The sequence below is a fragment of the Culex pipiens genome, chromosome 2 (assembly GCF_016801865.2).
Source record: "Culex pipiens pallens isolate TS chromosome 2, TS_CPP_V2, whole genome shotgun sequence".
Taxonomy (NCBI): domain Eukaryota; kingdom Metazoa; phylum Arthropoda; class Insecta; order Diptera; family Culicidae; genus Culex; species Culex pipiens.
Genome location: NC_068938.1, coordinates 120,893,886 through 120,954,833, shown reverse-complemented (window position 1 = coordinate 120,954,833; position 60,948 = coordinate 120,893,886). Strand labels below are relative to the sequence as shown.

Genomic DNA, 60,948 nt, shown 5'->3' with positions numbered 1-60,948 from the left:
TCTCGCACAGCGTGGTAAACCGTTTTTTCCCCTAAGCCAACCGCACCGCGAGAAAATCTTCGTTTTCCCACAGAGAAGGATGAGAGGATTGACGACGACGGCGAATTTATTCACTTGCCGCTGCCGGTGTGGCGTGTTAGAGACTATGTTGTGGTTAGGATGCCACTCATAATGTTCTGCGAGTTTACAAATAAACAGTTTGGGATAAAATCGATGTGCTTCAATAATTTAGCTCCGGATGCAGACCCCATCGGAGTGAGGTTTCGGAAGTGGACCACTCGACTGATTAACGAGAATCGTTTTCACACACACACACACGGGAATTAGTGGTAATCCTGTGAAATTTGTCACGACGCGTTTGAATTAATGCCCTACTATAAATACTAAATTGAAAATGATGTGATAGAATGATGTGCGGCTGGCTAATAACAACTTTATAGTCCGGGCGTTACAAGCCAATTCCGAAAAAAGTGACCATTAGTTACTTACCGAACACGAACCGCAGGAATTCTACCGACAGAAGACTTTGGCTTGTTGTTTAGAGGTTTTGATGACGGACATTGATCCACCAGGGAGCAATAATCAAATATGTTTCAAATGTGACACGTAAAATGTCTGGCATCTCAAAAAGTAGCGAAATACATTTATTGACTCTTGAGAGTATCGTTGTTGTACAAAATTAATTTGAATCAGAATCTGGGTATCGTCAACTGGGGTGATCCGGGGCCACAGTCTGAATCAGGGTTACCAGGTCGAAATTTGAAAAGAAATCTGGTAAGCATCGGTAAAAAATCTGGCAGCGAAAATATAACAATTCTGAGTGGAAAAGGGGAGGTATGATAAGAATTAATTCAAAAGTTTATATTCAGATGGTTTACCAGATTTTATGGTCTCAAAAATGTTGAATTTACGTTTCCTTTAGAAAAAAAAACACATTCTTAACTATTAGTTTTTTTCAATTAATATCGTTCCAGTCAAGAGGATTTTCCCTAGGAGAAAAACTCACCTTTTAAGGAAAAAATCATCTTTTGTCAGCAACTATCATATGTCAAGTGATTTTTCCCTTTTTTAAAGAAGGGAAAATTCAACATTAAAACGAAAATTCAACTTTTGTCAGCAATTATCACAATAAAGGTGAAATCTAAACACTTCACACATTAAAACTGACCTTTTTTAAATAAAGTACATTCGTAATAAAAAAGAAACTTTCCTGGAGCATGGGTCATTCTGGGGAATGGAATTTTGGGGAATGGGATAAAATCGTTTGAATAGGGACTGTACAGTTTGGGATGCCTGTACTGTATTCGGAACACCCGCAAACTCGGAATACTTTTGTGATAATTTGTCAACAGCATGCCAAATGCATCTTTTCTGCCGACCATTCTTAGGAACTTTATTTGAACATTCTCTTGCTATTTCCCTAGTAAGAGAAGTTCTTTTTGATCAAACCCCTATTTTATCCAGAGCAGCAAAACACTGCCTCCAGATTGCCTGTTCCATAATTGTGGGATGTTGTTGTGCCTTCCACAATTGTGGAACACCAGAAAAACGAAGTTGACTTTATAGCTGTCGGCCACCATTGCTAGTACCAACCACTAGTGTCTTCCTTTTTATCTACAAGGACTTCGCCGCCCTGGTCTCCTTAGTGTATGAAAGTATGGCACGGAGCGACGGCGCCGAATACCCATATTTACACAAAGAATTGTAGAGCGCCCGCCGCGGGATTCGAACCGGCGACCTCTGGATTGTGAGTGCGCGGTCCGATTGATCCACACGGGCGGGAACACCAGAACTTAACTGATATTTTCACAAAAATTCACAAGACTATTCATTAAACATAACTAAGCGTTAGTTTTAATGATTTTAGTGCATGAAGTCATTATTTTGCAAAAAAAAAAAGTGTACACCTGGAGAAACGCAAAGTTTGTTTGCATCTGTAAGAAAAATGTGTGTCCATGTTTTTCTTTTAAAACTTGCTGTAAAAGATAAAAAATACAGTCGGTACATCTATCGAAAGATTACAAGAAAAGCGTTCATATGAAGGTAAAAGCTGATCACTATGTTCAATTAACGATTTTCTTTGCATTTTTGAGCATTGGCCGATCTGTGAACTGTTCCGAATATGTGGGGTGATTGTACTTTTAAAAGAATGAGACATTTAAAAATTCTGTTTTACCCTTTTTATTATTTTTTTCCATTATTGCTTTTGAATTACCGGAGTTATGAAGTCAACGAATGGTTCATAATTGTACCCTTATGGAGAAACACTGTAATCTACGATGATTTTTTCAGTAATTCTTCAATGATTCAGTTCAACAATTGGATTTAGTAATCGAAGCTAGGGAAGATACGATATCTATTCCTTCAGTGAAAAAGCTTCCGTCAGATAAATTCACCTCACAATCTTTTGTATCGGTCTTTGATGATACACACCTGACTTACGTTATCAGCTCAAACAGAGCTGAAGTGTTTGAAAATACTTTTAATTGCTTTATTTGCTTTCATCACCCACTTGTTTTTGGCCAGGCTCGAATGTTTATAAAATGAATGGTTCGCACTGTGAAATTGTCCAGTAGTTGGAGGTGTTTTGAAGAATTCTCGCTCAGCGCCATCGGTTCAGAATTTAAATCTCCATAAAATGGATAACAAATTGCTTGCTATACTTTTCTGTGCTTTGCTAGGAGTAGTGACTGGTGAGATTAACATTTTTTTGCCTGGGTAGAAAAACGAGCGTAATTCTAATGTTTTCCAGTGGAATGCATCGTGGGTGGTCAAACAGCGCTTCCCAACCTGGCATATGAGGTGGTATCGATTCAGAGTCCGACGCACATTTGCGGTGGTGTTCTGGTGAAAGCCGCATGGGTTCTAACGACGGCCTCGTGCGTGAACGATAAAACCGTTGGCAATCTCAAGGTCCTCGTGGGATCTCATCGGCTGCTGACCAACATAGAACGGGTTATGGTGACTGTGAAAAGGGTGCACCCTTCGTACGATACGACAACTGGTGTAAACAACGTGGCCCTGCTCAAGCTTGAAAAGGACGTAACGTCGAATCGCGTGAAGGCCGTTACGTTGAACGATGCGGCCGTTACCACCGGAACTCCGACGATCTTTTACGGCTGGGGTTCGCTAAAGTATGGTTCATCTGCCAAATCAAACATTCTGCAAACATTAAACCAGAAGGCACTGAGTGTGGCTGATTGTGCTGAAAAAGTTCCTGGATTACCAACCGGATTCATTTGCGCGCAAATTCAACATGGCCAGGCAGCTTGTGCGGTAAGATTGGATAAATTCAATTGAGAGTTGCTCGGTATAATCGCACATTTCGTGTGGTTTTCAATTGCAGAAAGACGAAGGTGGTCCTTTGATCAACTACATTGACGGCAAATTGCTTGGAATTTACGATCATGGAACGCAATGTAGTGGGGATGCCCCTGATGTGTTCGTTGATGTTTTCTATTTCAATGCTTGGATAACTGGAAATGCTGTCTAAAATCAACAAATAAAGTAGTTATTCGATGAAACATTTTCTACGATGAACAATGTCTTTCATGTCCCTTTCAGTTATGCTCGACTTCTTGTCAAGAGATTCAAATAAGCTTGATGATTTACAAAATATCTTGATGGAACCTCACAGAAAAAAAATTATGGTAATATTCATCAGGAAATGGTGACAGATTTTGTGTCAAAAAAAAATGATTAATTTTACCCCAGAAAATGATCAATTTTCATCAGTTTTTGATGAATATTCATCAGGTTCACATTTTTACACATTTTTTATGTAATATTACTCAAAAAAAGACGTAATATTCAACCTACCAAATTTTCCACTTTTTCAACTTTTCTGTGCTGAAGGCAACTAAAATAGCAAAAATCAACAGCTAAAAAGGTGTGAACGACTCATCCGAGATTGTCATCATTGGAAACGAATTTTCGCGCCAAAGGTGGCCACTACGCTTGGTCGTTACTAAAATAGTTAATTGAGATATCCTAGCCAAATTGCCAGTTTTCGCTGACCGTAGCTAATAACCGCAAACAATAAATTCAAAGCCGGCCAACGCGAGTGCATCACTGTCTAATTAGGCGAAAGGAAGTGCGCTTTTTGGGCGGGGTTCGTGTTGGCTCGAAAGCGCATCAAAACATTCTTCGGCGCTGCTCACTTTGAGGTGATAAATATAAATAAATCAGTGGAATGCCGTCAATGTGACAGCGAGGTAAACATTTCACTAAGGGGCGGGAAATGGATCTCTTCGTTGGCGGTTGTAGCACCTGTGAGGTTGCTGTCACTCTTTGTCAACTGGTTTTGAACTACATTGTTGTATATATTCTCTTCATTTAATGCACGAATAATGTTGTCTTTTTGCGTTCAGAATTAAACGAGATCATAACATTCAAATTGAAATATAATTAAAAAAACCAAATTCACCATAATCAAACACGAGTCTGAGTGACTAACATCTACTCCAGACAACACTTTTTAAATGTTGTTCAAATCGTAGAAATACCCCTGACTCAAGGCGGTTATAAAAACGCCCAAAAAGGTTTATAGGACCTTTTTTTAAAAAAAAACTCTAGAATTGTCGAAAAATTACATTGCAAAGAATTATCATTATTAAGGCTCCGAAAGGATCCATTTCAGGTCGGCTATTTCGTGGCCATTAGGATGACTCAACATGGTCGATTTTTCAGAACATGTTTTTTTGTTGCTTTTAGGCCCCTAAACAACTCCCTAAAATTTGGGAGCGATTGGTTGCGTCCACACTTTGGAACACACACACTAGTATGGAAAAACCTTCTTTTTAACATTTTTATTTTTACCATTTTTATTTTCCACTAAATTTTTCAAACCAACAAAAAAATTTAGTAAGATTTGAGAAAAATCTCTAAAACTGGTCTAAAACGTGTTTTTAACTCGGAAATTGTCATTTTTGGGTCAATTGTGGTTTATGGATGGTCCCATAAGCCTCCAAATTGTACATTTGTTATCCCTACGCCCCCTCCCAATGCTTGGATTTTTTTTACAGCCCCACTCCCCCCCTTAGAATTCAAATAACAAAAAAAACCAATGCAATGCGTAAAGTGTGGACTCAACCATTCGCTCCCAAATTTTGGGGAGTTTTCTCTGAAAACAATCGACCATGTTGAGTAATCTTACCTCAATAATTATATTCTTACAATAAATGTGGTTTGTAATTAAAACTTTGTCTATACTTTTAAATGATAGAAATCATCGTCAATGATTATTATGTGGGGTAAGTGCTTACTGCCCAAGCGCGAATGAGGAAAGTTTTCATTCATTACGACTCCATGCGGCGAATAGCGAAACCAACAGAACGTGTCAGGTACACTGTCGTAGTCTATCTTCAGGCTATTACACTGCCGGAGACGTAGTAAATCGTCGTAATCGTGATTCTTGTTCCGTTGGAAAAATAGGGGAAAGTGGGGCAAGTGTAACAAGCTAAGGAAATGCTAGTTATAACCCATTCAAAACGTTAAAAATCTATCGGATTTTTTTATAATCACCTTATTCCAGGTCTTGACTTAGACTTTGAAAGAACAAGTTTTTAAAAACTTCTGTTTTTTAACGTTAAAAAAATATTTTAAAATTTTTGATTTTTTGTACGTTCTATTCAACTAGTGGGGCAAGACGAACAACCCGTTGGGGCAAGAGGAACAATGCATGAAACAACATGTTAATTTGCTAACAATTGAACCTTTATTACTTAGGTACATCAGATTAGAATGTATTTGAAACGTTTCTTTCATTTTTAGATTAAATAATATTATTTTACTAAAAATTTGATCGTTTTGAAGAAAAAAAATATTACTTAGATGATAAATAGTTAATTTTCATAATATCCCTATATTTTGTATGGACAATTTTTTTATCCTTTGTTTATCAGTTTTAAGTACTTTTATGTATTTATTTCCCAATAAAATATGTTGTTGCAGCAATTCGTATTTTTTTCCATTCTAAAAATCCATATGATACACTTGCCCCACCTGAACAAGATTTTTCAAAAGCTCTAAACAAGAATAAATAAAAGTTAAATCACACTTTATAATAGGTGCAAGTCATTGGTAGGGACCCTACTGGCTCAGTCCAATAGGCGCTGCTTGTGGTGTTGGTGGCCACCCTTTGTTCTTTATTTGCCTTCGCTTCTCGCTCGGTTTTTCTTCAGCCTTCGATTGGAATGGGTCGTCAAAATTCAAACGTCAAAAGACTTGGCGCGTTTGATTTTTTGATGGCACTTGCTAATTATTTACATGTTTCGGGATTATTTTTCAAGTGAGTGACTTACTAATGTGCAAAAGAACATGTTGCCGGTAGTTGGAAGCAATTTTATATCTTAAGCGCTTTGAAATCGTTAGCGCAAGTGAAAAGATATTTGGTGACTTTCGTTAAGAGCGAGTCCACGAGCAAAGCAATCTGTCTCAAATTTTCAGGGGTTGTTTGTACATATGAAACTAGCATCTGGTCAAAATATGAGCACTCTAAGTCAAGGTTCAAAAACGTAAAAAATCTTAAAAAGGCTATATATAAATTAACACTTGTAGCCCCAACGGGGTCAAAAAAGTTGGAAATGCAACTTCACCGGCTCTTTGAACCCTTGGAAAAAAAGTTGGAAATGCCTTTTTCATTGTAACTTAGGGTAGACGCATCTGTTTTGGATCTACCTTGTTGTAGGTGATTCTTGACATCCTTCCGGATTGAATGCAACAAGGATTATCCAAATCGGTTGAGTTTTCGCCGAGATACGGCCAGTTGAAGTTACATTTCCAACTTTTTTGACCCCCTTGGTGCTTCGCGTAAGTTTTGACCCCGTTGGTGCTACAAGTGTTAAGAAACTGCTTTTTTCTGGTGTCATCTAGTATCCTTGGAAACGAACTTGAATTAACTTTCTTTTTTAAAGGTTTAAAATGGATGAAAATATGTGGATGTTTCTATTGTGATATTGTTTCAGGAACACGAATATGATGAAATCATCACCGGAAAAAATTGATCTAAGAGTTCCACCGAGCAAAAATTTACAACCTAAGTGTCTATTTAATATGTTAAACTGCCTTACCCAAAGCGTTCTCAGTATCAAATGGTAGTCCCAGATGTCCCCTACAAGCTGCAGGTCGAACCGAGTTGATATCTGGATGGAACACTTTTTTATTTGAGTTTGAAAATTATGCTATTCATTCACTAAAATGCCAATAACTCCCTTTAGATTTAACCAATTGGAATGCTTCTCCCTGCATTTTGCTGCATTTTTCAAGCCCATTTCATTTTGAATTTTGAAATTAAATTGAATTTTGCCTAAGTTACAGCCTTTTTAAGATTTTTTACGTTTTTGAGCCTTCAAAATTTGTGTCCCGATTTGCCCCACTTCCCGTTGAACTAGAATGCTCATATTTTGGCCTGATGCTAGTTTTATATGTACAAACAACCCCTGAAAATGTCAGGCAGATTGGTGAGGTCCAAACGACGTCCCATACAAAGGGGTATGCCCTGTTCGTGGACTCGCTCATCTTGCGTGTGAATGTGTGTGCCACCAAAATTAGGAGAAATGGGCTCGCAAAATAGAAATTATGATCAAAAGTGCATTAAATTTGATCTTTTTGGCCAGTAAATGGCATAAATTTGCGTGCTTACTTGAGGCGGTGCTGTTGCTGGTAAGTTTATAACCTAAATAGTATTTTTGGAGCTTTAATCGAGCATCAAGCTCTTCATATGACGAAGATAGGTGTTTGATTAGAAAGGGCATATTTCCCCTATATCACGGTCTTTGTTTCGGAAAGTTTAGAAATGGTAATAAATGAAATCGAAACTAAGAGTATGCTTTTGTATGATTTATTAATAGATAATGACCAACAAAACATGTTGATAATTTTATTTAAAGCTCAAAATATACAAAAAAGATTGTTCTATTTTTACAACTCAATATAGTACACATTTAATTGGTTTTGGTACAAAAATATTGCACTGCTTCAAAGTTAATCCGGTGCCCTAATAATACAATACAATTTCAACTGGAGGAATGTCTGTAGCTCGAAACTCGAAAGTATTCAATTGGTTTAAAACAAACAGAGTGACAATTTGTTATATTTAAAAATAACCGTAGCTGCTCGTGTTCTGGAATTGCAACATGAATACTGTTAGTGCATTAGACACCGGAGAGAAAAGCAGCCAAATATTCGTTCGTTTGTTTGTCTTTACAGCAGGACGACTCTTTCTTCACTCTCTCCCCCCTTGTGGGGTTCTATCTTTCGCTCACTAACTCACTCACTCACTTTTCGACCTATTGAAACCAGAACTTATCGGAAGTAAGCAATTAAATAAAAACGTATCTATCTACCTATGCTTTAAAATATCTGTCTAAACTAAGGAGAAACAATACATACAATGACGATTGTGTGAGTGTCGATCTTCTGCTGCAGCCTGGTTTTTTTTCTTTTTGGAAAAGTATATTTACATGGATTTTCATTTGATTTTGCCTGCTCGCTTTCTTTTTAGTTAATGAAGATGTGTATAAATTAATTACTTTCGACGATCTATCTGCGATTGCCTGCATTGCTCTACCCTTCTCGTCCCTCTCTCTATTGTTTGTTCAGTTTATTCTGTTAATCATTGTGGTTTATAAAATGTACAGGTCGTATTTTTCGCTTCCTTTCAGAGACTGCCTTTAACGTAAGAACAACTGCTGAAGCAGCAATGTTCGTTCAGACTATCACATTATCTTAGATTTTCAACATGTATGCTCAACTCAAACAGTGTACGGAGGGCATGAAGTAGCTAAAATAAATAATTAAATAGTTAACTCGATAATAATAATAAGCTGCTACTAATCGGGGTTGAGGAAAAGTCGGGGAGTTGAATAGAGACAAGATCGCGTACAATCTCTCATGTTTTGGCATGAAATTGTGATAGTCTGGTATTTTGGGTGTTTTTTTTTTATTTTTTTTTGACGAGAAATCGTCTACTTTGCCGTAGAGCAATGGCCTAACAATTCTGGCGAGCGTGCTTTTCACTTGTTTATTCGACGTTTGTTGGGTGCATTTTTGAATGTGTGTGTCTATTGATCTCTTCTGTCAGCGTTTAAGTTGAATATTGCTTCGCGCGCACCTCTCCCGCCAGCACACGTGAAGCAACGGAAACCACGCAAAACGATATCCGAATTTGAGAAGATGGCACATTAAAGAAATGATTAAAATTGGTTTTCGATTTCTTCCTAAATTGGCAAGATAATGTTACTTCTCTTGTTTCGAATTGAAATTAAATACCAAGTCTAGCTAAAATATCCAACCTGGCCGCCTCGGCAACTTTTTTTTTAAATAATAAAAAAATGTGGCGTGGTTAAAAGGATAAAAATTTAAATCCTATTATGAATTATCACGATTTTTTCCTCTTTCTTCCATGTTGGCCAAATGGAACCCTTTTGGGACGGTATTGTAGGTTACTTTACTTGCATGCGTTTAATGTTTCTGTTTTTTAATGTCCGACGAGCTTATCCAAATCAGCTCGTGAGTTTAATGTTTGCTGCAAATGTTTGAATGACGTCATTCTGTTTTTGATTTTTTTTTTAACTTTTTTTCCTGATCACAAATGGTATTCTAGTAGTATAGGCACCTGTTGTTATATATCAGAAAATGTTATACGCCTTTTTTGTTTAGTTGTTGGTTGTTAAGTTTGCTCCATTCTTATGTGGTAGATTGTTGTAAAATGTTGTTAGGATTATGGCAGTATAAAGTTGCACTGAAACATGTTGCCATTTTTGTTGTAAACTTTCCATAAGGCGTCCAATAGAGCTTCTTGCTCTTGTTTTAGTTTGTTGTTTGTTGAAGGCAATTTGTCTTTTCAATGTATAGTTTGTCAATCCCGAGGAGGCATCTTTTTTGTTTTGCTTAGATTGTTTGCTAGTTAGTGTCTCTATCGTTTCAACGATTCGCTCATCGGTATCGTCCGCAGGTGGTGCGAACCGAACGGCCGCTTTGGCTGGTCACTCCGCACCGTTCGCAGCACCGCTACGCCGTCCACCGTGTCGACGCCGCCGTTGGCGATTTCCAGTTCCAGTCTTTTCTTCTGCTGGTGTTTGTGTACGCAGATGTAGCAACAAACTATCGTCGCAAGGACCACCGCGACAATGGCACCACTAGCTATACTTGCAGTTTCCAGCATCACTCGAGGCCGAGTTGCTGTAAGAGGAAAGAAAGTACGTTAGTAACGCAAACAGAACCAACTTCAAACAGTTATCCTTACGCAGATAAGATCCGTCTAGATCTTTATATTCACACCTAGGACCCATATAACCGTCCGCACACCTAAAACGTAGAGAGAGAAAAACAAATTAGTAAGATCAAGTATGCATTAAGAGAGATTTGATCAAAACTTACTCGCAATTATACAGCAACGAATCACCGATCTTGACGGTGAAACATGTGGCATCGTTCAGACAATACCAGGCTGCGTACGCCGGTGGACACTTGTACGTGTGGAATGTGATATTTGGTCTAGCCGTTGGACTAGGTGGACGAGGTTTAGGAGTTGTCCGACTGGAACATGCGTCTGCGGAGAAAAGAAAGAAAACAAAATACTTGTAAGTGTGAGTACTGTTAAAACAAAAATATATTTGGGTCATTCCATCTTAACTGTGCACGAAAAAGTGCAAATTTGAAAATTACCCTCTCCGATCCTGCTCAAATTTGGAAGAGCTGTTGATACTATCAAAACATGCAAGAATCCCGAATTTCATCCAAATCGGACCACCCCCTCCATTTTTGTACCTCCCCAAAAAATCGACTTTTTGGCGATTTTTGACCAAACCTCCTAGTTTCAAACAACGATAACTCAGGAACCACAAATCTTAGAGGGTCGGTCTTAGATTGAATTTTGAAGGAAATTGGACGTAGAATCCATTTCCGTGATCAAAATGTTGATTTATTTATTTTTTCTACCTGTATTGCGCAATTGAAAATTTTAAACGGCCGTATCTCAAAACACCCCAACTTATTTTTTTGATTTGACCTCACCATCGTATTCCCCGGACAATTTTACATAAGAATCACTTAACGACAGAAATGAATATGTTTCGTTCCAGAGATATCGAATTTTAAAGTTTTGTGTTTTCGAGATTACCTACATCAGCTTCATTCGCCGCTTCGGGCTGATCAATAACTGCTACCTGGTGTTCTGGGAGATGATTAATTTAATTTATATTTTTATAATTTTACGCAAATATTTATTCAAATGGTTAAAATGGTCACTTCTTATTGAGCTATTTATCACTCGATTTCAGTTGAAAACGCTTTTATCAGCTGTAATTGAATGCCAAAGCGCTGATATGGCAACATTATAGGAACGCTGGAATTAGATGCTGTTCCCCTACCTTGATCAATCTATTTTTGTGATAGGAATATTCATTGAGTTATTTTGAATGCACCGTTTTTTACGCGTTGCTAACCGTTTTAGAGTACCTCCGAGGCCATGACTAGGGCCTTTATCATAGGCGGTAGCAAAATAGTGCCATTCAGCAAAAAACCCAAAACCTGCTTTATTATTATTATTATTATTATAGTTTATTATTGACACTTTACCATAATTTGGCAAATCTGATTTATGGTTTAAAAGATTGATCATATTAAATCAATTTTTATATTGTGAGCCAGCTCCATTTGATTAAAAGATGATTTTGGTCAAGGTACATTTACATTTACATTTACAGGTACATTAAAAAAAATCATTATACGTGACGACAGCAGCCGTATTGTGTTCGAAGAATCCAAGAATGATAGAAGAAAAAAAACACTGTTGTTCGGACGGTGTCGAAATCATCGCAACTAAATTTGGGGAATTAGCCGTTTTGCAGCAGATCAAACTTTGTGATTTTCTTACATTTTTCAGTTTTATACTTTCCAGAAATCCTTTTCCTACTCCTTGTGATCGTCCTTCACTAGAGTACAACGTATCAACAAATTTTATTCATTTTAATTCATATTTTTACTCAATAATATATCGTGCACTTATTGTTCAGTGTTACTAACAAGATTAATTGCATTTTCCTGCTCGCTCCGTCGGAATCCAATTCTGCCCTTTACTGTGTGTCGTTATTGCTCTGTCCTGTGGGTTAGCACAGAAATTCACCTCATTAATTTTTTTTTTGGGCAGATTAACATTCGCGATTAAACTCCAGTTTCCTAAAGTGTTATACAGTTAATTTTTGCCCAATTTGATAAAGATTATTTATGATGAAATATTATTTCAATAAATGACCAGGTAGCAGTTATTGATCAGCCCGCCTGTGTGCTTCTAGCAGATGCGGCGAATGAAGCTGATGTAGGTAATCTCGAAAACACAAAACTTTAAAATTCGATATCTCTGGAACGAAACATATTCATTTCTGTCGATAAGTGATTCTTATGTAAAATTGGACGGGGAACACGACGGTGAGGTCAAATCAAAAAAATAAGTTGGGGTGTTTTGAGATACGGCCGTTTAAAATTTTCAATTGCGCAATACAGGTAGAAAAAATAAATAAATCAACATTTTGATCACGGAAATGGATTCTACGTCCAATTTCCTTCAAAATTCAATCTAAGACCGACCCTCTAAGATTTGTGGTTCCTGAGTTATCGTTGTTTGAAACTAGGAGGTTTGGTCAAAAATCGCCAAAAAGTCGATTTTTTGGGGAGGTACAAAAATGGAGGGGGTGGTCCGATTTGGATGAAATTCAGGATTCTTGCATGTTTTGATAGTATCAACAGCTCTGCCAAATTTGAGCAGGATCGTGGAGGGTAATTTTCAAATACTGTTCCGCTTCGGATGGAATGACCCATTTACAAAATGTTTAGCAATACTTTTTTAGTGAATCAAACCAACACGTCGGCAAACCTTTAGATATCCATGATTTGCAATTTCATGAAGTTTGATATGTCGCTTAACCCTCTACAACCCAACCCCGCCTCTAGACGGGCTTCGATTTAAAAAATCGCCAAAAATCCATTTTTCAACCAATTTTTGATCTTCAAAAAGCATTGGAAAGAAGAACTTTAAAAATTTTGGAAAATGTTCGGGTTGGAAGTTTGACTTGTTTTATGTGACTTTGCCAATGTTTTTAAAAATGTAATTTTTTTAGGGGTCAGCTTTGGCTGTGTTTTTTACTAACATTTCCTATATTTTAAGTAAAAAGAAGTATGCAGTAATTTTTCTAGTGCCCCTGACTATGCCTCTATGCATTTATTTACAATTTAAATGATAATGGTTCCATTTTATAGCAGAAAATGTGAAAAACATGCAAAAAATTGAAAAAGTTACTGTAAAAACATGAAAAAATTAGATAGGCAAAATGTAATGATAGGCGGTGGTAGAGTAGGCCAAATACTACCAAAAACAAACATAAACTAAACAAGATAAATGCAAATTAAAATACTAAAAATGAAACAAGAAAAACATAAAACAAGAGAAGTAAAGTTTTTCGTAGAACAAAAGTTGCTCAAAATGACCTCCTGAACACGGGAAAAATAAAAATTTTCAAAAAAAAAAATTGGGCAGTACAGGGTTAATATGGTTTCTTGCATATTCCGGTTGTGTCCTCCAGTGACCACTGGTTACCAATTCCGGAGTTACCATTTCTATTTGAGGCCAACAAATCGAAAAACTGTTAAGATTCCGAATTCCGATGCAGAATAACCTTTTGTTAAAATCGGAAATTGGGCAGCCTAGTAAAAATCTTCAACGCAAAATTTTAAATCTTTTTCTTTCCGTGTTGAAAGATTACTAAAACAGTGCACAAAAAGGCATTTCATTTTCAAATTCTAGCTGTCATGCTATTATGTCGCAAACGCATTTTAGTGCAAACTGAATTAAGAACGCCATTTTGTGCAGCTCACAATGACTCACATTTTGACTTTCACAGATTCCCAAAATTCGATTTCAATCCTAAGATACTTTATAAAAATCGAAAAAACTCCGTGCATTTTTGCCACTTTTCATATGAAAGAAGATTCACTCTTGTCTTGCTATCTTGTCACACCCTGAACACTGCTGTAAGTGCGACCACTGGTCAAAGGTATTTAAGGTCAGAACTCGTTTGACACACGTACATTCTCGGCTACAGTCAAAATTTGTAAATATAACTCAGGAGTTCAGGACTCCGCCAACCAAATTCAACAAAACTTCGGGGCATTACACAAAATGGTCAACCAAACCAAACATGTTTGTTATTGTTTACATTGCGTGCTCTATTTTTCTTTCATTCACAAAGTACCGACTTTAGCCAACCTTGGCTGGAACTACCAAACAAATACTCTATGCTGAATTTGTGGTGGATTTCCTCTCCATGTGCTTTCATTATAAAACTAGCAACAAAATAAATAAATATAAAACAATCCAACGTCAGCTAGGGAAAATTCTCGTATGTTTGGCAGGTTGGATTTGGATCTAATTCCGTCCAATGTTATGTTTTGATAATAACTTGCTTGCTAACTTCCCATTGAACAATTTTCTGCTTGATATTAGTTGAAAACGCTTTTAGGAACTGTAATCGAACGACCTAGTGCTTATATGCCAACATTAGGTGTGCGATTGAAACACTTGCCGTTCCCCTTAGTTATTTGAAAATGTTTTCCCTAGCATCAAAGTAAGACGCAATTTCATATGAGCTTTTATGTTGTGGGAAAAGTACTTGTCACAACAGGTGTTAGAACACAAACACAAATTAAAGAAAAAAAGTAGTTTGCACTTTTTTCTTCTTCAAATTTAATATTCATGATTGAGGGAGGTAAACGATTATCGCCGATGGATCAAACAAGTTCCCTCTTCTAATCTCCACCAAGTTTGCGCCACGCGCGATCAAAGCAGCCGGTGGGTGGTGTTGAGAGCGTCGTGGGGTGGCCAACTGCGTTCGAGCCTTTGCCCGTCGTGCCCCATTGGTTTTTAGCATACAACTTGGCCTGAACTCCCCTCCCCAGCATTATTGCCAATTGCACACACATACACCCACCGGCCTGCTACGATGAGTGCAATAGTCCATGAAAACCAAATTTTATCACTTCTTGTTCAGACGGATCGGGGTTTGTCGGTGGTTATAATGGCGGTCTGTGGCGAAAAACTAAACGGAGTTAAACAAAAAAATGTAAGACGGTGGGCCTCCGCGCTTACTAGGATGGGGAAACAATAATAAAACTTGTGTGCCGTCAATGAACTTCCCGCCGGGACGCACGTTCCGAATTCTTCGGCGCTGCAGCCACCAATGGTGGCGGTCAGAATAGTAGGCTATTGCGGATGGCCGAAAAGGGCAACGTGACGTGCGTTTTTCGTTGTTGTTGGTGTCGTCCGTTCGGAACCAGAACGAAACAGGTTCAACGATTTTGGAGGATGACGACCAGGGCCAAGGGGTTCAAGAATTTGAGGAAGTTTGCCAGAGCCGTTAATGGTGGGGAATGCTTGAGATGACATAGCGCTAGCTTTTCTAAAGCCGTTAAATTTTCCGAAATATCAATAATTTTCGATTTTTTTACACGAGCTATTAAATCCAGTTTTTTTATTACTTGCTTCAAAAAACTTCTATTTTCGAGCAGTTGAGTCAATGATATGAGAGAGTTTCGGTTACAACCGTTTCCCTATTTGACATGGAATTACTGTTTTAAGAGAACAAAAAAAAAAATATAAATTTCCTGAACTCATTTCTCATCCCACCCCCCAAAAGTAATATCGTAGTACACATTACATATCTTAACATTTCCTGACTTCTAACCACCTCCTTCAAATCATAAATAAGACAGTGTGTCGGCTAGACTGACAAACGCGCCGCTTATCCACCACGATACGCGAAAGTCCTAGCAGGCTGCAATAAATATAACACGTGGTTGCCACGCGCGCCTTGCCCCAGTGTGGCGCGGCTTGCTTCGTGTCCAGTAAGCATAACACTTGCTTTATGAGGGGGAGAACGGTTTTTATTTAGTTCTACCTTTTGAACTTCCAGTGTCGAAAAAGCTGTCGAACTCTCTCGGCTAGTGACCGCCCGCGATAATGGTGATGTTGATCGGCGGGTCGAGGACGGATTGAAGTGCCCCATGAACCTCTCCTTCAGGTGGATTTTGGATCGGAAAGTGGCACTACGAACTGTGTTACATAACCCGGCCAAACTAATGCGTTACCATTATTCTAAAGTCAGCCGCGTGCCATGCGCTCGTTACTGAGGGGGAGAACGCCACCCCCAAACGGCAACTGCTACTAAATTTAGTGGCTGTTAACCTTCTACCGAATTGAATTTGTGGTAAAACTTAAGAATTGTTAGCTGTAGTTGCAGAAGATCCATCGAAAAACAAATTTCAACATTACAGAATAAATGTTACAAAAAAGAAATTATTGAAATCATGATCAAATTCCATAAACTAGCAAAAAAAAAAGTAAAGAAAACAAAAGAAGTCACGACTTCTAGTTGAGGGTTAACAGCTACCTGCCAGAAGTCCAGAAGTCAGTCAGCGCAGTCGTCATCGGAACCAGGACTGGCTGATTGCGGGGTAAAATGGTACACTTGAATGGGTTCAGTCGCGAGATGGCTATCGCGTGGCACCACGAGAAGATGGAGAGCTGAGTGATTGCGAAGAGTGCAGTGTTGAGAACATGCCACCTCGTTCTAGCGTGGCTTGTAACAAGTGGGTCCAGCCAGAAGTGCATTAACATTTTCGATTTTTTTCTTTCTATTTTGTGTGGTGTACTAATGAGACGGCTGGTTAGCATAATAGCTAGTCAGGTGAGGTGGGGTGTAAGAATTGGGCGGGAAATGGAAAAATAAAGTTTTACGAACATGAAATGGTAAATGGTGAAGGAGAGGGCATGCAATTTCAGGACTTTGCATGATACTAGCAAAAAAAAAGTTATATTCACTTAAGTGTCTGCATACTGAAGTAAGGTAAAATTGATTATAGCTGCTTCAGAGTAACTCACTTTGTCAATTTGGCGCTCTAATGATAGGTTATTTGTGTATGAAAGCCGGCAATCGATGGGAACGAGACAACTGTTGTCAGCCAATTAACATATGGGTCATTCCAGCTGAAGCGGAACAGCATTTGAAAATTACCCTCTCCGATCCTGCTCAAATTTGGCAGGGCTGTTGATACTATCGAAACATGCAAGAATCCCGAATTTCATCCAAATCGGACCACCCCCTTTATTTTTGTACCTCCCCAAAAAATCGACTTTTTGGCGATTTTTGTGCGAAACCCCTATTTTCAAACGGCGATAGCTCAGGAACCACAAATCTTAGAAGGTCGGTCTTAGACTCAATTTTGAAGGAAATTGGACTTAGAATCCATTTCCGAGATCAAAATTTGGATTAATTTATTTTTTCTACCTGTATTGCGCAATTGAAAACTTTAAACGGCCGTATCTCAAAACACCCCTTCTTATTTTTTTGATTTGACCTCACCATCGTGTTCCCCGGTCAATTTTACATAAGAATCACTTATCGACAGAAAGGAATATGTTTCGTTCCAGAGATATCGAATTTTAAAGTTTTGAGTATTTGAGATTACCTACATTAGCTTCATTCGCCGCATCTGCTAGAAGCACTCATAAGCGCTGTTCAATAACTGCTACCTGGTCATTTATTGGAATAAGATTTCACATTAAATAATCTTTAGCAAATTGGGCAAAATAACTGTATAACACTGTAGGCATCTGGCGTTAACGTGAAGACTTCCATCTTTGCCATGATTTTTCGTTCTGGATATAAGTTGTGCGTCGCTATTAATATTTTGACAACATTTCTTTTACAAGTTTTTTAGAATAGTGCCCTAAACAAGCTGATTCCTTTTGGTAATGATTATCCCAATAATTGCAAAGTTATGGAAATCGCCATTGATCAATTATTGCCAACTAGGATGTCAATGATTGTACCTCAGAATTATGTAACTTTTGAAACACATTTGATTTAGACCAACAATTCTTTCAGTGCCTTTAAGAAGGCAACAACCGGCACATGCTGATTACATTTGGTGCAGAAATTCGTTAAATTGAATTCAGTACAGAACAATTTAGAGTGATGATCAATTTTCTTCGAAAATGATCAAAGGCCTTAAATCGCAAATGTTTATCCGCTTAAAAAAATGAGATGAATTTCTGTGCTAACCCACAGGATAGAGCAATAACGACACACAGTACAGGGCAGAATTGGATTCCGATGCAGCGAGCAGAAAAATGCAATTGATCTTGTTACTTGCAAGATTTACTGAACAATAAGTGCACGATACATTATTGAGTAAAAAATATGAATTAAAATGAATAAAATTTGTTGATACGTTGTACTCTAGTGAAGGACGATCACAAGGAGTAGGAAAAGGATTTCTGGAAAGTATAAAACTGAAAAATGTAAGAAAATCACAAAGTTCAGCTAGTTCCCAAAATTTAGTAGCGATGATTTAGACACCGTCCGAACAATAATGTTTTTTTTTCTTCTATCATTTCGGATTCTTGGAACACAATACGGCTACTAAGTGTACTTTGACCAAAACCATCCATTAATTAAATGGAGCTGGCTCACAATATAAAAATCGATTTAATATAATCCATCTTTTGAACCATAAAGCAGATTTTGGAGTTTTTGCTGAATGGCACTATTATGCTACCGCTCATGATAAAGGCCCTAGTCATGGCCTCGAGGTACTCTAAAACGGTTAGCAACTCGTAAAAAAACGGTACATTCAAAATAACCCAATAAATATTCCTTGAACAAAAAAATTATTAAGGTATTAGCTACTTGAAAATTGCGTGAAATTATAAAAATAAAAAATAAATTAATAATTTTTCACAACATCAGGTAGTAATTATTAAAAAGTGCTCCTGAGTGCTTCTAGTATATGCGGCGAATGAAGCTAATGTAGGTAATCTCAAATACTCAAAACTTAAAAATTCGATATCTCTGGAACGAAACATATTCCTTTCTGTCGATAAGTGATTCTTATGTAAAATTGGCCGGGGAACACGTTGGTGAGGTCAAATCAAAAAAATAAGATGGGGTGTTTTGAGATACGGCCGTTTAAAGTTTTCAATTGCGCAATACAGGTAGAAAAAATAAATTAATCCAAATTTTGGTCTCGGAAATGGATTTTACGTCCAATTTCCTTCAAAATTGAGTCTAAGACCGACCTTCTAAGATTTGTGGTTCCTGAGCTATCACCGTTTGAAAATAGGGGTTTCGCACAAAAATCGCCAAAAAGTCGATTTTTTGGGGAGGTACAAAAATGGAGGGGGTGGTCCGATTTGGATGAAATTTGGGATTTTTGCATGTTTTGATAGTATCAACAACCCTGCCAAATTTGAGTAGGATCGGAGAGGGTAATTTTCAAATTTGCTCTTTTTCGTGCACAGTTGAGATGGAATGACCCATATGCCACACTTGAAGACTAGCCAATGAACACTAAATTGTATGTCATATTGAAAAAACACTTATCAAACAAACACAATCGCAGCCAGTCCAGCCAGAAGTTCTTTCTTGTCAATAATAATAATTGTAAGTACATTCGAGCATCCCCAAGACGTATCACCGTTATTACAGCGGCCAGGCCTACTGCGATGTATTAACTGCAGAAAGGATTCTGTGTAAGGAACACATTTTGTAGAATCTACAGGAGAGGAAGGATGCGTGGACATACCGAACCAAACGCTCCGTTTTAATTAACACTGGAACGCCCAACGCATGTCCAACTTACACGGACGCCCAAGCCTCCCAAAAAAGTTGGAACGGTAACTTCAACTCGCTGGTTCTCGGGCATAACTCAACCAATCGGGACGATTCTTGTTTCCTGTAATTTGTAAGAATGTCTAGATGATCCTAGAACTTTGCAGAACTTAATTTGATCAATTCTGTAATTTCTGCGGCCGAAAACATCGTTCCACCTTTTTTCAAAACGACTGCCTCCGCGGAATTTTTGGCGATTTTTTTTTGTACGTGAAAAAAAAAGTTGGAACGATGTTTTTAATCGCAAAAATTACAGATTTGATCAGATTAAGTTCTGCAAAGTTCTAGAATCATCTAGACATCCTAACAAATCACTGGAAAGAAGAATCATCTTGATTGGTTGAGTTATGCCCGAGATCCGTTGAGTTGAAGTTACCGTTCCAACTTTTTTGGAGCCTTGGGCGTTGGAATGTTAATAACACTGTGTATTGTGTAGGGAAAAGGACACATTTTTATCCAGTAATGATAAATAAATAAATGTATAATAATTTGCAACAATTATTATTCTGAAAATATTCATGCAAACATGAATTAAGACACAAAATTGATTGAAACACCCTTCAAGCATTCTTTGAGTTTCATTCAAATTGATTTAACATCATTTCACTCTACCCTATCATGATCCAATAGATCATATCCTATACCTTTCTTCTGGATGATCGTTCACTTCTTCACACGTCTTCTCTCGATGCTACATGCTACGATACTCTTGAATGGCTCCATCGCGTCCAAAAATTTATGAATGAATTAATGCATGAATGAGTGCTGCTCCCTCACACACACACACGCTCAACGCCGCCACCGCGTTCGGGTCCGACGTTAGTTTCAATAATTTTACAGTTCGGCCCTCCAATTAAACAAAACTAAAATAAAATAATAATAGTGATCGAGCTAGAGCAATAAGCTCTAGGAAAAAGGAGTGAATGTGAGAATTTTGGGAAATAAAAGGCAGCAGCAGCGCGCGGTCAACGAGTGAGTGAGTGAGGGGGCATTTTTTTTACAGAACATACCGCTCTCGCGGGGTCTCTTCATTGAGGTCCGGCCCCGGGTCAGGACTGAGAGGTCAGCAGAGGCGGTGGCGGCGGCGGCAGTTCGAAGTTCGGGTAGAACGAAGTCGGGAAATGAAAACTTGATAATTGGCATGATTATAATGATTTGATTTGTCGGCTCAGTTTTTGGTGTTGTTTGGCTTTGGAAGATGATGATTTGATTTAATCGACATTCCTCCGAGTTCTTAATGCATTCGTCTACTCGCGCTCCATTGACGGTGTGAAATACACAAAGTCTCTAACTTTGAATGTTTTAAACAAGATAGAGCGCTCTCGTAGCCGCGTGTAACACGTCCAAAGAGGCTCATTTTCGAAGCGGCGTGAAACCTCCATTAAATGAATAGTAAAGATCCTTCACGGCCTTACTTTGGAGAGATTCTTTCCGGGTTCCATTTTGGAGTCCTTTCATCGCCACTTATGCATGTTGAGAACTTAATAACTATGCCCTTTCTCACATTTTCAATCTGTAGAATGATGATGATGGGAATAACTCACTAATTACAAACTTTGAAATATAAAATTTGATTGAGTGATTTGAAAATTGTGTTTATTATACTAACCAACTGATAAGATGCTAACCAGATCATAACACCAATTAATTATTACGAGAACCACCCTCACAAAAACAAGCAATGCTGATTGCAATCACCCTAGTTAAGTATTCATTTCCCTCGTGTAGTACACTCCTGTGAGGTAGGTACGACAAACAAACACACTCTTCTTCGCGACCCCCTTTAAAGCAAATCCTTGATATTCACCCATATTGGCCGGTGTCACGATGAGAGTGCGTGTTCTATCATAACATCTCACTTTTTTGGAAGGCCACCGACGATGAGGACGATATTGACAAAGTTTTAGTTTTTCTATGTGAACTGATTTTAGAACGAATTTATCATGATTTTAAGTGCCACCTGCAGTTGCAAGGAACCTACATACCAAAATAAGTGTTACATAAAGCGTTCACAAAACAAATGTTATCATAATCTGGAATTTAATGTTATCAGCTGAAACCTCAAGTATTTTGTATGTCATGTTGTTGGTGATAACACTGCCGATTACCCGTGGAATGCGGATATTGATTTGTGGATATTGATTAAGTGTCTCGTTTTAATCAGTTTTATTAGTGACTCTCTACCATTTAAGCGAAATTTGTGTCATGTTCTTGCTGTATAGTTTCCACAAATTTGCTTATTTCGAGTTATTTATTGCATGTTTCCCACTTACATGTTTCTAATAACGTACCACCTCAAGTCGCCATCTTCAATTATTCATTCCAGACAACTTTGTTGCATTCTAATATTCATTATCGAGTTCAGAGTCCCCAAACTACTTAAATTTTAGTGGTTGATAGTATGTTACAATCTCACATAAATTATCAAAATATGTTTTTTTTTATCAGCACCTTATTTGCCACCATCTTGAATTACCCACTTATAGACCATTTTGAAGCATTAAGGGGTTGTTCAAGTTTTACGTCCAGAGATTTTCGGGATTTTTAAAATTGAAATCTTATTTAAAAAAAAACAATTCTTTTAATTATCAAATCTACAAATCTTCCATCGCCGAATCCTGAAATAATTAGTTTCCAAATTGTTCAAATTAACGTGATCTTGCCGTAAGTAACTTTATCTTTGCAGGAAAAAAATCGTTTCATTGTTTCACATAAACTAGAGCACGCAATTTAAACAATGAGCAATTCTCTACAAAATCGGCCGATTTCGACCATTTTTATTTTTGTATTTTTTTATTTGGCTCAAACTTTGTTGGGGCCTTCCCTATGACCAAAGAAGTTTTTTTGTTACCAAAGAAGCTATTTTGTGTCATTGGTTCACCCATACAAGTCTCCATACAATTTTAGCAGCTGTCCATACAAAAATGATACGTAAATATTCAAACAGCTGTAACTTTTGAGTGAATTTTCAGATCAGGACACCAAGTCTTCAGCAAAGTTGTAAGTATTGTTGAGGACTATTGAGAAAAAATAGGTACACGGAAGAAAAAAAAATGCCGATTTTTTTATTTACTTTTTTGCACAGAAACTCAATTTCCCAAAATACGTAATTTTTATTTTCAAGATTTTTTTATATGTTTTAGGGGACAAAAACCGGCAACTTTTGAGCTATAGAGAAGTATGGTCAATATGGTTATGGTTTTTTGAAAAAATAGTGATATTTGGAAAAAATCGTAATTTCATACAAAAAAAATTTTGACCTAAAATTTGAATGTAAAATTGAATTTGCAATCCAAAAGTACTTCACAGATTTTTTGATAAAGGGCTCCGTTTTCAAGTTAAAGCCACCGATAGTTTGATTTTAGCGAAATATTTGCAGTTTTTCGATTTTTAAAAATAGTGACCATGAATGATTCCTGAAAATATTTTTTTTAAAGTTCAGAAAATTAGCTATAAAATTGTCTAAGAGACATTGAAGATTGGACCTCTGGTTGCTGAGATACAGCGGCTTAAAGAAAAAGAAACAGGAAAATTGAAGTTTTCTAAGTCTCACTCAAACAACCCACCATTTTCTAATGTCGATATCTCAGCAACTAATGGTCCGATTTTCGATGTTAAAACATGAAACATTCGTGAAATTTTCCGATCTTTTCGAAAACAATACAGTGAAACCTCTTTTAACGCGGTGCGTTACGTTTTCCTAATTTGTCGATTTCTCTGGAACGACGCAACATTTTCGCAATCTTTTAAAAGCAATTTGTAGGTTTTGTGCAGATCTACAAACCGCCTTTTGAAGGTTTCAAAAATATTTTATGGATTTAGAGAAATCGACGAAATAAAAAGCGTAACGCACCGTGTGAAAAGAGGTTTCTCTGTATTTTGAAATTATTTAAAACAAGACTAACATTTCAAAAGGGCGTAATATTGAATGTTTGGCCCATTTAAAATGTTAGTCTTGGCTCAACATTGTTTTGGAAAAGATCGGAAAATTTCACGAATGTTTCATGTTTTAACATTGAAAATCGGACCATTAGTTGCTGAGATATCGACATTAAAAAATGGTAGATTGTTTGCGTGAGACTTAGAAAACTTCAATTTTCCTGTTTCTTTTTCTTCAAGCCACTGTATCTCAGCAACCAGAGGTCCAATCTTTAATGTCTCTTAGACAATGTTATAGCAAATTTTCTGAACTTTAATGAACTTTAAAATATTTTTAGAAATGGTCACTCTTGGTCACAATTTTTTTAAAATCGAAAAAATGCAAATATTTCGCTATAATCAAACTTTCGGTGCCTCTACAATACATGCATACCATGGGGACCTAGGTTTTGGTCTGGGGAACAATTCCTCCGAAGGGTGCAAGACGATCCGAGGCCCCTGGTCTTGCCTTGAACCGGATTCATTCCGGCGTCGCAGAAATTATCATGGTCCCAGCAAAATATATAGGGAAAAATTAAAGCACACTAAGAAGTCTGCCTTGATCAGAGACTGCACATGGCAATCAGCCATCACGTGGCAGGAGGGTATAATCAAATTTTGCTTTTAAAGTGGTTTTGTTATTCCTAGGACACTTTATTCAACCAGATATTTGATCAAAATCACCTTAATAACGCTAAATGTAATTTTGAAGCCGAATTTGAAGTTATTTTCCGGCCACGCGATGGCTGATTGCCATGTGGCGTCCTCTGATCAAGGCAGACTTCTTAGGGTGCTTAGATTTTTCCCTATACATTTTGCTGGGACCATGATAATTTCTGCAACGCCGGACTGAATCCGGTTCAAGGCAAGACCAGGGGCCTCGGATCGTCTCGCACCCTTCGGAGGAATTGTTCCCCAGACCATCATCTAGGTCCCTATGGTATGCAAAAATCGTCTTTTGTTAACGGCTGACTTGTACAGAGCAATTTACCTAAATGCTCCAGTTTTACGGGTTAATTCCCATTTAAACTTGTACCTGTTCAAGGCAAGCCAGTTTTCAACCAAATGGGCTGAAATTTTGGCCTGAGCCTCCATTTTGAGTACTCTTTAGGGCAATCTCATATAATTTTTGATTTGAGCAACATAAAATTTTTTGACCCGGGCTAGTAAACAGTCATGAAGTGCAAGAGTGACAATTCGGCCTCTGTCTTAAATTCCCTTTGATAACTTGTCGCAATTTCAAGGTGTGTCAAGAAAGCACGATCCCGTATATATCGTAACTACATTTTATATGAAGAGTGAAAACATCAGAAGTTGTGTCATTGGAAGCTGCACAAAATTGTGTCTTTAACTAAATTTGGCCCACAAATCGACGTGCGACAAAGAGCAAGAACTCAAAGAAATCTTTCCTAATTTGAATCTTAAAATTATCAACAACATTCAACTCTTTGTTCCTTCAATTCTTTAAATCTACATATGCAATGGGCACAAAAATTCATAAAATTAATCCAGTTTTAAATATTTAAATCTGTTTCTCCACTCTTAACATAATTTCCACGAAATAATTTGCATAGACAAAACCGTTCAACGAAATTTGCAAATCATTCTAAAACGCTCCATCCCAGGGTCATTACACACCAACCACCCCGGCGACATTCGTGCAACCGTTTTCAATTTGTTGTGAAAGTCTAAAACGTGCCATTTTTCGTCGCATCGCTCGAGTTTTCCACGCTGCACGAGACCCATAAATAATAGAGCCGTGCGCGAAGGACGAAGACGACGAAGACCACGATAAGCTCTATAGTTTCCATATCAATCGCGTTTCCTTCCATCCACTTGAGCTCGGTTTTGCACTGGTTTTTCCTAAACCTTTACCTCTCCGTGAGAAAAAGGACCACAGTTTCGTTTGTTTCAATCACGTAACCCTTGCCGTGTCCTGCCCAGGAACCACGTTCCACGTGTTTGACCTACCCGTATATATTGCATAATCAATGAATTTGCATGATCATATCGATCCTCCTTCTCCTGCTGGTGGCGGGGTGACGATTTGGGAAATGCACAGCTCCCTTTTTCCTTTCCGTTCGATTCGAGTGGCATAAATTATTATGTCCCATTTTTTGGCTTCCCACGTTTTCTCTCGCGCGCGTTGGGTGGGTGTGTTTATTCACGTGCACTAGGGTGGGTGTGTCTATATTGGTCATGTTGTCCTGTTGTTATCGGCGCAGTGTATAGCTAATTTGCTTGAAGGTCGTCGCACGTGGGGGCAACTGCCTTAGCCGAGTGCTGCGTAGAATTTTTACAAATATTCTACGACCTGATGGTATCGCAAATGTTTCTGATACAGCCGAAATTTATGATGGTGGTGCGATGACTTTTGCATTTAACCCTTCGCGAGCTCCAAAAAATAACTTCTCGTACACGTTTGGCTGATTCTAGGGTCTGGTTTATGGTAAGGGCATGGTAATAATTTAATTAAGATCTAATCAATGTTTTCGTGAATAAATCAAGTGCAAGGCTCGACCGGAGGAGGAGAATATTGTACGGCGATAGGCCGAACAATAGGAACAAAACAAGACTAATATTGATTAATGCTGCTTGATATTAGATCCCTAGCAAATTTTTTTCTCTCCTGTGAAAAAAATGAAGATCCGAGATAACCTGTCAAATCTGAAGGTTATTGTATTAGAATTAAATGTTAATCGAAAAGCTGATTAAATATAGTTTCAAAATATTTATCAATTAGGGGAAATATACCCATTTTAATCACACTAAGCCGTTCGACCAATTCTCATCACTTTTGCCGTTTGTGCTATTAAATTAACATTTTCAGATGTTTCAACAATCGAGAGTTGCTTGCTCACTTTTATTTGAGCTATTTATTACTTTGGAACAGTCAAAAACACTTTATATAAGCTGTAATTCATGATCAAAGTGCTGATAGGCCGATAATAGAAATAGGCTGAGAAAGGGTATAGTTCCCCTACAAGCCTTACCCGAAAAACTTCGTCTTTTCCTTTTTTTGTTTGTTGACGTCTTTAGCTTTTTTCCTTATTCAGCCTCCTATGATCAAAATTTGATTTTACGCAACTTTTCTCATACAATCTGCAGATTTTCCGGAATCGGTTCCAGAGTGGCCAAAGTTGCCACTTTTTGGCGTAAGAACCTTCCTTGGACTTATACGAACCCAACGCAACAAAGAGCACCTCGATCCGACGCTCCGTGTTGGCGCCAACGCCAAAGTAGATTTAATTTGCCCAAGAAATGATTTTAATCTTAAAAGAAATAGTGATTTTTCTAACAGTGTCAGGTAGAGTAAATTTGCAAGAATAATCCATCCATTTCCACAGTGTCAGTTAATCCTTCTATTGTTTAAGCACATAACACAACACAAATGTACCCGCACATACACGCCACATATTGAAGAAGAAAGGAAACAGCAGCATGTAAATAACCGCATACCAACTCACCATTCGTGTCCTTTCCCTTTCACACATGTTTCATTCATGTATCTCACAGCACACAATAGGCTCAAGGACGCGCAGCGCGCGTCTGAGCAGGCAGCTTGCGCAAACAGACCAATAGGAGAGCAGGGAATAGGAATGAAAGAAATGAATGAATGAAAAGAAGAAGTGGCGTGTACATGGTTTAGGGAAAAAGGATTGCGCACCCGATAGGAGATTAAATAATAAGAATGTTTTTGCAAAGAAGATTCGGGAAGAAATGCCGAAGTTTTAGTTTAAAAACCCAATGATTTTGTTAGTCCGTAAGTCAGTTTAAGCTTGTAAATATAGAAGTAAAGATCGTGAAACAAGCTGTTTTCTTGCATCCTGGCCAAAGGAGTCCACTGGAAGAAGGTCGTTGTGAATACAGTCCACTCGCCGATTGTCGCCTTGAAGCTGTGTTGTGCCACGGAATTCCCTGCAACACAGTGGAAAGGTTGGACAATCAAAAGCCCTCCTGGAGCCGGGCCTAGCGCTCCTACATGGTCCTTCAAACCGGATTTTTGTGAAGTGTTCGGACCTACAAGGTCCTTCAGACCGGAATTGTGCGAAAAGTGCGGACCTTCATGGTCCTTCAACCTGTTATTCTGTGAACGTTCAACGAGAGTCGCCAACCGGAAGTCAACGTGGTCCGTCAACCCGGACATGTGAAAGTGGCCTTTAGCGGATGCGAGGAAGAACTGACAAGTGGGTCTAAAGAGACCAAAGTAAAGCACAGCCAAAGTGTTTTACAAACCAAAAACTCGTGTGCCAAAAAGTTGGCAAAGTGCGTCCACGCCGTGGACAAAAAGTTGCAACAAGCAAAGGTTGCAAAAGTGAACTTAAACTTTGAGACACAAGTGAAGTGAAGTGAGAGCGCCAAAATGGTGTTACACACGCCAATGAAGCAGCCCGTGAATCCAGATGAAGTGAAGTCGCTGATTCATCAGCGGGGACAGGTCAAGGGAAAAGTGACGAGAATTAAGAGTGCCCTTGACGAAGCCAAGAAGAACCCGCAGAGGATTACCAAGGCGACGCTGAAGGTGTACGAGAAGAAGCTGGAAGCGCACTACCAGGAGTACGTGTTGCGCCATCGTGAAGTGATCGAAGCGGTTGACAAGAAGGAGGAACAAGATGATGTGCTCGACGTGTTTGACCAGCTTCACACCGAAACGCTGGTGCTGGTCGAAGAGCTGATGGAGATGTTCAACCAGCCGGTCGCTGGACCGGCCCCCTTCCAAGTCGGTGCCAACGGAGTGGCGCCTCAAGTGATCGTGCAACAGCAACCTCTTCGAGCACCGATACCGACCTTCGACGGACAGACGGAGAACTGGCCAAAGTTCAAGGCCATGTTCGAGGACCTCGTCGGTCGCACCCGCGATTCCGACGCCATGAAGCTGCATCACCTCGACAAAGCTCTGGTCGGTGATGCAGCTGGGTTGATCACCGCAAAGATGATTCAAGACAACAACTACGAGCAAGTTTGGAGGGAGATCAGCGAGCAGTTCGAGAACCAACGTGTCATCGTGGATACGCACATCGATGGATTGTTGCAGCTCAAGCCAATCACCAAGGGAAACCACAAGGACTTGCAGGCGCTCACCAAAGCCTGTGATCGCCACGTCGCCGGATTGCAGTACCAAGGACTCGTCGTCGACAGGCTGTCAGGACTTATCATTAACAAGCTAGTGGTAGGGTGCTTAGATGATAGTACTAGACAGCAGTGGGAAAGGACGCAGAAACAAGGTGAGTTGCCAGACTTTAACCAAACATTGCAATTTTTGAAAACCGAGTGCCAAGTCCTTGAACGTTCCCAAAATTCGCGCGTCTTGAGCTCAGCAAAGGAGCAAAGCAATACCAAGCCATCTTGCCCCAAACCAACCCCAAAATCCCATACTGCCACATCTGCAAAGGTCGCCAAATCATGTCTGGTTTGTGGGGCGGATCATCGTCACTTTGAATGTTCGAAGTTGCTGGCGATGACAGTTCCGGAGCGCAATGCCAAAGTTAGTGAGTTGAAGTTATGTTTTAACTGCCTCCGAGCTGGTCATCGACTTTCTAGTTGCTCCAGCAACCTGAAATGTCAGACTTGCCACAAGAAACACCACACCTTGCTCCATAACGACTCTTTCTCCAAAGCTCAAAGCGTAAGACCAACCCCAAGCCTCCAAGTAACGAACCCTACAACACCTCAGTCTGAATCTCCCAACCTTCCCACGTCCACTACACTGAGTCAGAACCTGCAGCAGCAAACCCCTCTCAACTCTTCATGTTCATCCAACCATTCCCAGAGTTTGAAAACTGTGATGTTGCTGACGGCTCTTGTCCTGATCGAGAATGATGGAGATCCCGTTCCTTGCCGTGCGCTTCTTGATAGTGGTTCGCAAGTGAACTTTCTCTCCGAGCGGATTGCCGACAAGTTGAAGGCCCCTCGTGAGTCGCTGTACGTTCCGATCGCTGGTGTAGGTGGGTCAAAGATGTATGCTAGGGAGAAAGTCAGGGTTACCGTTCGTTCGAGATACTCGGCCTTCGCCGCCAGTATCGCATGTCTGGTGGTTCCAAAGGTGACTGGAATCATCCCCGGATCGAAGATTGATGTTTCCTCCTGGCCGATCCCAGTGGGAATCCAACTTGCGGATCCAGAGTTCAATGTTCCCGAGAGAATTGATATGTTGATTGGTGCCTCCATGTTTTTCAGCCTGCTTAAGTCAGGACAGCTGCACCTGGCAGACGGTCTGCCAGAGTTGCGCGAAACTCATTTCGGCTGGGTATTTTCCGGCGAAATCGAGAATTCTGTGAACCATTCACACATCGCGAACAACGCTTCGTTGGATGTGCTGAATCAAACGATTTCCAAGTTTTGGGAGGTCGAGGATCTTGCCGATCCAACGCCCCCACCCTCTGATGTTGATGAATGTGAGAAGTTGTTCGTGGAAACGCATCGTCGTTTACCGTCAGGTCGATTTGTTGTTAGATTACCGTTTCGTGAAGATGTTTCAGGGTTGCCAGACAACCGTTCGCTCGCTCTTCGTCGGTTCCTGCTGTTGGAGCGCCGTCTCAACAGAGAACCAAGTCTGAAGCAGCAGTATGCTAAGTTCATTGATGAGTATGAAACCCTTGGTCATTGTCGTGAGGTTGATGAGTCCAAGGATGTAGACCAGCATCGGTATTACATGCCCCACCACGCCGTCCTGAGGCCGACGAGCTCGACCACGAAACTGCGAGTAGTGTTCGACGCGTCGGCCAAGCAAGGTTCTACGGCGAAGTCGCTCAACGAGGTTCTCCACGTTGGAAAGTCGGTCCAAAGTGATTTGTTCAGTATCCTCCTCAGATTTCGTAAAAACCCCATTGCATTCACTGCCGATATTAAAAAAATGTATCGGCAAGTGCTTATCGACTCGTCTCAGACGAGGTTCCAGAGAATTCTGTGGAGGAGTGACTCTTCAAAGCCGATTCGCGTTCTGGAGTTACAGACGGTAACTTACGGTACAGCAGCTGCCCCGTTCCTCTCGACCAGATGTCTTGTTCAGTTGTGTCAGGATGAAAGAGAGAAGTTTCCGCTAGCAGCTGAGGTGGTTCGTGATGATTGTTATGTCGATGATATCCTTTCCGGTGCTAGTTCCGCTGACGAAGCTGTAGTCGTCCAGCGGCAGATTCGAAAGATGCTTGAGTCTGGAGGTTTTCGTGTCCACAAATGGAGCTCGAATTGCCAGGAAGTGTTGAGAAGTGTTCCCGAATCTGATCGCGAGAAACTTGTGTGCCTCGATCAAGGAAACGAGGTCGTCAAGGCACTGGGTCTGACATGGTGTCCCCAGTCTGACGAATTTATGTTCGTGGTGCGTCTTCCAAAAGATGTCACCGAATTCACCAAGCGAAGTATTTTCTCTGAAATCGGCAGGTTGTTTGATCCCATCGGATTTCTATCCCCCGTGATTGTTGTTGCGAAGCTTTACATGCAGAAGTTGTGGTTGATTGAGTTGCCATGGGACGCTAAGGTCGAAGGAGATCTTCTGGCGTCGTGGTTGTGTTTCCGTAGAGCCCTCCCCAAGGTTAGTGAAATTCGGATTCCACGCTATGTTATCAGCCCGTCGACTGTCGCGATTGAGCTTCATGGATTTTCCGACGCTTCCGTTGTTGCTTACGGTGCAAACATTTACGTCCGGTGCATCTTGTCCGACGGTAGAGCTCAACTTCGCCTCCTCTGCAGCAAATCCAGAGTTTGTTCGCCCAAGAAAGATCTCAACATTCACCGCAAAGAGTTGATGGCGTGTGAACTGTTGGCTCGCATGATGGTTAGAGTTCTCGAGACTGTCAAGTTCAAGGTAAGCCAAGTCGTACTCTGGACTGACAGTCAGGTGGTCCTCGCATGGCTTAAGAAGTCATTGGCGAAGCTCGATGTGTTCGTCCGGAACAGAGTTGCCAAGATTCTTGAGCTCACCGCAGGATTTATTTGGAAATATGTCAGGTCAAAGGACAACCCCGCTGATATTCTTTCCAGAGGCATGTTTCCCGAGGCTCTAATGTCGAAGTCCGAGTTCTGGGAAGGCCCATTCTTTCTGAGAATCGAAGTTTACGATGAGGAAATCCCCCCAGAAGTTCCCGATGATGAACTCCCCGAGTTGAAGCTTGGTCCGATCATTGCAACCCCTGTGTTCAATGAAGACCAGCTTCCGGTGTTTACCAAGTTCAGTTCGTTCAGAAAGTTGCAGCGTGTGATGGCATACGTGCAGCGTTTCATCCAAAATTGTCGTCAGAAAGATCCGTCTTGTCGAGTGTTCATGATTCACCTAACGATTCCTGAGTTGCGCGCTTCGCTGGAACTGATCGTAAAGATAACCCAGCATGAGGCACTCAGTGACGAAATTCACCGTGTTCAAAATGACGAACCGTGCAAGAAGATTGCAGGTTTGCACCCGTTCTACCAGGACGGTGTCTTGAGAGTTGGAGGTCGGCTTCAGCAATCCTCGCTGTTGTTTCACTCCAAACACCCCTACATTTTGCCGAAACACCCTGTAGTTGACCTTTTGATTCGCGCTTATCATGAAGAAAATTTGCATGTCGGTCCCAAGAGTCTGATCGCTGCTTTGAGGACAAGATTTTGGCTGATCGACGGAAGGTCGTCAGTTCGCAGAATCACCCATCGTTGCGTCACGTGTTTTCAGGCTCGCCCGAAGGTTGCTAGTCAGTTGATGGGAAATCTTCCTGCATATCGTGTCAACCAAGCTCTGCCGTTCGAGGTCACTGGTGTGGATTACGCAGGTCCAGTTTATGTCAAGGAAGGTCGATACAAGCCCAAGATCGTAAAAGCTTACATCTCGGTGTTTGTTTGTATGGTCACTCGAGCCGTACATTTGGAACTCGTTTCAGATATGAGTACAGAGACTTTTCTCGCAGCTCTGAAACGCTTCGTAGGTCGTCGAGGACTTCCCCGAGAAATCCACTCCGATAACGGAACCAATTTCCGCGGAGCGAAAACCGAGCTACATGAGCTCTATGAATTGTTGAAGTCCCAAGTCACAGTCGATGAAATCGCTCAGTTCTGTCAGCCTCGTGAAATTAATTGGTCGTTCATTCCCCCCGAAGCCCCCAACTTTGGTGGTATTTGGGAAGCCGCCGTTAAGAGTACCAAATTTCATTTGAAGAGAACTCTCAAGGAAGCCAAGTTGTCCTTTGAAGAGTACGCTACAGTTCTGACTCAGATAGAAGGAATTTTAAATTCACGTCCTCTCTATGCTACCTCTTCAGAACCTAATGATTCAGAGATTCTCACCCCCGGACACATTTTGATTGGTCGTCCCCTGACCGCCGTACCTGAACCCAGTTGTGAAGGTGTTCAGATAAATCGGCTCAATCGCTGGCAGTACATGCAGCGATTGCGCGATGAGTTTTGGAGAAAGTGGCATCGCGATTATTTGCAAACCCTTCAACCCCGCGGTAAGAATCGAGTCAAGTCCGCCAACATCAAACCAGGTATGATTGTGTTGCTAGAAGAAAAAGATGCACCCGTGCAGGTTTGGAAGTTGGGAAAAATCACAAAAACCTTCCCCGGGAAAGATGATTTGGTGCGTACGGTAGAAGTGCAGATCGGTACAGTAGTGTACAAGCGGGCGACCCATAAGATTGCTGTTCTGCCAATCATTGATAATGCAAATTTGGTTAAGGTCACAGAGATTCCATCTCTGCCCGGCGGGAGTATGTTGGCGCCAACGCCAAAGTAGATTTAATTTGCCCAAGAAATGATTTTAATCTTAAAAGAAATAGTGATTTTTCTAACAGTGTCAGGTAGAGTAAATTTGCAAGAATAATCCATCCATTTCCACAGTGTCAGTTAATCCTTCTATTGTTTAAGCACATAACACAACACAAATGTACCCGCACATACACGCCACATATTGAAGAAGAAAGGAAACAGCAGCATGTAAATAACCGCATACCAACTCACCATTCGTGTCCTTTCCCTTTCACACATGTTTCATTCATGTATCTCACAGCACACAATAGGCTCAAGGACGCGCAGCGCGCGTCTGAGCAGGCAGCTTGCGCAAACAGACCAATAGGAGAGCAGGGAATAGGAATGAAAGAAATGAATGAATGAAAAGAAGAAGTGGCGTGTACATGGTTTAGGGAAAAAGGATTGCGCACCCGATAGGAGATTAAATAATAAGAATGTTTTTGCAAAGAAGATTCGGGAAGAAATGCCGAAGTTTTAGTTTAAAAACCCAATGATTTTGTTAGTCCGTAAGTCAGTTTAAGCTTGTAAATATAGAAGTAAAGATCGTGAAACAAGCTGTTTTCTTGCATCCTGGCCAAAGGAGTCCACTGAAGGAAAAAACTCGTGAATACAGTCCACTCGCCGATTGTCGCCTTGAAGCTGTGTTGTACCACGGAATTCCCTGCAACACAGTGGAAAGGTTGGACAATCAACAAGCCCTCCTGGAGCCGGGCCTAGCGCTCCTACACTCCGTATTGAACTGATTCGCGTTCGAACAAAACCGTCGAAATTTTTTATATATATAGATAGATAACAAATAATCTGATAAGATTCCCATTCTCAAAATCATGTGTTATTCAACGGAACCCGTTCGGGAGGGTGTTTATTATTTTCGACAAGGTTGATTGCGTGACAATGGGATTGGCACAAAAAACAGTGTGTGTATTACCACACCTTCAAGGTAATTTGGCAGTTTAAGGTCAATGTTAGGCCGTGTAATTAACTGACGAAATGGGTTGTCATTAATTTGTAGGCCTCGAACGTTAACAGAGGGGGTGAGCCTCACTCCTTGGGGACCAATCCCGAAATTGCGCGGGAAAGCATTTGTTTAATCAATCGAGAATTTATGGAGAAAAGGTGGGCGGATGTGGTATAAATCATACAGTTTTGTGTGAATTCCACTCCCCCGGAATCGACCGCAAATTTTCGAAGGATTGTAAATACCGCCATTAAATCAGTACCGTGCTGGGGATGCCGTGCGAGTTTAGCGCGTGAAATGGTGAAAAATCGTGTGGCGTACAAATTCCTCCTCCCTCAACATGAATATCGCAACATTTTTCATGCCTTGGCAGTTTGGTGCTGTGTTATCGGAGGTAGTTATTGCCTGTGCTCGCTCGGCCTATAGATTGGAAAGATTTTTCTTTGCAATCGGAAAAAATAGTGAGGGCAGCACGATATACCAACGTTTGTCACGAAATGGAACGTTAAGCATCACGTGACGCGATGGAGGTTTGGTCGTTAGGAAATGTGTGGTTAGGTGCCCGGGTATTGACAGGCCAAGTAAACCCAGAATGTATTGCCCACCACACAATTGGGAGTTCAGTGACTCGCTCTGCGGCATTCGTCAACATCAATCGAAAATTAGGCACAATAATTACCATTGATGAAGGCGAGTCGTTCCTGGGCGGTTTTAATATTCATCTCTCTCTTTTTTCTAACCGACCAAACACAGCTTCTCATCGCATCAATTTTCACAGTCCAGAGACTTCATCAACTATCCCAGCAGCGGGAGGGTTGGACATCGTCGGTCGTCGCCTTTGAGACCAAACATAATTTCCTCCCAAATTTGTGCTTAGACCCCACATTCATTCGATGCAGACTGGTTGAACAAACAATAAGACAAAAAAGTGACAATTTCGACTTCCACTTAATCATACTGGAAGAAAATGTTTTATTTGGAGATTTGGGCAACAATATCGCAAAATTTAATGGACAATAAATAAGATTCTGTCTGCACAAAAAAACTGCAATAAGAAGATCCCTTAGACAAAATAAAAATGACCAAATACTACCATTCACCAAATACCACCAAGACAATAGATAAAATGTCGCTTTTCTCCAATTTGTTTCCGAGCATTAATTTGAAAGCTGCGATGAAAGATGGCGATTTTTGCAAACAACTTTTTGTCCGTTGCTGCTTCTGTTGAAATTTTATGGGAAATGCAAAAGCGCACTCGATTTTGGCAAGCCGCGGAAAAGACCAAATTGGTGTGGCGAATCGGAAGGAGTTAAAGACATATTTATCATTTTAATTGCGCGCAATGTCACTTTTATGATCGTTCGGTCGCTACTGGTTGGGGGCTAGTTGGATTGGAACCGGAGTTCAGAGTGGTAGAATAGGTATTTTTTTCTCTATGATTGGGTAGTTTGAATTTTATTATCTATTCACAGAAACCAAGGTTTCTGATGAAACATTAAGAGCGAGTTTTTCACCGATGTGAAACAGGTTATATCGAGGTGCTCCGATTTGGATGAAACTTTCAGCGTTTGTTTGTCTATGCATGAGATGAACTCATGCCAAATATGAGCCCTCTACGACAAAGGGAAGTGGGGTAAAACGGGCATTGAAGTTTGAGGTCCAAAACACATGAAAAATCTTAAAATTGCTCGCATTTCCGTAAAACTTCATCAATTCCAACTCTCTTAGATGCATTCGAATGGTCTTTCAAAGCCCTTCAAAATGTGCTATAGACATCCAGGATTGGTTTGACTTTTTCTCATAGCTTTTGCAAATTACTGTTAAAAATGGATTTTTTTAAAACCTTAATAACTTTTGGCAACAGCCTCCAACACCCATACTTCCATAGGTCAAAAGTTAGGGAATTTCATGGACTATAAGCCTACGGTATTAACTTTTTGGCCAATCGCAGTTTTTCTCATAGTTTTACGATTTTTCTAGAACAAACATTTTACAACGTTAGTTTTTGCCCTGTAGGCCTACATAGTGGCACTTTTTGGTCTCAATTTTGACATATTCGGAATCCTCAGAAAATTTTACATTAGATTGAGGTGTTGGAATTTTGAATTTGATTGGAAAAAAAGCCATTTAGAATAAATTAAAATATTATTTAGCATTTTGTCGGATTAGGGGTAAAACAAGTTTTCGCCTACTTGATACAGCATTTGACGTATTGATCATAGGGTAAATAAGATCTATTTCTTTTCTCAAAAATGTTTTATTTAATTATTTTTAAAATCAAAATTACAACTCCAATACTTCTAACTTACGTGAAATTGACCGAGGATTCCGAATATGACAAAATTGAGACCAAAAAGTGCCGTCTTCTTGGCCTACAGGGCAAAAACTAACGTTGTAAAATGTTTGTTCTAGAAAAATCGTAAAACTATGAGAAAAACTGCGATTGGCCAAAAAGATAATACCGTAGGCTTATAGTCCATGAAATTCCCTAACTTTTGACCTATGGAAGTATCGGTGTTGGAGGCTGTTGCCAAAAGTTATTAAGGTTTTAAAAAAATCCATTTTTAACAGTAATTTGCAAAAGCTATGAGATAAAGTCAAACCAATCCTGGATGTCTATAGCACATTTTGAAGGGCTTCGAAAGACAATTCGAATGCATCTAAGAGAGTTGGAATTGATGAAGTTTTACGGAAATGCGAGCAATTTTAAGATTTTTCATGTGTTTTGGACCTCAAACTTCAATGCCCGTTTTACCCCACTTCCCTTTGTCGTAGAGGGCTCATATTTGACATGAGTTCATCTCATGCATAGACAAACAAACGCTGAAAGTTTCATCCAAATCGGAGCACCTCGATACGACCTCTAGAACAAACCGAGCAGAATCTACAAATACTGCCTCTTAATTACATGCTCAGTTCCGATCACATCATCTGTATTAATCGTGTACAAAAATTACAACAAACATTTTTATTATGTCAGTTTCAGCAAGATGTATCACCCATTAGCCAACACCTTAACTACGGACTGTATTTCAAAATAAGTAAGAGGGTGAATTTTACAAAATCAACAATTAATTCAGGTTAAACATTATAAAAATAACAAAGACAAAATTTCAAAAACCTTTAAAAACTTGTTTTCTTAAACAGAAAAAGAATCTTATTCCGATTCTCAAATATTTATCACTAGAAGCCTGTCCAACCTAGCACCAATAAAACCCCGTATTTTTTCGCTCCCGTTCCGCTGGCACTGTCTTCGAGCGTCGGTCCCTCCGACCAACTGACGTTCCTTTTTTTTCGGGAGAAGTGCGTATGGCGTGTGCCGGCAGATTTCATCCTGATACCGTCTGGCTCTCTTTTTGCTGCCGTGCCAGAAAGGTGCATTTTGCTTTACCTTCGATGTTCACCCTACACAACAAACCCTGCGCACACACCTGGGTGAAACCATAAAGTTTGGATAGTTTATGGCGCGCAAAGTGCGGTGTGGCAGCCGAAACTGCTGCCGAGTGTACCTGTTTACATCGTCGTCGTCTCTCAAAACATAGTTTGTCCGTCAACCGTCTGTCGCTATTTTGGGCTCGTTCCCTTCGTCAATTTGAGCTTCAGGTTTAGTTCCTTCTTCACTCGCGCGCCATTTTTTCCGACTTTATCGAGTCCTTCTGGCGCAGGCTTAACTTAATCGTGTCCGAGGGCCCGTTAAGAAACAATTTGGAAATTAAATGGATTCTATGGTTTGAAGATTTTGAAAATTTTATTCAAAAATTTCGTTACTATAAACTAGAATCAGTGTTCAATATCAGTATTTTGAAAGGTTGCATTGATTTGAAAACTTTCAAAGAAAACTGAAACATTTCCAAATCAAATTGTCACGACATTTCCTACAAATAATTACTGTTAATCAGACAAAGTTACATTTCTATCCTGACGATGACCAAACCCAAAATTCTAAATATTTCAAGGGCTATGCAGTCAAAGTCGGTGGACTCTGGTTATTTTGAGAAGTCTGAGTAGTCCATCCTATTCCAGTTAATCTATTGAATCATTTCTGGAGACTATGTACCAACAAATCTCGACTTCATTTAAGGTTCGTTTATACGGGCTGTACCAAAACAATTTAGGGAGGAATTTTGTTTCTTATGTTTAACGCAAAAACTCATGAACCCATGAAAAAATTGCATTGCAATTTTGATGAATTTCCAGTCATAACCAAAATAGTTAATTACTTCTTGCTACTCACGACTTCTACAACCGCAGTAAAGTTTCCTTACCTGAAAAAAAGAAAAGAGGTGGATTAGAAAGGAATCCAAATAACGATTAGCTAAAAATATTGATTTTTCAACATTGTTGATACACCCTTATTGGTAATGTTCCATCGAAAAGTCCTCATGGTACTGAAAAACTACATAAACAAATCTTAAGCCGTGATAGTGACGATAGAGGAGTTCATTTCAAAATTGCATTTTCACAGGCAAAACCCTACAACCAATCCAAAATTCAAGCCTGGATCACCCTAACGAAGAACCTAATCCATAGTTTGCGGTTTTACTGACGGCGGCGGTTCAACCGACATGGCCAATCGTCACCCAGTTATAAATCGGAGGGCCATGACAAAAAAAAACAAGAACTACCAGAACCGCAAGTCAGCATGGAGAGAGCTTGCGGTGCAGGGCGAATCAAATGGCGAGGGGACAAGTTGTGGAAACATTCTATTTTTCAGCTCAAAACAACCTTATTGCTGGTTTAGAACTTTCAAAAGTGATAACATTGCAGACTTGTGGTGGTTGTTATGGAATTATAAAAAGGAGTGAACAGTAAAGAAGAAATTAAAAAAAAATAAAAAACAGAAAAAAATACTTGAAATGGAACGTTAAATATATATGTTAAGGGTCCACTTCACGTCGAAACCCAAAATATAAGTTATTTCCGTTGAAGTGGACCCTTAAATAAGTCAAAAAATTATTTCAGTTTAGCAACAACATTGTTTAAGGTATAATCTAGACACCAAAACCAACAAAAGAGCCACTTTTACTGCTTGGACTGCAGTTTTCGGGCGTTTTGTTGATTAAGACGCCCCGGTACAGTTAACTTTCCCACGGTGCACATTAAATATTTATCATCTCTTTTCAGTGACCGCGCTTTCTGGCGCTTTCTGGGTTGATTGAGAAAATGCAACCTGGATGAATTTATTTTCGAGTTGGCTCCGGAACGTTGTCCATGCAAAGTTGAATGCACCCTTCCCTTGGGCGGTGGTTGGGCTTATCCGAGCTGCAATAAAAAATGCACAGATTGCGGCTATATATTCCTGAGGGAAGCCAGCAATGACCAATTAGGGACTAAAACCTCGCAGCTGTATTACATCTAGTGCACTAGGTGCAAGTGCACAAAATTATTAAGCCAAATTCATCTCCATAAAGACCGCACAGTACCACACCTCGTGGCTATTAGGGTGATGTGTTGTTCTATACTGTTGCCGGAATATATTAGTTCCAAAGCGTTGCGCGCTTCTCATGATCGAGAGATGTTTTTTAATTGTGTGTTTCAAAGTATATTTGAGCCAATAATTGGCCTACCTCGTAGAAAAATATCCACCTGGACGGACTAGAACACACGAAGGTGTGTTATGCGGAAGGAGAAAATAAAACTGGAAAACAATTCATTAGGAAATGCTAATTGTAATGGGCGGAGAACGATTTTTCGATTAATGATCGAATCGTATGAGAATAGGTGCGTGTTTGCATGGAGCGAGTTCACTAGCCTGATACTGAAATAGTAGTAGGCCGTGAGTACAATATTGCCTTAAGAAAACTTGAACGCTTAAGTATATCAAAAATCAAACCTGATGCAAAAGATCAAAGTTTCAGGATGTTTTCTTGGAATATGAATATTCGGGAGATTTTTTTTTTGATTTCAATGAAAAAAATCTACGTGCAAGAACGTTGAATTTTCAAAAATTGTGTTTGACTAAAACATTCCAAAATCAAACGATTTTAATATACTCAATGTAGGGCAAAGGCACCAAAACTAAGCAGGACTTTAATTTCGAGTAAACTTGAGAAACGAGCAGGTGCTAATTTTTGTTTTAAAACACTCTACCCTATTTTATCATGCTCGTGAAATCCAACCCAGCGCGATCCAAGCATGCGGTGACAACGCACCGACGACGGACGCTGAAACTGTCGTACTACGTGCTTTGCATTAATGAAGCCCCCTCTCTATTCAGCGCTAACTTCATTCATAAATCTGCAACCTCACACACTCACAGAAGCGGCTCAATTCATACCATCGCCTAATAGGTTAAGTTGCATTATCAAAGGTAAAACCTGCTCGAAATGTCGCCTACTGCGACCGCCACCACCGCGCAGCTAGAACAAACCAAGCTTGTTTCCAGCCAGTTTCGCACCTCAATCAAGCTTAAACCAGCAAGACACAATCACACAATCACCCGCGGACCCAGCCTACTTTAATCGATCATAGCAACCTGCGCGAATGCTTGCATGCATGCATGAATGTGTTGTCTGGCTTATCCGACTGCCCCCGCGCCTACTGCGCACGTACATGAGGCCTGGTATTAAGCCAAAGAAGCACAAAAAACACATCCATTCATTGATTCATTCATCGTCGTTGTCGCGCTTTATGAATGAAGGTGAAGACGCGATAAACCGCGCAAAAACCCGTTTTTCCGATCAACTTTTTTTTCGCTCTGCACCAGGTGATGTGGTCGAATTGTGGTGGATCAGCCGGTGCGGACGGGGACACTATTTGCTTATTAGTCAACTTTCTAGGTGAGTAACTGATGGGGGTAGACTGTGTGTTAACCTATTCAAGACAGCTTCAATATACTTAAGACTAGCCAAGAAAATTGAGAAAACCGCTGACAGAGACAATTTTAGCTTATCGCTTATGTGTCAATGTGTTCTTTAAATTGTGTCTATTTGAATGCCTAAACTGTGTTTAGCTACCGCTTACTAATTTAACATCATCAAGGTGCTTACTTTCCCAGCGAACTTTGCATATAAATATTGAAAAAATATTTCCGTTTATGGTAATTTATTATTAAAAAGGGAAAAAAAAACATCGGAAAACGCTTTAGTATCACATCATTCTTCATTTATGGCCACCTCACAATCTGTGTCCGCTCGCACGGAACAGGCGTCATCGATGACGACCACGGTGGCGGCTGCACTCTTGTCTGTTTACCAATTCCGTTCGGGTGCATATCCGTCCGGAACAACCGGCGGCGCGGGTGCGCCAGGAACTGAATTATGAATCATTGGTGCGAGGTTAGGTAAAGTAAAACATTGACAAGAGGAATGCTTCCAACCGACGAGGTGGTGGCAATATGAATTATGAATTCATAAACTTTTTGCGATATCGTCACTGCGTACCGGAGCTGATAATTATGTGATAATTGGAAGTGGAAATGTTATACAATGTAACCAGCTTGAATTCTTCAAGATGGTTCAACGGATTTGCGTCTGTTCCCCAATTTTCAAAATCTTCATAGATTAATGTTGTCAAAATGTTAAAACATTTCCACAGTTAAATGTTTTACTAAGGTACTTGCAGCTAACTAAATTCAGACAGATTTCTTATGTTATGGCCTTGTAGATTGTGGCAACCTATATAATAGTTGGCACCAGTTGTTTAAAAAAAATCAGTTACATTTACTGGGTGCGTTGAAAGTTACTAAAGTTTTAATTTATTTCTTACCATCTTGAAATGAGTTATAGGAAGCAGCACGAATATTAACATTAGGTAAGTTCGGGATTAGGTGGAGTTTTATTATCAGAACTCAAGTCAGATGCAGATAATAGTTTCCCATAATTTCGTAACCGGTCCTTTAAATGCAAGACTTTTTGAACAAACCCAATTACATATTTTGTTGTCTTCGCTCGTGAGTATCTATTTAGCAAATATTATATCAATAGGCCGGCTACGAAATTATGAGTAATTAGGAAGTATATCAGACTCCAAATCATCTTAGATTTTTTTAATTGAGTTTATTCCTGTTCCAGATTTTGAGTAATTTGACTTCCTCTTGATAAAAGATTTGCAAAATCTTACTCAGGTTTGGCAAATCTTACTCAGATTTGTTCAAGATACCGTGAGAAATATCCGTAACCACACTAATTTCCGTGTTGAAACCCGTGTTTCGAATTCCGCGTCCCCTAACTCCACCAAGAGCGAAAAAAAAAGAAAAACAATCGAAAATTTGCACTCTCGAAAAACCCAGTTGACGCAACTTGTTACTGTTTAAGTTAAAATTTATACTCTTTCCAATTTTTATTATGCTACTGCTGCCGGTTCTCACCGCCCAAAAAAAAAGTGTGTGCCTTCCGAGCAGATCATCCCGCAATCGTCGGCTCAGCTCAACTCAACTCGCCCAGTTCAAAACTGGAGGAGTTTCTTCCCCGGCAACAGGTCTCTCGCGCGCGTTGGAATAAATCATATAAATTGACTGTTTTGACGATTTTAATGCATTTTTTCCCCTCCGGCCACTGCTCCGTAATTATAATTGTTATAGTGCATTGTTGAGGCTCGGGGGTCTCTTTCTTTTATGGTGGCGGAGGCCTCCCCCCTTTTGGTCTGTATTTGCGCGCGGCTTATTTTTTTGATGACCGGTTGAACCCAAGTGCCAACCCAGGTGACTCCCCGAAAATATTAAATAGCGCTCGTCGTCGCGATCACACTTGCTTGGCCTATCACTGTCGATTGTTACGGCCTCCGACACCGACGACGACGACTAGAGAGACAGGGAGATCGTCTTGGTCGTGTCAAAAAAGACAGCACAGTCACATTGTGCAGTAATTAATTGTCAATAACCATTGTTTTCTTGGGGGCTCACGGTTACACGCTCTTTTTCGTTCGTTCCGGCCAAACCTCCCCCTTCTGGCTTGGGAGAGGCTTGCGAACCGTCAAAGAAAACCGGGTATTGAAATATATTCCTTTCTTTTAATTCAATTAAAAACAATTAAAATTTATTTATGGGCAGCCGACAACTATTTATTCGATTTTTTCTCTCTTTTTGCCTGCTCGAAGTACAGGAGAGGGGCCGTTTTTGCCAGCACACTTTTTTTGTGGGCAGGGTTGAGGTGCTGCTACTGGGTGGAACGGTGGCCACACCACGAGCGGACCCAATGAAGTTGGCAACGGTAGCAGGAGGCTGGATCTGGAGGCTCCTTGGATTTTTAAGGTGCGATTCAAGATGCAATCGCCCATATTGATTCATTTAGACTGCGACAAGATAGCACAACCACAGCGATAGCATTTTTGTAGCAAAAGTGAAAAAGTCGTCGTTGTCGTGCTATCTTGTCGCACGTGCATTTTGGGTCAAACTGAGTTAAGAACGTCATTTTGTGCAGCTCACAATGCCTGCCCCAAAATTCGATTTCGACCCTCAGATATTCAATGAAAACCGAAAAAGTTCCGTGCATTGTAGTCACTCTTCATATGAAAGATATTTCAATCTTGTCATGCTATCTTGACCCACCTTGAAAATTGTTGTAAGTGTGACAACTGGCCGAAGGGATTTCAGGTTGGAACGCGTTTGACACACTTACATGCCCGACTACCTTAAACGTTTGTAATTACTTTTGGGCACAGAATAGTCAACCAAACGTGTTTGCGTTTACATTAAAACGCATTTTCTCGGAACGTCAAAAAACGTCGTGCGACAAGATAGCACGACAACGTCAAAATATGCCATTAAACTTTGAATGTGTTTAAAAGGTAATGTTCATGTCAAGTTTATAAAGTTCCTGTAATAGAGTTAGATTGTGTCAAATCCATTACCGAATTTGAATAAAACTGCGATACTGCGAACTTCATATTTGTAAATAATATTTACAAATAAAGACAACTAGGGGAAATATACCCATTTTAATCACTCTAAGCCGTTCGACCAATTCTCATCACTTTTGCAGATTTCCGCTATTAAACAAAAACACTTTATGAAAGCTGTATTTCATGATCAAAGTGCTGATAGGCCGATAATAAAAAATAGGCTGAGATTTGGTATATTTCCCCTAACTAGCTATTTTTTTCAAGCGATTTCCGCTAAAATGTTGATCATTTTGACAGATTGTCTACCGATATAAACTTCATCGATTTTTTAGGTGTGGTGTTCTGGTTGATGTGCACCGTTAAATTAATCGAAAAATGCTGTGTTGTCATTACAACTTTATTAACAATTAACCTAAGCAAGTTGACTAGCAAGTCATTTGTTTAGCGATCAAAATAAAACCAACATTGATTGTCATCACGATAAGTTTAATCTCAATCTCAGCTGTTGAAACGAAATTACACTTAAAATTTATCATAAACATTAGCACTTACATAAAATTCGCTATAAATTAACATCCAAGTGCTGTTTTCAAACCTGTCGGTATCTGCCAGATATCAACAAAAAGAAGCAAAAAGTGAACCACAATCGTGCCAGGTGAAGAAAGCGTCGTTTAGAATAACTTTCCATAAGATATTAGGCTAGCCGTGGTCGTCGTGCGCACAACCCGGAAAAGATAGGCTGAGGCGGACTAGTTCCTTTGCTATTTTTTTTTGTCGTGGCCGACTTCACTCCATTTCGCACAGTTATGGACAAATTAATTAATTGGACGGTGATGTAGAATTAATTGCCGACTAAACGCGATTTTTTTTGCAAGGCAGTATATTAGCGAGCGTTGAATTGCAGGGAATGGAGAGATGGTCGTAAATTATGCCCAATTTTACTGCAGTTTATTGGAAATGGAGCGTTTGAGGTGAATCTGCTAGATGTTTAAAATGTTCTGTTTGATGTAAATTTTTAACAGCTCTTTCAATAGATCTATGACATCATTTCACACTACCTGTTAGCTTTTGTGAAACTCATTTTTGGCAAGAGTTTGCTGTCTAAGCTATCTGAATTTTTGAGAAATTTTACGAAAGGATTGGCTCAAAGACATTTTGTCACGACTTGTACCGTTTGAATTTTTAAGTACTTTTGTTTTTGTTTCTTCGCAAAGCGATGAATTTAAATTAATGGATTTATTATTCGCAAATTATTTTATAAAACGATTTTTAAAACAGTACATTGTTCAATGACTCATCAACGTACGTGTCACCGAAAAAAAAGAACTCGATCTACGATTTGATTCGCTTCCATTGCGTCTCTAATCCGGTTGTGGTGGGTGGAGTTTAATCGATTCCGCCACCCCCATACGCCGCCCGATGGACGGATAGATGGATTGTTTAGCATCTGATTTTGGCGCACCATTTAGATCATCGCCGACTGATTTAATTGCCCTGTAGGCCCACCGCGACCGGTTCACCTGATTAGTCCAACGCTCTAGAATTGGCATGGTCAGCCTATTACGGTTTGTTTCAGGGCAAATCATTAAACATGTAAACTGTAGATTTTTTGAATATTTAGAAAAATGTCATTTAAAAGAATTTCAACATAAGTTTTTTTTTCAAGTATTTTAATTTTATTTAATTTTAATATATTTAAAAAAATAGTTGCCAAACTACCCCTTCACCACAACACTCGAAACTTTTAAAATTGCGAGGGCACATTCAGCATGTAATCAGCTTTCCTGCTCTGGACCCCCGGTTGGCCTTGAACGGGTCAATGTGTTGGTGCGGTCCGGTGCCACACACATGCCACTTTATGGAACTGCCTTGCCGCGATCAGGTTGTTGGGCTTTCATCGCGGGTCGCAGGTACCTCTCAATGCAGGTGGAAATTGATCGGACGACAATGGGCGCGCGCCGTCACACACGCGGCGGGAAACTCTCTCGCTGAAGGTCACTTATTGATGGTCGTGGCGGGAGATGGATGACTTGTCATAAGCGGGCGAGATGGTCGATGATGTCATAAGATTTTGATCGCTACCGGCTACGCCTTCGACAATGTTACGAAATGAACGTGTTAAATCATGATGGGTTGAAGTCAATGTATACATCATAGGGAGACATTACTCGCGTCATTGAAAGTTATTTGATTGTAATGTATTGTGAAATTATGTAGGGTTTGATCAAAAAATAAAACTATTTACTTCGATTCCAAAAAAAAAAGACAAAAACGTGATTTTTCGTCAGTTCGGACATGCCACCAACATGCGATTTCCTCAAGTGTGGGATACGATCGCAATAGAATGATAATTAATCCTAAGAGCCGCAATATAAGTCCAGATTAAATAAATAAAAAAAAGAATGATAATTAATCCTTAGAGCCGCAATATAAGTCCAGATTAAATAAAAAGTGAAATAAAAAAAAGTATGGGTAATACTCCGCCAACTCACACAGCAGTTGCCCCAACCCCTCATCGATTTGCGTGAAACTTTGTCCTAAGGGGTAACTTTTGTCCTAGATCACGAATCCGAGGTCCATTTTTTTATATTGCAGAATTAATCGTTATACGATGTATCCTGAATAGTATACAATCAATAAACTCAAGCCCCGATGGTTTGACACCAACTGTTGTCAAACGAACGGGCTCACTTTTTAGTTTGACACCCCTTTTACACGAAGTCACACACACTACCAAACGTTTGTTTTGATAGTGTTCGTGAGCGCCGTGTAAAAAGTGACAGTTAGTCACTTTTTAGTTTGACTTTGTCCAACCAACGTGGTACAAACTAAAAAAGTGTCAAACGAAAAAGTGACCAACCACCGGGGGTTGAGTGTATTACAAAAATTTTCAAGAATAAATCAATTTAGTAAATTTTGTCTTGTCCCTTCCTTTTTTGGGAAATATTGAAGCGGAAAAACTTTAAATAAAATTTGCTGGTCAAACAACCCTACTGATATTCACGCTGATATTTGGGTAGATATGACCTCATATGCGACGAATATGGGGTCTATATCGTCAATACGGTATGCAGACAATGAGAATATTATGTGCGTATGATATGCGTATGCAGTATAAAAGTAAATCTTTCCAAGTTCCTGAGAGGAACACCCTTGAAGAGTATCGGGGCCGGCATTTACAAAGCGGATTCAGTGGCAGTTTCATTCTCAACTTAATGTTAACATGTTAAGGTCAATATTAACATTCCATAGGTCGCCTCCCTAAGGTGTCGTGATAAGGTCCAGTTTGTGACGATACACTACCTTCCCTTTACTAAGCAATCGATTCCAGAAGGGAAAAGATCACCAGTTGTGTTGGTCCGAGCCGGGATTTGAACTCCGATCTACCGCTTACGAGGCGGAAGCGTTACCACTGGGCTACGTGGCTCGGTCATCATTAACTCAAAAGTGATTAAAATGCATATGGGACATTTATGCGAACAGGGACAGTCTATAATAGAATTAAATTAAAATATTTGAAGTTGCGGATTAAGTAGTTTTTAAAATATGTGTTTTTATTAATTACATTTCAAGAATTTTGAAAATATTTTTAAAAAAGTTCTTAGCACTTAACAGCCGATTTTTTCTTAATTTTTTCCTTATGACCTCCTAACCTTTGAGCAACTTTTGTTCTAAGAAAACTTTACTGTTCAGTTTTAGTTCTTTGTTTAGTAAGGGACCATATATAAACCAAGTGGGTACTTTCTTGAAATCTCATAATGGTTAAAAATATATTTTTGGCGATTTGCTAGATCGAAGTTCGTCTAGAATTTCAATAACTTTTATGATGAATTCAAAGAAGCTGAATTTGAATGCATCTCAACGTCCCCATAATAGAAAGCTAAGGCTAGGAAAGATAACGCGTCTCTCACCTCCGGCAGGTGCAAATGCAACACGGCACACACAACTCAATTCAGGGTGCAGTCTCGCACACATATAATTCATAATTTCACCCTCTGACAAAGCGCGCACATTCCCGACGATATCACCTGTGGTAAATATCATGTTCGTTTTTCGGCTGCTGCTGCTCCCTTTGCACATGTATTCGCAACAATAGTCTTCATTATGATGTGGATGTGTGTTTGCTGTTGAATGCGAAGCTTCAAATCATATCGAATGACACACCAAGTCTGGAGAGCAACTGCAACACGCCTCTTCTGACTAGAACATCCACCCAACGCGAACACGCCATGTGTGAGTGCTTTAAGGTTCCCCTGCATCCCGCAGAAAAGAGGAGAGGAACCGGAAAAAAAAGTTGTCAAAATCATCCTAGTTTTTTTTTTCGTTGTTGTCCCGACGAGGTCCTTCGACACCGCACTCTTACCCAAAAACTCCCTGGAGCATCTGAAATAAACCGTGACATTCGGAGAATGTGACAATGTGTCCCTAAATGTGCACCTTTTGCCTCGCCGTCCGTCCCACACCGTGCCCTCGTCGTCGTCCGCTAAATCCGATGCCTTATGCGAACCGGTGGTGGCACACGACATCATTGTCGTCTTGGAGAAGAAAGAGAGGCTGATGCAGAACAGAGCGAGAGGGAGCTGAACCTTACCAGAGCAACAGTGCGCGAACAGCCTGTGTAGTTAGTGGTGCCCAAGAGATGAATGACCACAAAGAAAAAAAGCAGAAGAAGTGCTATAGGAAGTGAAATTGATGCACTCGAAATAAGACGAAAGAGCATGGTGCTTAGCGCGCTTATTTCGCCTGTTCTCCTTTTGCTTGCAGGTCTCGACCCGACCTCGCTAGAGAGTTGAGCCACGATGAAAGATGATGGAAGGTCGAGGCCGGAGAGGCCACTTTGGACTGCTGCTGCTGCTGCTACTGGGAAGTGGAAACTGGACCAGGTTGCACGGTGAACTCCGAAAAAAAAACATTTCTGAACTACACTGCACTAATGAGATAGATGAGGTCCAATAAAGAGAGTAGACCCGAGTCATGAGAAAAGCCTTATGGTATTCAATTGGCATCTTTGCGGTTAACTTTTCGCAGTAGGCCTGGCCATTTAAATAAAGGATGTTGGGAGTGATTGTCCTAGCATTCTCCCGATTTTTAAAATTTATGTTGAAATCCTGAAGTTTATCATTTTTTCTTTCAAGATCATTGAAAATAAGATTTCCTAATAATACTAAAACTAGGCAGATAAACCATCCTAACGCGGTACACGTGCCAAGCCAGTAGCCCGATTGCGTTGAACTATACAATCTGATTCAAGTATGAAAACAAAACATAAGCTAGAACACATCAAAAATCCGCCTCCACTAGAGTGCGTTGCAGAGTTGTTCAAAAGTAAAAAGATCATAAAACCCGGTAAAACAACATTTTTGCAGCCGTCACTCGTGTCAACATCCTGTGCGGGTGCGTTCAGTGCGTTTGGTGAAGTTGTTTTGGGTGGTGCAGTTGAGGGTTTAATTTTTCTTTTTTTAAAGGCGTAAACTTAAGGATGCGTTGCACGAACGTTGAATTAACTTGAATCGAGTTAATTTGACAATTAGTTGCAGAACACAACAAGAAATGCACCTTATTGATGACTTCCACTAGTTAAGAAAAAAATTAATGAAATTAGCATTAAATTTTTGCTTGTTTTGTGCACTGTTGATTAGGCTAAAAAAGGCCATTTTGAAATTTTGGCAAGAAATATCAAGAAATAATATACGGACTTTATATATCCGTCTAATAATAGAAAGAAATTCCTAATTTGTTGTGTAATGGGTCATAAATGGGAAAAGGGTAATAGTAGATGGCCCAGTTATGCCAGAATATGCTACACAGAAAAAAGTATTTATTTCTCTAAATTTCTCGAAAACTTTTTCTTACTCTTGTCTATTCAAAAGTTATAAGTAATGATGCTTCCGAATAATAATGATGTAACACACAGCTGAAAGGAATTCCAAAATTCTTAATGGAAATTGAATTGAATTGAAAATACAGTCCAGACTCGATTATCCGAAGGTTTGTATGTGACTTCGATAATCAAATCACGAACAATTTTTTTTTTTAACATCAAATTCAAGCAACGCGAGCCCATTTTAGTAAAATTATGATGGTTGATTTTCTAAAAAATTACCAAATGTATTTATTTATAATATTTAGTCACCACCATCTTAGCCGCAATCTAGGATTTTTTTTATATATCTTTAGAGTAGTTAAGCTTAAGATAATTAAGCTCAACAAACAAAAATATAGCAACGATAAATAAAAATCGTAATTGGATTTTCTGAAGTTTTGATTATCTTACGTGAAATTTTTCCGAGGCCTTCGGATATTCGAGTCTGGACTATAGTATCAATTTTTCGAATTCAATTGATTGTGCAAATAATCTTTTAAAACTGTATTTTAAAACACAATAACAAAATAAAACCGTCACAGATCTTACCCAATTGCAGCTGGCCCTTTGACCAGCTGGCACAAGGATTATGCTCAAGATTAGACGGTGTTTGAGCAACCACCACCAGCCAAACCCGACGATGCAAAGTACATCTTGCATATCCGAAAAAAAAAAACAACAAACCGAAAATTGCATACCATCATCCCCGAAGGCGGTCGTCGGTACTGACAGAACTTGCGCCGTACGCAAACGGCTGGCTGACTGACTGACGACCCCGGTCATGGCAATGCCAAGCAGAGCACACGCGGCTACTTAAGCCAGTTTGGCCAGGACAGGGCCAGACCCCGAAAAGTGGTGTTATTTTTTATGTAGAGCAAAGAAAAAGATTAACAGATTAATTTCATAATGTGGAAATGCGTCCAAGAAGTCACAACAAATAGGAGCAGATGTTCGGAGCTCTTTGCTGTTTCGGGAGCCAACTCTTGGAAGAAGAGTAGTAGTAGGAGGGTAAAAAAGAGCCCATCCCTGCCAGTTGTTCGTGTTTGCTGCGGCGCACACGCGGGACACAGCCGTTACCGTCTGCGCGCGGGGTTTTTCGAGAGTTTTTCTTCGGGTAAGTTTTTGGTCTCTCGTCGGAAGACGGAAGAAATGGAAATGAGAAGAACGCTCCTCCTGGCCCTCACGGCATTTTTTTCCTGCTGTGCTTTGTATGAGAGAATCAAGTTCACTCGCCGAACATTGATCTGAAAACCATCCGTTGATCCACGGCGTTTCATCTGTTTTCCAGAATGAGGGGGTGATAATTGTTGAACTTTGGTTTCTTGATTCGATGAAGTATGCGTAATGGAGAGGAATATTTCATTTGTTCATGCTCCTTTAAAATTTGTTTTGGTTTCGAAGCCCTTGACTGAGCGACTTGTTTCGCTTACTTAATTTAGAAACGTAGGAACTACAAACTCTGAACTTTGTCTAACCAATATTTCTTAAACAAAACAAATAAAGTCTAACTGAAGACAACACGCTCTTAACTCTATCAAGACGATTTGCTCCCAAAAGTTGAGCAAAATTCCTCAAACTGTCTTTCCAAATTGATGTCGTAACAAAGCGCCCAATCAGATCAAAACTTTTCCATTTTCCCATGGTTCGCGGGTGGATTGCGCCGGCAACAACACGCAAGCAAACGCGCTGTGCAAATGCGCCAGAAAGGAAAGTTTTTCGACGATGGCGCGTTCACCGAAAAAAACAACTCTTCCGACAATGGCCCTCTTTTCGGTGGATAGTTTATTCATCAAAACCTTTATTTTTGCTCGCTCTCCTCCGCTCCATGTAACGCTGTTGCTGCTGCTGTTTGAAAGTTGAGTTTTCTTCCCAATCGTCGTCAGTCAGCCAGTCAGTTCTTTCCCGAAATCAATGAGAGGAAACCAGAGGAAGAAAAAAAAAGGTTGAAGCGCAAAAGAAAGAAAGATCACTACGCGGCCGAAAGCAGCTGAGAAAAAAATAGAGCACACCAGGTCTATAAACGTAACACCCGTTATGATTGTTTATTAAAGATGGATGATTTTATTTCTCATTTTTACTTTTCTTCCAGCATGTGCTGCTGCTGTTGCAGCAGAGATGGCTGCAATTTTATCGAACCTCCTCCCCCGACGCGCCACTTGATGTGCGAAGGATGAGAAATGATGCGGCGAATAGTTTTGCTGGCCTTTTGGGAAACTGATCGGACCAATTTTGCGGCTCCCTCTTGGACGTCCATGGGAATTGCAACATTGTTGCAGAGCTGCCTTCAACTGACCAGTTTTGTTGGAACCATTGGTCTAAGGATGATACCGAACTAGAGCCAACAGTTAATTATCTATCATCCTTTAATTGAAATGTTTTTTTTTTTCAACTTAAACTGTTTAATATTCATTTGATTCACACGCTATTTAAAAAAAATAACGAACAACTGAATGAAAATGTTTTGTAAAATTACCACAAGTGCGCATTTAATTTTTTTTTTTTCTCATGAACAGGAAATCATTTCAGTCATATTTGTATTACAATAAGGCCAACGCAAATATTTAACAATCTTTTTGTCCCTCCCAATGTCGAGGGGAGGGGAGTAAAAAAATAAAAAAAATATATAAAAATTGAAAAATCAACCCATGGTCTCAACATTTGAATGAAAAAAGTGTTTTAAAATGCATACGTCATACTTTTATCTAACAAAAATAACAGAATGAAAAATTAAAGTTCTACTTTTCAGCACTGAAATGGTTACTGAAAAGTTTAAATTTTCAGCACGAGTATCGCGAAATAACATCTTTGTGTTATTTTTCATTTTCATTCAAAAGGCGTTTCTTTCAGATTTGCAAAAAAATTGTAAGCAGCTCTTTGCAAACATTTTTTTTCAGCACTCGTCATATATATCCAACTTGGTAAACCTCGTTGGATAAATTTACTACTCCTGCTGAACAAATCTTCTTTTTGTAACTTGTTGCGCAAACTACTTTTATCGTTTTTTGTCAAATTAGTTAATTTTGCCTTACTTTGCCTTACCAATACCTTTTTTAAAGTTTTTTTTAGTTTACAAATGTGTCAAATCATAGAAATATTGATTTTGAACAATTTTAAGGTTTTTAAAACAAAAAATGTATTGAACCATAACAATTTTAAGTAGTACCGAAATCTTTTTTTTAACGATTTGACTAAATTCTGAGGAAACATTTCTTTGTAGCGGAAGAACAATACATGGAAAATTATGTAGAAGAACGTTTTTTTTTCAATTTTCTTATGGTGGTACCATATACCTTTCCCATACAAGTTTATCATTTTTTGAATAAATAGCGATGACACGGCAAACCCGCAGGATCCAGTTCAAAAGTGCTCCGATTTGGCTCAAATTTGGCATGGAAGTTCCTTTGCCAAAACAATTGGACATTATTTACTTCTATTTTATTTTTATTTTATTTTTTTGGGTTTAAGAGTTTTCCCGCAATCACATTGTTCATAAAATTATATCTCCGGTACGGCTTAACCAATACTAGCTCGTCGCGTTGCAAAAGGATTGTGAGAAAAAAAAATTCTAATACTTAATAAGGTGGACATATAAATACTAGCACAATTTAAAAACATAGCTGGATACACTCAGGGGAGAGTGGGGAGACTTGATCCCCGGGGAGACTTGATCCCAAGCCTGTATCTCGTCAGCATGTGGGTAAAACAATTAGCTTTGTTCTAGAAAGTTGTGCGAAATTGACTAAAACTCATTGTAGAAAGCAAAGAAAAAAATTAAAAAATGTTTAGATTGAGTTACACACATTTTTCTAAGAAGTGCTGCAAAAAACTTCCAAGAGATCTTTTTTCTTTGTTTTGATAAGTATAGAAAACACTCAAAAATTATTCAAAAAAATATTTTTTATACATGAATTGTTTGATAAACATATCAACTCCAAAACCCTTACGCATTTGATGTTAAATTTATCGTCATACTATTTTTACAATAAATTGTTTAAAAAAGTGCGTTTAGGGAGACTTGATCCCTGCATTTTTACAGTCACTGGAATCAGCCTCAAGATTAAATAATTGGGCTGGGTTTTCATACATAGTTTTCTTTAGTATAGTTGTATATAACTTACTGCAGTTTGAACCATTTTTCAAAAGTTTTGTAAACAAAAATTACCAGCTTTTGTAAACATGCTCAATTTTGGTCTAAAAAAATAAATATATGTTTTTAAATATTTTGCATGCTAAACTTGTTATATTTTTAACACAAACGTACAGGTTTAATGTGAAATTGCAGTAACTTATAGAAAATTAAAAGTTTGGATGAATAAGAAACATTTTGCTTAAGATTTCTTCAAAATGTTGAAAAGGGGATCAAGTTACCCCCAACATTTTGAAAATGCCGGTTTAAAATATTGTTTTAAAACGCTTGGCATGATTCGAAGAGTTTATCTGATGAAATACCCTTATCAGCCAAACATAGTTGAATGTTTAAGCTTTCAATTCATGCAAAAAGATCATAGTTTTGTGAGAAATTGACAGAGTTATGTGCGATACAAAAAAGGGGATCAAGTCTCCCCACTCTCCCCTACAGATCAAATGAAAACTTTGTTTGGTGATTTTATGGTCTCGGGATCAAAAAGATTACATCTTAAAATATTTTTCAATGTTTTTATTTCAGAATGTTTTAAGTAACCAAATCTGGTTAATATCCACATGTACACACAATTCTGATGTATGATTTTTGGAAAAAAAAATCCGTACATTAATCGAACATAAAGCACCATGCGTCTCCAGCGGTTAATTCATTTCGATGGGGAAGCACGGTACTTTTAGTTCAATTTTATATCGACATCTAATATTCTGGAAATGATTTGTTGAAAAAAATAGATATCGTTATAAAAATCGAACTAAGAGTACAATTCCAGAGTTTTTTTTTAAAAAAAAAGGTCCAATCAACTATTGTCTTTCATATGTTTATAGGACCTATTAAAAAAAACTAATTCATGGAAATTAACCAATTTTGGACATGTTACGTAAAACTTTATTGAAAATCATAAAAAATATGATCAGCTGTAGGTTCTTTGACCTTCTTCAAATCAGCAAATAAAGATTCATTTGATTCATAAGTGTAGCTTTATTTCTAAAATGTCTTAGAATTTATCATTGAAAGCCCAACTTATTAGCTTGTATGAAAAGAAAAGAAGATTTATAACGAAATCAGAGATTGACTTACGGAGAGTCAACAGTCTATGAAACTCAAAAAATCACTTGATTTAAACTGTCTCAAGTGCAATGTTTTCAATTTAAACGATTCAGTAACCACCTCATCCGTTCAATTGCTGGCTCGTTACCCTACAGGTTGTGCATGCTAACCTGTTCCAGATCCAGTCCCGGGCACTGACGACTGTCGCACGCGCTCATTCCTGGCATATGACGACTGGCGTGGCCGGAAGCACGCCGTGGATACATGTAAATTAATTACTTAATGCACAATTAATTTCCATTCTCGATGCGTTCTGGTTGACACTTACAGAGCGCCCTTCGGGTGCATGCAGAGATTACCCCCACCACGCGTACGTTGTAATAATAATGGCCCAAGTGCACTTGGGATGTGCATTTGCCGCCACCTCCTCCCTCCCGAGGGGGGAAAACCTTGTGCCCATGCAGTTTGGCCGCAGAATCGCGTCGCGTTGTCGGTCGTGCCACTAACTTATTCGCTTTTGCTCCGGCTGGCGACAAGAAAAGGAACTTTCAATTATTTTCCACTTCCACTCTGGGAGCAATATTTCACATTTGCCCGGTTGTTTCGAAAAACGGCACCCGGCAACACGGGGAAAATCGGCTTTCCCCCCGATGGATACTAGTCTGGCTGTCCGGCAACGTCCCTGTCCCTGTGAGACGAAGAAGGCAGCATAGTGCATAGTGTCTTGGTCGTCGTCGTCGTCGCGATGTAACTACATAATGCAGTATAATTTTATTTTCCATACTGCTGCCGCGGCAAGGAGCGTACAAAAAGTAGTCTTCCTTTTTGCACTAAGGCTAAGGCACGACGTTTTGCTGCTTTTTTGCATCCAGCGAAGACGCCCGGGCGCAAGGCGTTGTCCTGTTTTTAGTTCAGGGTTTTCGGCCTGGTCCCTTGCGGTTGGCCGCCGCAGTTCGATGCAACTATCTGGGAACGCTTTTGTTTTTCGGGGGAAATATGTTGCACATTCGCTGTAATGTAAGTTTTTGGGCGAATGATTTATGGTGATAGTTGCGGTAAATTATTCAATTGGACAGTGTTTTATTTATCTTTTCTATCAAGTTTGATTCCTTGAAATTAACTTAAAAATACATTTTTGTAATAATATTAGGTCGCTGCAGTTCAATCAAGGAAATACTAATATTTATTTATTATTTAAAACTCCTGTAATAAAGTAACATTTTTCTATCATATATTTGGGCCCGAAGTCACCTCCGCATAGGGTCGAAAAAAAACCTAAATTCAATTAATTTTGTAGTATCCCTCTTGTTTGGATATCTTCAGTTAAACGATGCCATTTATCTTCAAACCAGATTACTTCTCAGTACCAAAGGGACCAAATCAATGAAATTTTATGAAGGGTAATAATAAAGTCAAATAACTCACCTGTTACTCTGGATACTGTACTTAATATTAGGAAGATTGCAACAAAGGGGAAAAACAGGCTAGATAATCTTCGTATCCGATAACTTATCCGTCTCCTCCCTGGAAATAAACATAGAAAAAAAAGATGACCCATTACTCAAAGGCGCTCAAACACACAGATTGTTTGTTGATCGTAAAGATAGGCACGTAGGTTAAATTAAATTTGTACAATTCTATATGTTTTCCCGAGCCCGTGCCGCACCGTGCAACCGTTTTTTCTGTCTTCACCTGCGCCTCTCATAATTAATGATCGGAACTAAAGTTTTACGATTTCGCCCCACCGCCGACGTGGGCATAAATCGAAATTTGTTCTTAAGCTAAATTGAAATGATACCCGTGAAATATTCAATTGTACAGTGGAGCAAGCAAGCAAAAAAAAAATGCGAGTAAAACAAGTGAAACCCGTAAAATGAAGAAAAAAAAACAACTTTTATGCCCGAAGCGGGAACGATTAATTAAGGAGCGCCGTGGTTTGCTCTCTAGACACGGAGTGAGAGCGTTTAGTTCTTCATGCAAATGGACATTGTGTGGGGTCTTTTTACCGGCCCTCTAAGACCCTTAGTTCCAGTCACTGCTGCGGGGCCCGGAACGCCACACCACGTGTAATTTATATGGGAGAATCTAATGCTCAGACGGCCTTCCCCCGCAGTTTGGACTAGAAGAGTTCTCTCTGGCTCTCATTCACGTTTGATGAGTACAGAGTGATGCCGCTGTTTACTTCTTGATGCTTTCTGCCTCTATTCATAACATAATGAGTTCAATTTCAAAACATTTAATGTTTATGATGCCCTTCGCGCGGCCAGCTCCGGTGTGTGTGCTAATTCCGTACAAATAGGAGCACACTACTCGCGCCACACATAAATTGTTTTAGATTTTGCTTTTATTATTATTACGAAACTAGTGCTTTACGATGTTCTGAAGAAGAGTCTTGCGGCATAAAAGGTCCATTTTGGTTAATTAGCATCAGCACAACTGTTTGTGAGTACAAGTTTATTTTCATAACCGTAACAGAGAAATTTTTCCACCACATCACATTAATTAAATGATTTTTCTTCAAATAAGTTTGAATTTAATATGAATAATTATGGGATCACAACCTACGATTCTTGAATAACACAAAAAGATGTAAAAGCGGAATTATTCTACTTATACAACTTTTTGTGAATGTTGCAAACTTTGTAACGCTGCGTCTAATAATTTTGTGTCTAAAATATCAAAATATAGTTGCAAAAATTGGATTTGTAACCTGTAATATTAAGGGGTACGGGACGGTTCGCCAACAAGCTGTCAAGTTCAGAAATCTAATTAAGTTGATCAGAATCAGGACTCGATCCTCGACTCGATTTTTTGAAAGCAGTTTTAAGAAAGAAACTCCGTAGCTTAGAAATGTCCCTGTCTGCCAGACGGTAATTGAGCCGTAAGCAAACAATCTGTCATGTTAAAAATTGATTTAAGTTACAAAGAAGTTTTGTAATGGCCGGAGTCCAGTTTCATCTTAAGGCTGTGTGACGATTTAAAACTCTTAAATTACAAAATTTTACAATTTTCTTATAATTTTTAGATGCATACATGTAAAAGTAGTTGTTTTAACGGCATGATTTAACACATTAGTGTGACTTTTTATTGGTTTCGTTTAGAAAAGATTTAGAACGAACCTTACAAGTGTTGTTAAAGCAACACTTTCTATTTAGGCTGTAGTACTGGTTCGCCCCAGTTGACAGTTTATCGTTTAGCGCATTATGACAATATTTGGGTCCATTTTAAATTTGCCAATATTGATTTCGATTTTAACCACATTTGTGTTGCCAAAATCCGAATCGCACAGACATAATTATTTTTCATATATTGTTTTAATTTACTGGTTGCTCGAATTAAAATTTAAACGATTTTTTTTTCAGTTTACAACGTTTTTTTCTAATTTTGACATTGGGTCTGGTTCTCCCAAATCCAATAACACATCTGCTGACGGTATTACACATTTTTATATAAAGCTTTTGTAGCTTGGTCGTTGTTCCTATTTCATAACATTTCATATAACACAACAAAATTATTCAAATATTATTAATTAACAATTAATGAACGCAGAAAATGCATTTTAAATTGTTTTCGGCTTGATGAATAATTTGTAACCTGTTTTTTGGGTAAAATATTGAAGAGACAGAAACTTCTAATAAAATTAAATTTTCATGTTTATTATTTTAATTATTTTTAAAGAAATTATAATTACAGTTTGATGTTGGGTAATTGAGTAGAATTGCAGGAATTAGTTTTCAAGTTGAAATTTTCTAGATAAATTAAAAAATAATTAACACATTGCGTTCGTTTTCAATAAAAATAACTACGATGTTAACATGTTAGTCAGACTACACATTTTAAATCAAAATATTTATTTAATGTCAAACTAAATCTCAAAAATGTGATTTGTTTACTTTTTGCATTTTTCCTTAAAACACTGAATTTGTTGATTGTTTCCAATTGTTTTGTATTACAGTCTAAACTCAATATCCGAAGTCTTAGAAAAAATCACTTCGGATAATCGAATGACGAAAAAAGAAATCCGTTATCTCGTTTAAGTTCGGAGCCAGTGGCGGTAATGAAATAATGTGAAAAAAGACATATCGTCAGTTGTGTGCTATCTTGTGACAACGACCATTCAGTACTTGTCGAGAAAATCGATTTTTAAAGTTTGATGGTAATTAATTTCAATACTATGAATGATAGAGCCATTTTTTTTCTAAGCAATCGGTTCGTATACTATCGCTAAACAAACGCTCCAAGTTTCAACTAATTTGGTTACACCAGTTAAAAGATACAGTAAATTATGTAAACAAAAATCTGAAAAGCACGTGTCACAAGTATGTTTTGAAAGTAAAATTGTACTACGTGTCACAAGTGTGCACAGAATTCTCATACATTCTAAAATAAGCTCAAATCAATGGTTTAATCGACTTAATCAATATATTTTCAAAAACAAATGATGGAATTGCTCTTAAAAAATAAGTATCAACACAAATTTGTGAAAAATAAGACAAATTTTCCACATTTTCCTTTTCTCAGTCTATTTCTATTATCGGCCTATCAGATCTTTGCACGGCGTCTTTTTCAGGGGGGTAGTATTTTTTGAGAAATAGCAAGAAAACTGTCATATACATATGAAAGTGTGGAACATCCCCGTTCATTTGCGGGGCGAACGAAAATCTTTGGTCGGGAAAAATCAAAGTTATCCTAATTTGAAGTTTTTGAACTTTTTTCCTATGGGGCCAAATTTCGTCTATTTCAATTTAGTATTGTTATAAGTCTACATGGGCATGATTTATGGTTCAGATCATATGATTTCTTATGGGAAATGATGCAAGGAACATTTTTCCTGAAGCACGCAAAGTGATTGAAAATAAGGGAAAAAAGTTATAAAGGTTTTGTTGGAAATTTGGGAAATTTTCTGATAAAATTGCACACCTCTTTCCCAAAAACCGCAATGTTTTTGATATTCAGATCATTATTTTGATAAATTCTTTTTTGAGAAATGTTTCTGGGCCCATTGAGTATATAAATCACTACAGAAAAGTGTAATTGGTTGGGTTTATGCTCAACTGTATGTCACATTTATGAATTTTGGATTTCACCGAATCAACATATTTTTGTGTGTTTTGGTTATAAAATGTACCGTTTACATTAAATTTTCACTTTTTTTTTTTTGTGAGTACATGGTCCACATGATATGTTTTGTATCTAATTGAGACATGCAGTGTAAATACAATCACAGGGTTTCTATTTCTATGCCTTTTGTTAATTTGTATTTCCATTTGGGCTATATTATTTGTATTGAAACTACAGAGTTGAACTTGCAATTATTGGTAATAACATAAATATTGCGTAAAAATCATTAAAAAGTTTAAATGTATGTAAATCTATTAATTTAATCTCAAATAATTGAGCTTAACATACTAAACAAGTCTGGCATCCAAATTTGAAACAACGAACAATACAACAATTAAATTGTTTTGCTAAAAAACACACAAATAATTGATCACAGTGGCAGTGCGTGGCCGAATGGTTACGCTGTCCGCTTTGTAAGCAGATGATTCTGGGTTCGATTCCCATCTGCTCCAACCTTCCATCGGATGAGGAAGTAAAACGTCGGTCCCGGCCTTGGTTGTTGTTAGGCCGTTAAGTTATTCCAGGTGTAGGAGTCGTCTCCATGCCATAAGTACAAACAACACACCAAACCAAGCCTACTCCGGTGGAATCGCTGGCGGCGGTTGGACTCGCAATCCAAAGGTCGTCAGTTCAAACACTGGGGTAGAAGGTTCCTTGGAGTAGAAAGAGGTTTGGGTTCTCT

At 39.1% G+C, this 60,948-nt stretch overlaps 2 protein-coding genes and 1 long non-coding RNA gene across 3 annotated transcripts; all 3 read left to right on the top strand.

Annotated features, from left to right (window-relative positions):
- Nucleotides 1-2,534: 2,534 nt before the first annotated feature.
- On the top strand, nucleotides 2,535-3,544 carry LOC120421359 (chymotrypsin-1-like). Its single transcript, XM_039584546.1, has 3 exons — nucleotides 2,535-2,693; nucleotides 2,753-3,276; nucleotides 3,347-3,544. The coding sequence occupies exons 1-3, from the start codon at nucleotides 2,639-2,641 to the stop codon at nucleotides 3,491-3,493; spliced, it is 726 nt and encodes a 241-aa protein (XP_039440480.1). The 5' UTR covers nucleotides 2,535-2,638; the 3' UTR covers nucleotides 3,494-3,544.
- Nucleotides 3,545-10,074: 6,530 nt separating this feature from the next.
- LOC120421377 (uncharacterized) lies at nucleotides 10,075-17,022 on the top strand. Its single transcript, XR_005605970.2, has 3 exons — nucleotides 10,075-10,199; nucleotides 15,766-15,897; nucleotides 15,966-17,022. It is a non-coding gene; the product is annotated as an uncharacterized LOC120421377 (long non-coding RNA).
- Nucleotides 17,023-28,005: 10,983 nt separating this feature from the next.
- Nucleotides 28,006-33,339, top strand: LOC120421363 (uncharacterized). The gene is made up of 4 exons (XM_039584551.1): nucleotides 28,006-28,867; nucleotides 29,261-29,268; nucleotides 29,317-32,061; nucleotides 32,983-33,339. Exons 1-4 carry the CDS (start codon nucleotides 28,006-28,008, stop codon nucleotides 33,337-33,339), a joined length of 3,972 nt encoding a protein of 1,323 aa, XP_039440485.1.
- Nucleotides 33,340-60,948: the final 27,609 nt, after the last annotated feature.

What these genes read in the sequence shown, in the direction of transcription:
- LOC120421359 (XM_039584546.1), top strand. Translation starts at nt 2,639, where the DNA reads ATGGATAACAAATTGCTTGCTATACTTTTCTGTGCTTTGCTAGGAGTA. An exon ending in TTTGCTAGGAGTAGTGACTG is followed by an intron (nt 2,694 to 2,752) that starts GTGAGATTAACA and finishes AATGTTTTCCAG; the next exon opens with TGGAATGCATCGTGGGTGGT. An exon ending in ATGGCCAGGCAGCTTGTGCG is followed by an intron (nt 3,277 to 3,346) that starts GTAAGATTGGAT and finishes TTTCAATTGCAG; the next exon opens with AAAGACGAAGGTGGTCCTTT.
- LOC120421363 (XM_039584551.1), top strand. Translation starts at nt 28,006, where the DNA reads ATGGTGTTACACACGCCAATGAAGCAGCCCGTGAATCCAGATGAAGTG. An exon ending in ACCAGGACGGTGTCTTGAGA is followed by an intron (nt 32,062 to 32,982) that starts GTTGGAGGTCGG and finishes AATCGCTGGCAG; the next exon opens with TACATGCAGCGATTGCGCGA.